Consider the following 72,089-nt stretch of genomic DNA (forward strand, 5'->3'; position numbering starts at 1 on the left):
ACAAGTTGTTATCGTCTTAGCGTCAATCCATTTGAACAATAAAAAACTTCCAACCAATTAAATCAGATACATCGAAGTCCTTCAAAAAACTTTTCATTCCAACATTTCCAGCGCTAGTAAAGTATGCTAATCTTCTTTTTGTTTTTGACTCCTTAAATAAAAACTTACTCTCTCTTATCACAAACTTGTTCACAGAAAGTAGACCATTACATTCCTACTCTACTAGAAATATACATAACGGAAAACTAAATGTACCATCTTTTAAAACCCAGAAGTATGGTAAAAATTCTATTGTTTATCAGTGCGTCTGTGAATGGAACAGGAGCCTTGCATGCATTTTGAATGAGTCCAAAAAACTATATCCTAAAATTCTTAATGACAAGATCATCTGATCTTCTGCAAGTCTCCGCGTTTTTATTTTATGTGTAACAAAATTTGTAATTTTTTTATTTATATACGTTCTTCTTTCATTTATTTTATTGTAATAGTTATTATGAAGAAATAAATGAACAAAAACAAAAACAAAAAACCTTTAATCTATCTTAAACAATATCAATTTTAAAAAATTCTGAAAAATTTTTTACTCTAACTTTTAAACATATTATCCTTACCATTAAAATATTCTTTTAATTTTCTTTTCGTTATTACTACAATTATCCTCAGTACCTTTTGTTTATTTGTTTATTTTTTTTTTATTATTAAAACCTGCAAATTATGATTTCAACATGTTTTTTTTAATTTATGTTTTATGTGCTGTAACCTATGTGTTTACGGTCCATATGTTTCGATGCATGTCTTTGCTTATCATTACTTATATTATGTTTAAAAATTGGTGTCACTCCTTTGATCAGATTTCTGTATGAGTGACACCATCCTAAATAAATCATTAACTTATTATTATTATAAATAATTTTATGCTCATAACTATCATTATAATATTAGTTATTATTATTTTTTCATTGTAATTATTGTAAACATACTTATTATTACTATTACTATAATTTGTATTAACTTTTTTTTATTTATATTATCATAATATATTATTATTGTTATTATTATTATTATCAAAACTATTGTAAAAATGTTTTACAGAAAATAAATAGCTTGTTGTTGTTGTTGCTGTTGTTGTTGTTATTGCTGTTGTTAACATGTTGTGGCACTTTTGTGCTGAATTTATTTGCTTTCGTATGAAAATTTAGAATAAGCTGTGATTTTTTATTTTCACAATTTACTATATTCTTTTGTTTTTATTTTTGCTTATATAAAACAAATTATGGAGTGTGTTATTTGTAAAGAACCAACGAACGGAATTTGATTCACGTGACAGAAAGAGGACTTAGTGGATTGTAACAACTCAACAAAGTTTGAAATGAAGATTCGTTACACAGAGAGTTATGTTTAGTGAAATCGAGTAAAACTATAGTGTTTGTACACGAAAGTCGTAGAAAATTTTTTAACAACAAGCGGCGTAATGCTGTTCAAGAACCTTCAAGAAAAAAAAACTCGAAAATATATTGACATCTTTGCTGGGAAGATAAACTGTTTTTATTTTGCTAAACAACATATTCAGCATTTAAAAATCCCAACTCAAAAAAATTGGCATATGGTATCAACATTAGATATTAGACAAAGGCTACTTTACTTTTACACGTTGAAAAAGGAAAATAAAAATGACTCATCAGCTCTTCAGATTCGAACTCGATTACTAAGTTGCATTGATCTTATTGCTGGGGAAGCTAGATATCATAAGAGCTGTAGTTTAAATTTCCAAACAAAAAAAATCAGCAAAATCCACTAAAATAGGAAGGCCACGAAATGAGAATATGATGGACACATTTAACCAAGCATGTGAGTGGCTCAAAGCAACTGCAAAAATTATAACGCCAGTTGCGTAATAAATCAAAAAACTTATGGCCAAGGATGAGAAAGTGTATGATAAATGTTACTTAAAGAGGTTGTTTAAGATAAATTTGGATCTTATATATTATATGTGGACAATTCAAAAGGTGTTGACAACATAAGATGTTTTTAATTTTATTATAAAAAAAAATTCAAAGAAGCAGAAAAAGATATCGAATGTGAAAAAATCCGAATTATAATGGTGGCAGCTAATTTAATAAAAGCCGATATCCGATAAAAGGTATACAACAATGACTACTACCCAACAAGTAATAAAATAAAAGGTAATTGGATTCCAGAAAGTTTAAGATTGTTTCTTGCGGAGTTCACAAACTCAAGAAATCAAAAAGAAAGTATTAAGCAATATATTGTTAAAGCTTTTGCTGTTGTGAAAATACCGCCAAAATTGTTTGTACTTGTAGTTGAAGTAGATCACCCATATGGTTCTAGTCGGTTATTTGACGAATCATTTAAATTAGAGTTTAGAATATCGTACAACGAGATTACAAGATTTAAACAGGCATCACTGTCACAACCAGTAGATTAACAGTTAAAATAATTTAGTTCTGAGGATGCGTTTACCCATTTTATAGCGGAAAATGTTCATAATATTTGAACATTAGACAGGCATGGGACATTCCATGGAATGGGTATAATCGCATCTACTTTTTAATTATTTTGACCTCTGAAAATACATAAGCAGCTTTAAGTTTAGTCATTGAGGTTCATCTTTCCTTTAATCACGAAAAACCAAAATACGACAGCCTAATAACAGTTATTATTAACATTTTACAGCTCAACTTGTGCAAAAGGCCTAATTTATGGAATATTGGCTGAAAATCCACAATTTTTTATTATTTTTACACCCTTAAAATAAATAGCTGTATTAAATTTCAACCTTTAGGTTTACTTTTCTTTCAATCATGGAAAATCAGAAAAAGATAGTCGGATAACAGTCATTAAAAACATTTTACAACCTATAAAAGCCCTAAATTAGGCAAAATTGGCTGTTCAATAATGTTCGCAACTAGAGCAAAAGTCTAGTCACTATTTGGAACACATCAGGCCGTCAAATCCTAAGTAAAAATGCAAAAAAAAAAAAGGAATACTTTAGAGTAAGTATTAAGCAAGTAATTATCAAAAAGGACAAAAGTCCAGTTAGAAAGCTTATAATTTAGTGGTAAGAATGGGTTGGACTGACCTTCGCATGTTTTTAGCGATTAGAGTTTTTTTGTATAACTTTGCATCTTAACCCCAAAAGAATCTAGTTACTTTATGGAACACATACAGCTGTAAAAGCGTGAGTGAGAAAGAAGCTATAATTTTATTGGAGTAAGTGTTAGTTAAACAATGATCAAAAAAGTTAGACAGGTACCCAGTATAGAAGCATTCAGTGAAGTGGGGAAAATTCTAGTCACTGATCATTTATATCTCGTATGCCATATGATAGCTATTCATTTAAAAATGTATACCATTTTAACGGAGTTGTTTGTATTTTAAAAATGTATACCATTTTAATGGACTTTTATGTTTTATACTTAGTTAACATTTAACTATAATTAATACCCTAGTACTGGAAATATTCGTTTAACGCTTAGTTTATATTAAATAAGAATAAATTTCGATAACATGGGGTTATTTTTTTTTATACTAATGCAGATATAATTATAACTTAACCGTTTAGTTGATCGTTTTAGTAAATTTAAATTATAAAAATATGCAGCTTTATAGTAAAAATATTTGTTTTTGTTGTCGGGATATCATCCTCAAAATAAGCAAGTAAAACCCACCTCTATGTCGTCAAAACCTTCTTATGTTGCATCATTTGATAGGGCATACTATTGTAAAGCCAAACACCCTAACTCTCTCCCCTTGAAAAAGATACGAACTGATATCTTTTTAAGAAAGTTAGTAGAACTTATTGCGCAGGAGGTAATCTTAGTCTTAATTAATCTAAAAAATAATACCAAACGGCCTAGTAAGCGCTGAATACTTATTTTGTACATGCATTAACTAATAAAAGTTAATAAAAATAAAATTAATAAAATAAAAATAAAAAATGAAGATGTAACTTACCATATCTTGATTGAAAAATAAGTTTTGAAATTTGTGATACTGTAGTGGACTGTTTGTGCAACGCAAATGAGCAGATAATTAAACGCATGTAAAAGTTTACTAAAGTGTTTCACGATGCTTTATGACGCATGTTGCGGTTAAACGGTGAAAACAAAAATTATAGAGAATATGCTCTTTGAATTAAATTTCAACAGACGTATATGCGATTGGTAAATGAAAGTGCAAATCAATTGGTAGATAAAAGTGTAAAGTGATTGGTTGATGAAAATAATGTGGTTAAAGTGTTTAAAGAACCTATATTAAAGGGTAAGTAGAAAATTCCAGAAAACAGTCAGCAAAAGTAAGATACTTTTGAAATAGTTGTGAGGGAGGGGAGAATATGAAAAATAGTATTAGTGTAAATAGACTAACATAATGAAACAGAGAAAAACAAAGTTATGTACTTATTTGTCTCTTAGGTCCCCGATGCAAGACAAAATACATTAAAGCGATTTTTTTAAGTAAATAAATTTAAGTTTACAAACAGCAAGGTTTAACTTTTAATTTAGTAAAATTGGTTTTAAATTGTTTGAATTATCATTTAGCAATTGTTTTAACATTGTACAATACACTAAAAAAAGAGTTAATCCACACGAACAACCTCATCAACTAAGCGTAGGGTAATAATTATTTGAAAATATTCAGCCACATTAATAATAAATTCAAGCTGGGTATTAAATTAAGCATTTTTTATTTAAAGTTTCTATTACTTTAAAATATCAATAAAATCCTCGTTCAGAAATGTTTCAAGATTTTCTAACAAAAACTCTAGTGTTTCATTCTCTTCCGTCCTCGTATTTTTTATCACCTGTTCTTGCTCTTTTCCTTTCTCTTTTTCTTTGTTTTTCGTAATTTTCTCATCTTGTAAAAAGGCTGCCATAAATACTCTAATTTCTCTTTCTTTATCAATTTTTTTGACCTGTGTGCAGCTTATCAATTGTCCCACAATTGATAAGCTGATTGATTAAGACGACTTTTTGCTGCTTTCCTTAAGTTTGAGGTAGGTTTTCTTTTTTTACTTTTTATTTTAGGAAGTAAGATGGGGTCGTTGTCCTTAGTACAACGAATGGCTACCGAGTTTCTTTTAGGGGCATTCTACAGAAAAATTGAAAATAAATGTTTTATACATTTCGTAATAATAGAAGAATAAATTTGTGAAAAAAGTAATAGGCATAATATTAGTGATCACAAATTAATATTATGTTAATTTCATATTGTGTTGTGTCTATTATTATGATAAGGAATTCACCAGGAAAAGTATTGACAAAGATGGCACTAGACGAGGGTGGAGAACGGTCTTACGGAAAGTTATGTACTTGCTTTATACCTAATTTGTATTTAAATTTTTTATTCAATTTATACTCAAATTACACATATGTATATGGTTACATTTTAATGGCTTGTGCCATTACACTTAGTATCTACTAAGTGTAATGGCACTAAAACTAAACTTTAACTAAATTTCCAAACTTAAGTAAATTTGAAAATTTAGTTAAACACCAGCTTGACTCAATAGTTAATACTTATTTTTTAGAATTTATTTGGAGGTTTGGGTTATAATCTATAGTAATATCAATTTACTTTCTTTATCCTGGCTGTGCGCTGACAACAAAAACTACAATTTTATTTGTGCATATATTATTTATTCTCTAAATTAATGACTAACAAAATATCATTGTTAAAAATCACTGTTATATACAACTCGCTATTTTTTTTTTTTTTAATACTTTTAATTATACGAAACCTCTTTTCTTTTTTTTTTTTTAACGAGTATTTATTATGTTTTGAATGAATTAATAGGTCACCAAGCGACCTCTGGTTTGTGAAGATTTTGAGTGGTTGATTACTAAATCTTTTATACAGAGAATGGTCGTTCTTTATTATACTCCAGTGTTTACTGATCATTCTCATAACTTCTTTGCCAGTTGCATCGTATGGGAGTACTATTGGAAAATCATTGGTGGTGTGAGTCTTTAACATGTTCTCAATTGGATCCAATTTACCTCCGTGGATTAGCTCGTTTTGGGTTTTCAACAGGGCTTTATTTATTTGGCGGTTTATAATCATTAGTGGATATCCCTTAACTACAAGTGTTTTGGCTAAATTCTTCATCACTAACCAGATTGGTTTCTCCGGAGATATTACTATTATATTTGAGGGCTTGGGTAATTGGAATGGAAGTTTAATAGGGCCACGGTACCGGTAGGTTTTTTATACAGTGGCGAGGTAAGGGTTTTATCAATGTTTTCCTCCAGTATTAAATCCATGAAGTTTATTGATGTAGGTGAGCTGTTAAATGTGAACTTGAGATCGTTTAATTTTTCAGTGGTACCATCAAAGATCATAAATATGTCATCAATAAATCTTTTATATACAACAATATTTTTTCCAAATTTTATACAAGTATTTTCATCCAATACACCCATGAAGATGTTGGCGTACGAGGGGGCCATTCTCGTGCTTATGGAAGTTCCAAATTTTTCTCGAAAGTTTCTGGACCCAAACATAAATAAGCTATTTGTAAGGATTAATCTCAGTAGTCTACTAAAATGAGTTGTTGGTATGATAGGTGGGAGGTTTTCCATTTTTTAAACCCCCTGATATTATTTTTTTTAAAAAAGTTACATTTTTGTTAACTTACATTTATATTTAATAAATATAAACTTAAATGAGATCAAACTAGTAGCTGACAAGTTTATATTTTTAATTTGAATAGAGGTGCTGTTTAAGGATTTCTTCAGAAAATCATACGTTTTTGAAATTTATCGTATTAGGTACCTCACTTTGACATCATATTGTGAAAAAAACTCAAAGGGTGTGCAGGTGGGGTTTTGGATTTTAACAATTGAAGGGTAGTAAAGACATTTAGGCTAAAAATTGTTCTTGCACTAATTAGTTTTCACTTCGACCCTCTATTTACTGGACTAATTATAAAATTATTACGATCAACAATGGGCCAGGACAGGGTGAACAATCTTGCAATGATTTCCATTGAAAATAAAATTGCCGCTGATTTAGATATTGAAAATATCCGGTTGAAATTTCGAAAATGAATAATTTATCAAAAAGTTTGTATTAAAATAAGTTAAAAAAATAAACTTTAATTTATTAAGGAGAAAATATTTTTTTCACCCACCTTTGGAATATCTAGTGCTGGGCCTGAACATATGTATTTTATTTCTACACGCTCTAAAAAATATAATATAACTGTCTGTGAAGGTTAAAAATGTAACCATAATGTAATACAGTGTGATTTCAATTTTAAAATTTTAGATCATTAAAACATAAAAAAAAGTTCTCTGTTATTTGCAATAGTGTTTAACATGTACATATATAATAAATTATCACAGACTTTTATATTATGTTTTTAGAGTATGTTGTGAATCAAGTTGAGTAAACAATTATAAAATGCTTCTCAACTTTAATATAAAGTTGAAAATGTAGTTTTAATTCTAAATATTGAAAAATGTTATGATACTGATTATATGGTTATATCATAATATAATAGCATTTAATATCTTTTTTATAACTTTGTAAATACACGCATAATATTATATTATTGTATGGCTATATAATATTGTCATATAATAATATAATATTATGCGTGTATTTACAAAGTTATAAAAAAGATATCAAACGTTACAATTTATGATATAATTATATAATCAATAACACAATGAAAATTGATTTACTATACTATAGCAAGTTGCTAATATTTACAAAACATTTACAATTATTCAAACATATCGTGAAATAAATTAAATATACAATTATAAAATCTTTCTCAAGTTCAACATAAAATTGAAAATGTAGTTTTGATCCTAAATATTGCAAAAAATTTATTTCATAACGAAAATTAACTTACTATATAGTAAATAACTGATTAATTATGAATATTATGTAAGTATTTAAAGTAATTAAATATACATTTATAAAATGCTTTTCGAGTTTAATCTATAATTAATATATATATATATATATATATATATATATATATATATATATATATATATATATATATATATATATATATATATATATATATATATAATTGATACTATATTATATAGTCATATAATAATGTAATATTAAATGTTTATTTACAAAGTTATGCAAAATATATTAAACGTTAGATATGGTGTTTGATGTAATGTTAATGATGCCAACTTTAATAATAATAATGAGTTCAAATGTATTATTATAATACTTACCATGTCATATTAACGTTGTTTATAAATTACTATTAGTTTGGTATAATCACTATTTATTTCTTATTCCAGTTAAGTCTGATTGTTAACATCAAACATTAACAGTAAAATGTAATTTTTTTAGGTTGTAGTAAAGTTCCAAATCAAAATTGGTTAAAATTTTTTTTTGTCTAAATGATAAAAGCAATGACAACTAAAGAAGTAAGAAGAAAAGTAATACGAATGAAAAAATTTAAAGGTTGAAATGTAAGACGGTAACAAGTAATTTACCATCAGTTGCTATTTAAGGGTAAACATTTTCTATTAATTTTATAATTTGGTAAAAATATTTACCTTCTAATAGCAACTGATGGTAAATAATATGATATAAAATAACAAATTTGGATAAATTTTATGTTTATTATGTTGTCGACTTGTCTTACATTAAATATACTCCTGAAAAAAAATCTGTCCGCTCTAGAAACCTGAATAAAATGTTGGTTATTGCGTTTATACAATAACCAATATTTTGTTTAGGTTACCAGCTATTTATCATCAAACTTGTGTTTTCTGTTGACTATTAAAATAAACTACAACATGAATTTGTGTCTACAATTTTTATTGTTTCTATCGTATGAGATTCACGAAATAGTCAAGTTTCACGAACTGGTTAATAGTTTGTTACAATGGTTGCGTTTTAGAATTATGAAAACTACTTTTTAAAATCTTTATTTTAAAGAAAATATTATGAAAATCACCTATGCTTTGAGTTTTGCAAATGTTTAAGTACTATTTTGTACAAAATTTGATAGCAGAGTCGTACTTATTTAATAATTATTTGATTTTATCCGATTTAATTTCAGTTTATTTTTCAGTACGCATTTTAACATTTGTTTTGATTTAACAATACACGCGAAAGCCTCTTTCAAAATCAGCGAATTAGAATGCGCAATCTCTGCTTATTATGAGCCTGTATAGACTCTCAAATATCTGCAAAATAAGCAATCGCTCTACCTATCCACCACTGCCGCATGATTGAAACAAACACTATCACTTCTTATTGCTTCTTAATAGTAAAAACTTAGTTTAGGTATAATAAATATTCCTGGTGAGTGAAATGAAACTACTCACAAGAATGGAAATATGTGAATATATATATATATATATATATATATATATATATATATATATATATATATATATATATACATATATATACATATATATACATATATATACATATATATAAATATATTGGAAGTATGTGAATATATATATATATATATATATAAATATATATATATATATATATAAATATATATATATATATAAATATATATATATATATATATATATATATATATATATATATATATATATATATATATATATAAATATAAAAAGAGAACCAAAGTTAAAATGGAATTTTTACAACTGGATCTAAAAAAAAATCGATAAAAAAGCAAGTACATAATTCTTGTTTGTCATTTCCCTTTTACCTAAAATATGTACAAGTATAACAAGTATACAGATTTGTGTATGAGAAAATATAAAGCTATACATATTTTTCAAAGAGCAGTTGCTTATGAGATGTTTGATATTAAAATAAAAATTTAATAAATACGTATGAACAAATACGAAAAAGTAGCAAAAATTTAAACACAAACACATATGATGGTTGTAGCCATTTGCGTAAAGTTGCAAGACTTCAATTATCGCTTTCTTTTCTCCAGTTCAGTATAGTATAAAAGTGATATACAATTTTTTTAGATGCAAGTAACTTAATCTATCACCTCCGAGATTTAAGGTATTTATCTCTGTAAACTTCAGTGTTTCGAGTGTCCTTGTGATATTTACGTTGCGGACTAGACATCCTTTTAACAGGAGATCGACTACGACTACGTTTTTTAGGTTTTATATAATTATCGTTTCTATGATGTCCGTTTCTTTCTTTCCGATACTCATTTAGTTTTTCTCGCTTACGATCGATAGGACTTAAACTTCTTCGATTTTTCAAAGAATTATTACAATGATCTGAGTCAGTATCTGAACTAGCAGAGCTTCTTTTTTTACTTTCATATTGTTTACGTTGACGAGCGTATTTTCTTGAAGGCAACTCTGATTCTGAGTCGGATTCGGATTCAGTGGAATCGTTACTTTCGTCAGATTTCTTTCGACGTCGATCTTGATGATTACTTGAATCACGATGTCTTTCACTAAATAACAAAACACAATTTATATTTGATCCCTAAAATATTAGTAATGCGTTACTAAATTCTTTATAAAAATACTCACTGAGAGTCAAATGAACGTTCAACTCTGGAGGTTATAACTGAATTTAATTTTTTTTCACTATCTTTTTCAGGGGAATCTAAATTCATAAGTATATATTTACAAAACCAATAGTTATTTAACATTTAAATACATTGGTTTATAAAAGAGAACATAATAAAGAGAATAACTTTTAAATAGAAATAAACTAAATAATAGTAAATAAAAACGTGAAACATCAAGTTACTAAGTATATAGCGGTGGTACGTTTTAAGTAACAAGAGGCTGGGTGAATAAAAATGAGCAATTGCTTTTACTCAGTAATTGGCCAGCTTTACGTGAACAAAAACTTCAGCAATTTTGCTTAAGTTTTTATATGCGTAAAGCTGAGCAATTACTCAGTAAATTGCTTAACTTTGCGTGATTAAAAATTTGAGCAAAACTGATAAAGTTTTTGTTCACGTAAAGCTGACCAATTACGGAGTAAAAGCAATTGCTCATTTTTATTCACCCGGCTTAAGAACTTAGGTGCGACGGTAATCTTAAACTTTTGTGTTAATATTGAAATTATAAGTAAAATTTGGTATTACACTTTTATGCATTAGATGTCAAGATGTCAATAACAATGTCAAGGATGCTGAAAGCACCCTTGAACTTGTTAACATTTATGAACAAATTAATATCAATGACTATTGCAAAAATTCGTGAACTGGCAGCTAAAATGCTTTACTTTTTACTCAAATTCTCATTATACGAAAATTCGTATAATGAGAATTTGATTATTTGTTTAGTGACAAATCGTTAGAAGAAATAATAATGACTCTATCAGTATTGTATAACTTAAAAATTCACTGGGAGAATACATGCACACATTAAAACATTGTTAGTTTTCATGATAATCATGTTTTCATAATAACGTTTTCATTATTTTAGAAACGTTACAAGAATATTTGTTGTGATTATTTGAACAATTGTTATACACTGCATTAGAATACACAATTTAATAAAAGTAATTAAAAAAAAGCCTACAGGATAAAAGTTGATTCAAAATGCAACTAAAATATTGGTACTTTAACTTTGACAAATAAAAGATTAAACAATATTAGCGATGCAGGTGGAGACTGTTCTTTAATTTATACAAACTTTTGATATTTTGATGAATAATTATTCGTGTGTGTGTATATATATACACGCACACACAGACATTGTTTTGAAATATTCACAGAAAGCTGGTACAGTTTTGATAGAAAACAACAGAAAATGTAATGCTAGATTTTAAAAATTTATCAAGTAATTAAACTGTATTGATAATAATTGAAGATCACTTAAATGAAGTATTGACAATGTTCTAGTCACCTGAAAGGTAAATGGGATAAACTTAATGTGTTAAACAACTGACCAGCACTTATTGCTCAATTGGATAAATATCGTTTATCCAATCGAACAGGTGCAGAACACCAAGAACACAATAAAACTTACATTAAACAGTTTTTATTGAGATATTAAGGTATAGACTGCTAAGAAAAAAATAAAGACTTTAAAAAAAACATTTACATTAGCAGGGTAATTTTTCTTCCCCTAGCAACGTCAGAATATGGGATTTTTACTAAGTTTTACTAAATCTAAATACTTAAACTAATAGATGTTTTTTGTTTGTTTTAACATAATCTAAGAACTCAATGCTGTTGATTAGATTTATTGCTAACATAAATTTATGTGCTATAAAGTTTTTGCATTTGCATTTTTTTGTTGTACAATATTTTATTTTCTAGAAAAGATCGAAAGAGCCGTAAAAAAAGCTTACAATGTTTTAAAATTGAAAACATTTTTTAAAACTTCTGGGGCCATATTCTTATCTCTCCATTAAACTTAACGGTGCCTAAGTCAAAATTTTATTATTAATTACATTAATAAAAAAATTCTTTTAAAATATAATTTATTAAACATAAATGTTTTATTTTGGTATTAGTTTTATTTAAACAAATTAATAAAATTTTCGTTGTTTCTTTACTTAGAAATATTGTAATGAAATTTTAGACAAAAGCTCTGTTAAGCTTAACGGAGAGATGTGAATACAGCTGCTGGACGCTTATCTACTTAAAAGGTACCCAACTGTAATACTAAGACTTAATATATTTTACCTTTTGAGATGGTATTTATCATGTTTAACTTGAAAAAATCAATTGTAAAGTTTTTTTTAAAGCAGTCTACTATCATAAGACATTTTTGAAAGATCTTTGAATTACTAATAACTTTCTACATTTAAATATATATATTTAAACCTATATGTTATAAAATATAAAAAGTTTTGTTTATGCGCTTCCTTAACTTATTGAACCTAAATTAGCTTTCATATTTTCACTTAAACAATTAATCAAAATGTCTTTGTTCTTAATATTAAAACTACTACCAACTGATACTGTTTCTAAATACTCATTTTTCTTCTAGCTATTTATTTTGACAGTTGAAACTAGAAAAGACAATATTTTACAACAGTAATTGAGAGGGGAGCCTGCATTTTAGTTGGAATACACTGAGTGAACTGATCCTAGTTCAAAAGAAAACAAAGCCAAAATGTTTTCTGAATTTGTTTTTAAAGAAAAATTTTTAGAGAGCAAATTTAGTCAAAATATTTCCTGTTTGATCAAAATTTTATTTTAAATAAAAATTTATTAAAAAAAGCAAAAAAAAAATTCTTATGTTATTTTATAATAGACTATATAACCAATAATAAAATCAACAGAGGAAAAGTAACTTACTACTTTTACTTGCAGGTTTAGTATTATTAGTATTGACGGTATTAGAAGATTGGGTGTATGCTGGTGTAAAAGATCCAGGTTTGGCCGCCGCAACAGCTTCCTCTGACTCCTTTTTTTCTTGATGAAGTTTTTTAATTTTACCTACAATTGATTGAAGAGTCGATAGTTTTCTCTAAAACAAATTTAAAAAAATCTAATACTCTATAAATAAACCAAAAAGTTAATAAAATTTTATTTTAAAGTATGACTCTAAGCTATAATTTTGCATTAAAAAAAAAACAACAACATTTTATCTCAATCACAATGTTTTCCACCAATGATCTCAAAAAAGGAAATTTTATTGATTTGTGTGAATGTATGTGTGTACATATATACATACATTTTAAAGAAAAAAAAAGATTATTTAAAAATAATAAAAGTAAAATAACAAAAATATTGAAAGCCATAAAAAGATTAAAAAAAAAATAAAGCAGGAAAATAAAATCAACAAATAGATTTCATAAAACATAACAGAAACAATCCATTAAAAGCGAAGTAACAAGTTAAAAGAAAAAAAGTTCAAAAAATGTTTAACTAATAAAACCTGTTTCCGCTAAAAATAACAAATATATCTTATTTTGTAGAAGTTTTTGTGTTTGCTTTTTCATTTAGTATTTTTTTTTTTTTAAATTTGTGTAAAGTTTGGTATTATTTGTGCTGTTGTTGCTAGTTATTTTTTATTGTTGTTTGCTGTTGTTATTGAGTGTTTTCATATTTTTTGTCTTTTAATTTAATTTATTATAGCTTATTCGTTATTTTTTTAAAATTAACTTATTAACGCTTGTAAATAGTAAAGAAAGCAATTTAAAAGAAAAATCTTAGATAAAAACAAGCTAATAAAATAAGCATATTATATAAAAATATTAAGGCGTTTCTGTTTCTGTTCATAACTTAATCAAATTAATGGATTTTTTTCTCCCTTTCCGAAAATTTGGTACAGATTAACTTAATCTGTACCAAATTTAAATTTCATATTGTATTAACTGATTACAAAATTCTATCGTGTTTTAGTATCCAGAATAGACCAAAACTTTTTTTTCTAGGCTCTTTTCAGAAATTTGAAAATTATGTTTGTGCTATGGCATATATGATACAAAACTAGATATTGATAAATAGACTGAGTCAAACTGAACTATTTTTGCAGTTGAATATTGATGTTAAATGATGACTTTTTCCAGACGGCAATTTAAATTGGATTTGTTCTGCTGCACTTTAAATGTGTTGTATATGTTTACGTTTTAACAATTTTAATATGTTTTTTAAATATACCTTCCAATATATACGGATATTATATTTATTTATACATTTTATTTATATTTATTATTACAGTAAAGTGAAATGAGTACAATTTTATTGTTAGAAATGCCAATTTTACTTTATTTTAGTATGGAAAATTAATTAACCATTCCTTAATTAATCGATTGATGATTTTTTTGATTGATTAATCTTTAATCAGTTACCACCCCTAATTTTAAGTGACTTCATAAATATAACGTAAATCAATATTTTTGAAACTTTTATAAAAATGCACTTCTTTTGAGACCCAACCTGATATGCTTTTAAAGAACTTTTTTTTCTTCAAAATAATAGGGACCTGTCTGATGTTTAAGGGTCTTCATTCACCCCTAAAAAATATTTTTTAATTAAAATTTTTTTTTAAATTTTATATTTTATAAATTAATACTAAATTTAATTTAAATTTAGTATTAATTTATTACATAGAATACATTTAGGGGGTATCATCAGACATTTTCAAAAAATGTTAATTTATGACACAAGTTAGGTGTCATGCAGTGGTTTGGATTAAAAAAACCTGCCATTTGCTGGATGGTTTGAAAAGAAATTTATTTTAGATTACTGCAAGCTCAAAAATTTTAAAGTCATTTTTCTAAACAACCCTGCTTAGCATATAACCCTAGAACTAAAACACACTTAGCTCAAAGGTTAATTTTCATGTATTATTTTGAAATCAATATGTTTAAAATAATATAGCATATGTTTATATGCTTTATAAATACATTTTTGAAGTTTATATAAAAAACATCTAAACCATCTAATTGATTAGCTCTTATTTCAAAATAGTTATTGATCAAAATTGAGAAAAACATTTGCTAAAAGTTTAAAAAAATATTAAAAATGATCTTGAAAATAGTTATGCAACAACCCTATTTGCCTAACATTTTTAATATTAATTGATAAATAGCTACTTAAATTCAATAATATTGTTTAAAACTTGTTAAAATGCCTTTAATGGGCTTTACTGAAACTCAATCAATAAACAACTTAAGAATCATATTACTTTGTCTTTTTACTAAATTAATTCAACCCTATCAATAGTTAAATGAAAATAGGCAGTTTAATAATTTTTTTTTTTTAAATTCAACTAAACTTTTTGTTAAAAACTGAATTAATGGAAAATTCTTTATTTGGATTGTTAGCAAACCATCATTTTAAATTAGGAAACAAAACAAAAAAGTTTAATTCAGATGCATTGAAAAAAGACTTCTTAATCATACTTTATATAGTTTAACTATATTTTATTTCCACTGTTTCTTTAAGAGAATTTACTTTAAACTTGCTAGTTATAAAAACTTAAACACTAAAGTAAGGTACTTAAGTAAAAAAATAAATAAATAAAACTTTTTAAAAATAGCTTTCTATTCAATCAACTAAAAAGTAGAAAATAACTTTTTTCTGTTTCTGGTACTCGTGGAAATCATGTACTTAGTAATAATCACTTTTGTAAAGCCAATACTGGAAGACATTGAAGGCAATTCATGTACATTTACAGGTGATTAATATTCAATAAAAATTTATTTTGAATTCTGTATATAAAAATTAACAAAAATATTTGGAGCATATTTTTTTAAATTAATTTAAATGTTGGTTGGGTCTTCTTCTCGGTTGATGTATTTGTTCTTTTTTGGACGTATTTTTATTTGTCTGAAATTAACAAGTGGAATATTTGTAAAATTTTTAATTAAATTTATATTGATACTTAACACTTTTTAATATTTTTCGATATTTTTTTCGGAGTTCTAGATCTAACCAACGGGGAGGTAGGGCATAGTAAATCTAAAACACTTATTGAATCAAATGTAACAAATATAGCTATTGTTAGTCGGCAAAAGATTATTTGTAAAATTTAATGGCTGTACGATCAAAAGAATTGCTTCAAAAAGTGCTGTGAAATTTTGGCCTCTACAAAATAAAAAATAATCAAAAAATGCGGACTCGTCAGTGAGTGAATAGAAAGCTATAAAAATAAAAATAGACAAATGATTACATACCCTTGGAGTAGAATATAAACGTAGTATTATCAGGGCAATTTCTTCAATTTCTTCATTTGTGATATCAAAAAGCTCCCACCACGGAGGACGAAGAGGCAGATTTATCTACAGAAAAAGGCAATAAGTTTAAAACTACTATAATAATAAAACAAACTTATAACTGCTTAAAATTAGGAAAAAAACAACAAAAAAACAAAGCTTAAGAATAACTCTTATGGTACATTGTTCAAAACTTAAGGAAAAAAACAACAACAAAAAAACACATCACTGCTCATAACTATTTTAAGAACAAACATCATGGTGCTTTTATTAATTTACTTTAATTTATATTAATTTTTACTATTACCTTTTATGTACAATCTAAATATCAAAGAACATTATCGTATTAATTTTTATTCTTTTTCCTTGAAGAAAAAAAAAAAATAACAATAAAAGGCAATGTCGACCTTATGTATTTAGTACAAACATTTGTTTTCTTCAGATTGTACAACTATTTTTGTATTTTGAAATGTTTTTAGAACCATTAACCCACTTTATATTTAAAATAATAAAAATAACAAAAAATTCACAGTATCTAGTCATCCCAATCAGTTAAGCTAAAATAAAGAACTGGATAAAACCAAGATTCTTAAGAGATTTATAAAAATTTAGAGTATCCAGAAACAATCCCTAATATCGGAAAAGGTTAATATCATGAAAGGAATATTTAGAATATTTCATGCAAGTTTATAGTCTAATAAAACAATAAAATTGTAAAATTTAATTAAGTAAAATCTAAGGAAAATTTATCTCCACATACCAGATTTAAAACTTAATACCTAAAAGTATTCTATACAAAAACAGTTTGCTATTGAAGATTTTTGACAAAAGAATATTAAGGAAAAAATAGCCTTGAAAAGTCACAAGAAACAATATTTAATATGACTAGATAAAGATAAACACTTTTAAAATCTCAAATGCTTAAAATAAAAAAAATTAGGATCTTTGATCCTAGAAAAATAAAATGAATATGTATATAATACTTTTTCAATGCGAGCAGCAAGAAATATGCAAGAGCAAGCAACTTTTTCAGGAACATATCTTACAAAAACATCAGTTCTGAGACTGTCATTCATATAATTCCTAAATTTAAAATAATTTATTTTCTAAGATTAATGTTATTATTTAATTAAAACAATTACGAAATTAGTCAAATTAAAAAGAAAAACTTTAGCCAATACTCTGAAGCTACATTAAAAATGAAAATACATACATAATATATTTATCAAAAAGTCCTTATTTTCTTGGCATATTCTATGAAAAGCATTGCAGACAAAATAAAAATTACCAGGCTCTTCTAGCTAATGCCACATTTTTTTCTGCATCAAGAATTTGTAAATATGTTATAATGATCTATAAAAGACAATTAGGTTAAAAACAATAATTTAGCTTAGGTATAGAAAGAAAGTCAATTTTTAAATAATTATTATATTTACCTTATGAGGATGTTTTATATGGACACAAAACCCAAGCTCCTAACAAAAGTTTAAATATTTATTATAAAAATATTCTTGCTAACATATACATCATAATAAAAAAAACAAGGCATATAATCTTTCTTACTATTAATATTCTACGTTCAGCCTTTATAACAGCATTCTTCATGTTAAAATACTGAGTACTTAAGAAATCCATTGGTATAATGGGTCTGTAACAGACAAAAAAAAAATTAGTATGAAAAACATGCTTAAATACATATACCAGGCAGCAATGTTTTAGTTAAGTTTATCAACACACTTCACAAAGGCAACTTGGAAAAAAATAAATGAAAGGCTAAGTTATCTCTATTTAGTATAACTGATGTTGGAGTTGACTGTATGTTAGTGGACTGTACCTAAAAAAAAAAAAAAAAAAAAGAAGTAAAAAAAAAAGAGAAGGTGTACTTTTAAATATTAAATATGTTAATGTTAAATGATATCAAATCCAACCCTCGGAATAAGGAAAAATGAAGCCAGCAATAATTTGCTAACTTCAATCTATTAGAGGTCAACAAAAAAATTGACACAAAGGTCCTACCATAGGTCCAAAACATAGAAACAAGGTCAGCAGTTTTTTTACCGACCTCAAACACTTTAAGGTTGATATTGCTGAGTGCCAACCCTAATTCCGAGGGATGCAAACCAGTGTATCAAAAAAATAAAAATGAGAAATTGCATTATTGGCTTGCCATATGGGCAACCATTAGTCATTTAGACAAATTGACCAACAATTGCTTTCCTGAAGCATGTCATATTGCATTAAAATATAAAGTATGCCAAATTTTTTTCTTCCCTTATTATATTTAAATGCAATTAAAATTTGAATATAAGAAGTATTATTTGTTCATTGTCTGGTCAACACATCAACAATGTTGAGTCTTTAATCAATTGTATTGATATTCAAATCAACTATTATATGTGAACAAACTATTTTAGATAAATATTCTAAATACTATTTTTATAAGAATATCATAAAATCAATCAAATTTAAAAATCTGAACAAGAAGAGAGATTTGATGATTTAATAAATTGCATATCCAAATTTAAAGATCTTAGCTTTGACATTAGTGATACAGAAGATATTATTTTGAAAGTTATGCTATATCTAGAGAAAAAAATTAATAAATAATATGTAAAACCAAATTAATACAAAAGTTATGAAGATATAAATATAAAACCAAACTTTATAATGCATCATCAATCAATGAAGAATAACTAAAATAATGAATTTATTTTGATGTAACTTTTAAATGGTTTTATGTATTCACTATACAAAACTAAGCATCTCTTAGTAGCAAGGAGTAACCATAGTAAAGAAAGGCTTCTCTCTTTTTTTAAAATCTTTGATACAACCTTCTTTTAATCAAAATAAAAAAATAGATTGCGATCAGATATAGTGAAATTTTTTTTTTTACTAGCGTATCAAGCTAACAGTAATACTATAATTTTTTATTATTTAGCTTATTGCTAACATTTTTTCTCCATAGAGCACCCATGGCCTGATAATCGCAAAAATAGATATAACACAGTTGACAGAATCAGTAAACTTTTTTTTTAATAAAACAATTTTGAAGTTAAAAGTGTAAGCATACTATTTTTACTTGAATAACTGCAATACTGTTAATTCGAGCAAAGTTAAACACCAGTTACTTAAACTGTTCAATTTGGTTCCTTGAAATCATATAATTCATTACTATTAAAATTCTCCAGTTTAGTCAAATTTCGGATAACTTGAACTATGTTGAGTAGAATTTTTTAGTCTCCTTTTTTGATTAAACTTTTTTTAAAGCTATTCCATGTAAAAATAAAAACAGTAACCTAATGCTTTTAATATTTTTTTAGTATTAAGATCTGAATACATCATTATCAGATGTAAAATAAAACTGTTACAAAATAAATCATAATAAACAGCTGTTACAAAAACAATTATTTTATAGTTTTAATAAATTTCTTATTATAAGACAGCTTTTAGTCACAATTTTATTTCTAAATAATAAGGTAGTTATTGTGTTGCTAAATTATCTTATGATAAAATATTTTTATAATAAATTCATGTACTGCATGAATTTATTATAAAAATGTTTATACTTTAGCATGAAATAAAAAAAAGTTATAACTCAAACTAATTTTTTGTAACGACCAAAGTGTGATTTACAAGGAATTCTTGGTCTCTTCTAAGTTCAAGTTATCAGAATTAACTGTATTAACATCTAAGTTAAAAGCACTTAAGCCATTTTTTTTACGACTCAGCTTATAGAAAACTTAGCTTTAACTTTACACTAAGCACTCCTTACTTTTAAATAAGTATCACTTACTTTTTTGTTACAGTTAAATAGAGAAATACTTTGTAAAAAAGATAGTCTCTTTACTAACATCTCTCTCTCTATATATATCAAGGGGCAAATTTACTTAAATTTACCAGATTTACAAAATTTTTTGCAGAAAAATAGACAAGTTTTTTCATAAGACTCACAAAAATTAAGATTTAAATATTATTTGTACAAAACAGATGTTAAACCAGGTAACATAAACATGGGATAAAAATACTTATATGCTAAATTTTGGGATATTTACAAATGTCTTTTTTCATAAAACCTATGATTGCTTAGAATAACTTGGGCCCATCGCAATTTGCAATTGCTTATTGCAAATTGCGATGGGTCCAAGTCATTCTTATTATTTTGCAATTTGCCCCTTGTATGCATGTATGTATGTATGTATATCTTTGATTACTGTTGTATAAAATGCCGTTGATGATGCCATACTAGATATGCAGAACTTTTATTAAGACAAAACAAAAATTAATTTTTTTATTGTTTTTTTCCTTCTCTAAAAATAACTGTTTAGATTCAAGTTGACATTTTCAAACTTTAAATGTTAGTACTACTGTTTATACCAACAATCAAGTTAAAATACTCTACACAAACTATCAAGCTAAATTTTTTATAATTAAACTTAATAAAAATAATTTTATAAAATCTTATTTCATAGGATTTTAAATTTCTCCTTTTGTATCGTTGTATGTAGTTTTGGTTTAAAAAACCAAGACATAATTTTGTAAGATTTACTCGGATAAAATAAAAAAAAACTAAATAATCTAGAACGCCATGTTTAATTTTATATTCATTTAACAGTTTCTCTGTTTAAACTATAACCATTATACAGACAAATTTCATGTGCAATCAGCTCATTTAATTCATTCATCATAAAGTTTTGGTTAAGTTTTTATGAGTATTTGACCTCTGAGTTAGGGAGGATCAAAACAACATTTTTAAAAATATCTGCTGGTACTCCCTTAATGTGTAATAAATAATAAAATAACACTTTATTTATAAAGTGTTATTTTACAATGTAATACATTAAGGGGATTTAAAATTTTTTAAATAAAAAGTATTTTGAGGGTTTGGTTAAGCCCCATAAACATCAGAAAGGTCTCTAAGAGCCTCAGAGACCTATCTGATTAGGTCTTTGACATGACATAAAATTTTTTTAATTATCATGTCATGTCAAAGTATGTCATGATAGGTTAAAAAAAAATGCACTTATATAAAAAAATTATTTCAAAGTGTAAAAAAAATCAATTATTTTGTTTAAAAGTATACAGTTTTAATGCAACTAAACCTAAATTAAAAATATATAAAATATTTATTATTTTATAAATTTTTTATAATTTCACTTCTTTTGAGACCAAACATGATATACTTTTAAACAAACTTTTTTTTCATAAAATTAGGAACCTGACAGATATTTAAGTTTTAATGTGCAATCCCTAAAAATGTTTTAATTTTTTTTTTTAAATTAAGTGTTAATTTATTATATAAAACACATTAAGGGGTATTCTTAGTATAAGAAGGGGAGGGAGAGAAATATAAGGGGTGGGCAAAAATTCTAGTCAAGATCTAATAAACAGGGCAGGATGGGGTATTGTTGCTCAAGGTGAGCAACCATGAACGATACAAAACAAAAAATAATAATACACTTGATAAATTAAAGATAATTCAAATACAGAAAGTTGCTATTAGCCAAAATTTATATTTATATTATATCATACATATTTATATCAATCAAATTGAGTACTGAACAGTGCCTCTTAAAAGAGAGGTTACTTTGCAGAGAAATTAAAATTCTGTAATCTTATCAAACTAATGCTTCTGCTTACAGCTCGCTAAGTTCATTTAGTTAAGTTTGAAAAACTTATTGTCTAATACTTCATTATGAAATAAACACAACTTAACTAAATGCCTTAAGATCATTTCAACTCTTTGTACTTTTAACCTATAGTACTAGTACCAATAATATATATAAACTAGATGTATAACTTCGACCCAAAAAGTGAAGCTGCTTTTGCCCTTTTTACAAATGGCAGATTAAATTTGTAAACATATTTAATTTATTGTTCTTAAATGATATATTAAAATATAATTTATATTTTAATATAAATACTATTTATGTAAAAGAGTTATGAAGAAATAAGAATACTTGTAAAATAATAATTTATGATTGTTAAATTTATTTTTGATTAGAAAGGGATTAAAGTTTTGAATAGAAAAGTGAAACGACAGACATTTTGAACCATTTTTATGAATTATAATACTTTTTATTAGGCTCAAAAAAAAAAAACTTTAAGTATTTTAAGCTATTAAAATGTGTTTTTGAATCATCTTTAATTTATTAGGAACTTGCATTTATAACTTTCCATGCATCTGCTTCAGCTTTTGCCCTTTTTAGAAATGGTGGACCATATCTATAAACAAAAAAAGCAGCTTCATTTTTTATCCAATAAAATCACGCAAGTTAGACATCTTGTTTATATAATATATCATTGACTTGAACTGATAGTTTCAACAAGATTTTAAATTATTTTGAATGGAAAGTTCAAAAATATTATTTGTTTAAATTGAATACTAAAATAGTTTAAATGAAAACAAAGAATGAAAAAAAATTTGCAATTACAACAAGGTAGACAGAAAAATAGTTTTAATGTTATAAGATTTGTCACCTTCATCTATCTAAAAATAATTTTCTAATATTCACTTTAAAAATGAGTTAATATGCATTATATTACTTTATAATAATATAAATAACAAAAATATGAATAATAAATAATTTAAACACTATACAAATTAAAGAAAAATTTAATTCAGTTACACCTGCAATTGCGATATAATATCTAAATAAATCAGCAAGTCAAAAGTATAAATTGTGTTCACAGCATGTTTATATTGTTTTACAAGTACACCTTTTTTGAGATTTATATTAGTACTGTTAAAATTTTAACCTCTATTAATAATATTAGTGACCCATTTTTAAACAACGCAATTTTTGAAATTCAATATTACTTCATTTAATAGGACACATTTAGACAAGGTTTTAGCATGACACCATTGTGCATTTAATGCTACATTTATTTACACTATATATATACCAGGGTGTTATAAATTTATTTACACTATATATACCAGGGTGTTAGCCAGCCTAATGGCGCCATGTATACCGTGAAATTCCCAATGGGTTTTTTTTTCTATATTTTCTTATAATCCAATGACCTTGTTTTTTTTTAAATTTTGAAGCAATAGGACATTGTCAACAATTTTGTAGAACAATAACAATCACTATTCCCAATATCACAAAAGCGTGACAAAAAATACATTCCTAGCTAACACAATGTGTATATATATAATTCTATAAATGGTTGTCTTTGACTACAGATGGTAAAAAATGATTATTTTGACAACAAATTACTATTCACTTTTAACTACATTGACATTAGTCTAACGTTTCTGTGTTGTCTAAAAGTCAAAACCATTGAACTAATTGCAAATAAAACATTTTTTAAATCAAAAGTCAATCAGGTTTTTCAAATTAATTTAAAAATACAATGAACTAATTTAAAAATTTGACTTATTTTATACTTGCTAAATATATATATATATATATATATATATATATATATATATATATATATATATATATATATTTCATTTATTTGTTTTATTGACTGATTTATTCAAGGGTTAGTGAAGTGAAGTGTATCTATATATTTTTACATACATAGGGTTGTATATGTATATGTGTATTTGTATGTGCAGCCCTTGGAATCAAGGTCAGGAACTTTAATGCTGTCCTCATTTTTATGTTAATATGGTGAAACCTTTGTGCTAATCTGATGCTGACCATAATCTAACCAGTAATGTATTGCCCACACCTTTGACTCAAAGAGCTGTGTGTATATATGCACTTTTATAATGCAATTTTAAAAATCAAACTTGTGTTGTTATGCAAGCATTTTGGCGACAAGACAGTATATTAAATATAGGTTTATATCCAACATACTCCTTTCATCTCTCAAATTGCAAAGAGCTCATGCAAAAATTTTATAATTTATTAAATACTGCAGTTAGTGCAGAAATTTGGACGGTTAAACTGGTATATTGGTATCAAAATTGGCATGGATACACCACCGCCCATTTATATATTTTATTTATTTTGTTTGGGCGCATAAAGAAAAGTTTAATATTTATCAATATTTAAAGTAAAGTTTAAGAATTTTATATGTGCATCTTTCCTAGCCAGCTTGGGGAGATAAATTGGCATTTTTATTAATTTGCCTTATATTGTTTATAAATGGAAAAAGTTACATATGTTAATCTTATACTCTGAGGTGCCAAATAAACATACCCACCTGTTGGTTAGGCACCACAAATGTTTAATGTTAGCTCTAAGCCCACTGGATTTTATTACAATTATTTTATTGCTTGATTGGAAGTTCTTTTAAATTCATAATAATTAACAGTAAAAAAAACTTCAAATTTAGCAAAAAATTTTGAATGTTCAGGATTTTTAACTCCAAATAAAAAGGCAGGGCATTTGATGGCACCTTATAGTAAATAACAAAGATTGAAAACAATGATTTCCTTTTTTTAAATTTATAAATATTTTTTTTTAAATGTATTTAACTTGCTGTGTGTGACTATGGTTATAGCAAAGCACAATAAATATTAGAATGACATATAATAACAAAAAATATCAATACCTGCATAGAGAAATTATAATATAGTATATTATGTTTGTTTTAAACTTTAGTATTATAGTATATTTATGTGTTTAGAATAGAATATTTATGCAAATAATAATTTTTAGAAATACTTTCTTTTAATGAAGATTTTGAGCAAAACTCTTTTGTGATTTATAATACCCGATACCAGGAAAAAAAATTTAATTGACATAATAAATACTTAACTTTTATTTGTGGCATTTTGAATATTTATTTGCCAAAAGGTTGTAGAATTAAAAAACCAAAAGTTAATAATAAATCATAAACCCAACTGAACTAAATTTTTTTTATTTTAGTATGAAGAAATAGTTTTAAAATAATAACTTGATAGTAATATAGAGTAATAAATATATTTATATAGGAAAAAAAGTAGATGACACGGGTAAGGAAGCATGAAACAAATAAGACACGTGAGATCTAAAAATAAAGACACATTACCAGGGATACGGAGCGCCAAAAGGACTCCGACTTAACATCTTTACTTTTTCTGAGCCTGTAGTGTCCAGAAGCTCTAAACATGTTTGTTGCTGCCATTATACCTAAGGACTCCGTGCTCAAAAAACATTTGTTCATCTAAACTAAAAGTCTTTATTTTTTTCCTATTAGTAGCCCATAAACTTATTTATATATTTAGAGCTCCTGGATACCAAAAACTAGGATAAAGTAATCTTTTTGTTGTAAATGCAAAGCATTTTAGTGAAGCTGCACCAAGCAGTGAACGCCTTAGGGATGAATAATAAGTTAAAAAGAGTTTAGCAGAGTGAGATAAAAGTACAAAAGGACAGATGTCCAGTGGAAAATATAGAGCCTTAAATAGAAAAATACTAAAAAACTGATAAGTAAAATGTTGTAAAAATAATAATATTTAAAAATAGTCGAGATACATAAGAGCCATTTACTGTTGTTCTACTAAATTGTCGTTAGTGTTCAGCGTAAGTGTGATGTGTAGACAGTATCAGTGATGGAGCAGAATTATTCGTTTTATAATTAGTTATCACGTGGTCTGTATTATTATGGTGGCAAACATATATTATCGACATTAGTGTCATAAATATCTCGAGTACAGCATGGATTCGCGCCTTGTGGTACAGTATGAACACAAGAAGACCTCTAACTTTCGCCCAAGATCGGCATCCCAAAAGAAGTTACACTCTGGGTCTACACCAGGGTATCTTGTCAAGCTATCCCATTGTGTTATTTCAAAAGGACTATTCTCAGAGTATCCCGCCAGGACGATTGCCACAGACTTCTAAATTGACACTGGGACCAGAGGACACTTAGTGGGGCTCAGTACAACTTGCATACAATTGTAAGTCACTTTTATGACACGAGTGTCGATAAGTGCAGTGCTCTGTTGCAGTATAACGAGGGTCAGTTAGAGTTATACTTATTTATACTTATATACATAAACTTATTTATACTTATATACATAAACTTATTTATATTTTTAGAGCTCCTGGATACCAAAAACTAGGATAAAGTAATCTTTTTGTGACTTTCAAATCCGGACACCTTTTTGTGACTTTGCATCCCAGCGCATTACAAAACATATTACAACATCTAAATAAATTTTTAAAATAATAACCATTTTTTTAATACAGAAATAACATAATGAATTATTTAATACATCTTTCTTGATCATACAAAACTTAATTTTTAAACAAATAAAACCAGATTGGAAATTTACTTTTGTTAATCAAATATGAAATAGATTTTAACAAGGTATATTAAAAAACAGTAATAAAAAATAAACCCTAATATAGAAAGCTCAGCAATATGTAAAATATTTTTACAATGTAAAATAATTTGTAAAATGTAAAATGATGTGTATTATTATAATATAATAAATAATTTGTAAAATTTAAAATAATGTATATCCCTTTTACATTCCTATACCATTCATCTAGCTATATCCAAATTTAACAGACATTTTTAGAACTATAGGAAAATCACTATCTTTGTTCCATTAAAATCAAATTTACTATTTTGTTTGTTTTTACTAACTCTGACAGGTTACATTTTAAACTTAAATTTGTTTTCTAAACAAGCTTCATTTATTAGGGTATGAATGTACTTTCAGAAAAGATTAAAATAAATGAACTATGTAATCATATGGTGCAAACAAACTGCATACACAGTCCATGTTTTCAATATCAAGTTTGTAGTAATTATCTTTATCAAGGAGGTAACATGGTTTTTTTTATTTGTCACATTCTCATTTAACTTTTTTTTATTTAACAAAGCCATTGATTTATGGCTTTGTTAGAACAATACCTATCGGACTAGCTTGTTGATGTTTAAATATGCAATTATACACCTTCCTTCGCTTTTTGGCCAACTGAAAACACATAAGAAAAATAACACATAATTTAACTATAAGATGTGCTGCTTCATTTAGTTAACTCGGTAGTGATGTCTATTATATGTATGTCTATATAATATGTATGTCTATATAATATGTATGTCTCTCTCTCTCTCTCTCTCTCTCTCTCTCTCTCTCTCTCTCTCTCTCTCTCTCTCTCTCTCTCTCTCTCTCTCTATATATATATATAAATACATACACACACTCATTTCAAAAATATATTCTGCTCACATAAATATAGACATTTTTCAGACCAAAAAAATAAATAAATTTAAACCTCGTTTCTATGTTTTCTGGCTACCCCTTTGTATTAAACTTATTATGCCAACCTCTAACAGTTTGAGGTCGGCAATTTATTACAGACCTCATTTTTCTTAATTCTGAGGGTTGCATATATATATCCTTATATATATATATATATATATATATATATATATATATATATATATATATATATATATATATATATATATATATATATATATATATATATATATTTAAAATAAAAAAAAAAATAAAAAAATTTTATATTAAGTTGAATGACAATAAAAAAAGTTAATGTTTGCAAAAGTAATGTTTAGAACATTATTTGGAATTTATAATTACGGTAATAGTAGGATTTCAAAAATAGAGTAATTACTCAAATCAAATCAAATAAACAATACACCATGCACAACTAAATTTTCAATAATTTAAAACAAAAATACTAACCTCATAACCACATTCTTTTTAAATGCCAAAACAGACAACTAATCAAGTATTTCTTTTTTGTACATTTTAAATCCCAACAAGCTTTCTATAATCACTAGCTTTTATATTTGTCCAAATCATTCTAGAAAACTTGCACCAGATGATTTCATATTATTTTAATGACAGCATTGTCAATAAAAAGATAACTTGACATTTAAAGTTTATCTTTAAATAAAACTTTATCAATACAATTATAAATTTCCAAGTTGCCTTAAAAGTAAATAGTGAAAGAAAAACTTAACTAAACATTAAAAATGAACCGTCTTGCCTTGGTACTTTTCCGTTGAATACCAATACCACATAATCAGCTCATGCGATTAATTGATGGCTGAATGTTGGCAGTATATGGCGGATCAGTTAGGTAACAACATTGCTGCCTTGTATCAACTGCAAGAATAAATTAAAATAACTTAAATTACTGTGATAAATTAATTTTATTACTAAAATGTCATATCAGATCTGACATTAAAACAACACCTGGGAAACTGATCAAAGAGTTCTTAAAATTACAAAACAATATAAATAATAATATTTAATGACATTTAAACTCAATCCTCAATAAATACATTTGAACTGAGGTTAGATATGAATTGATATAAATATACATGTAAGTATATAAATTTAAAAACAATTTAGTTTCATCTGCACATGATTATAATAATGCAAGTGCAATTATACTTAACTATATAAGTAACTTTAGTTAAGCTGCTTAACTAATAAGTTAATATCAATTTTAAAAATTTAACATTTAAAATAAGTCATAAACATAAAAAAAAGCTTATGCAATGATGAAACAGGAGATTTTAATGACTAGCATTTTGGTTTTTGAAATGACTATTCAACCTTATTTGCACAAATTTGAATAATTAAATTATTGCTATTTTTATATTTTAAAATCACTCCACAAAGGCTGCAGAGTTTTTGCACTATATTTTGTAAAAGCTAGTCATTATACTTTTTTTATTATTAGTTGCTTGTTTTTTTTTTAACTTTATTTGCAATATTCACTCTCAAATTTTAACTCCAAACATAAATATCATTAAACAAAGTGAGTGTGCAGAGAAACAAGTTTAGCGCCGAATAGAATCTTTTGCTAGTGAGCTGCATGTTCTACCACTCCTCAACCACAACATCACCCTTTAAAAAGTTTTTAATGCAGTAAATAATACTATTAACCATTTAACTTAGGTTTGTGCATAAGACTTAGTTTAATATTTTCCACATTGTATTCATCATTGGAAATTTTTTTCCATTTTCAAATAGTGTATAATCTGCACTTTGGTACATCTCTATCAAAGGTGAACACAAAACTTTGTTAGTTTTTTAAATTTATTTTTTTTAATTTTGAGAGTTGTATTTACTTATATAAAAATAAATTAAACTATATTGTCTAGAAATAACCAATATACTTTTAAAACAGATTCACTAACACTACTAAAAGTATAACCCATAGAATTTAATTCTAATTTTTAAAAAATTTTCTTTTTATTAATTATTCAGTTATTTTAATTTGTTATTACCTGAATATTTACTTATTTAACAATATTTAGTAAATTTCCCTTGTTTGTAATTTAATGCGATCAAATATTTTTTTAATATCTTTTTCAATAATTTATCAATAATAGTAAATTTTTAAAAAATATTATCTTAAAATTCAGTTAACACCATAAAAAAGTGTTAGCTAATAAACCTCACATTGGGAAAAAGTTGGTTATGATATTTAGTGAAAGTACAATAATTAAAATACATAACTCAAGACTTACCAACTACTCACTGACAATAATCACCCTAATCATATTTTAAAAATCCGGAAAACATTTTGTAAAGTAGAATTTGGAATATATTTTCTTTATATTTGATTTAATTTAGTTTCAAGCTAATGGTTTTTTCAAATTTTTTTGAAACTTTAATTTTTTGTATGGTAACGACTGAAAATTTTAATAAACAAGTTTAATGGAAAAATATACTTAAATTTGTATTTAATGGAAATCTGGAAAGACTGAAACTGTGAAAGAAATATCTGAAATATTTTGAAATCCAGAAAATTTTTCTGGATTTCAAAATATCTGAAATATTTTGAAATCCAGAAAAATCTCGTTGCAGGGACGAGAAATATATAAACATATATATATATTTCTCGTCCCTGCAACGAGAAATATATATATATGTATATATATATATATATATATATATATATATATATATATATATATATATATATATATATATATTAAAAGATGATATCAAAGGAAAGAAAAACTGATCAGGTTTGTGATTTGTGCTTTCATTATCATGATTTAATTAGAATAATATTCAAGAAAGAAAAACAACCTCTTCTTAATACCCTAAAAGATTGATATAGAATTCACTCAAATATACCTCAAGACACAGATCATTAAATGAGGGTTAATATGAAACAAAAGTTTATCTAAAAAAGTTACCTTACCCTGCCAAATACCGATATACTTGAGGATTGATTTAAAGCATTTTTTTTTAACACTAAAAACTTGCAAGAAAGGTATTAGCAACTCCTGCAGCATCTTCTTCATCTGAGTATTTTCTAGTACTAGAAACATTGTTAACAAAAAGACTGAACTCAGAATTGGCAATATTGAGATGCTAGGATACCATAAGGTACATTTAACAAAATTTGGATGGCAACCGAATTTTAGTATAAACTATTTAGAATAATTGGTATTAAATAATTCGTATACAGTTATTCAACATATACTGCATATAATACAGCGAACAAAAATAAAAAATTGAAGGTAAGCAGGTGAAAATAAAAAAAGTTGAAAAAAAGTCAATTTGACCGGGTATCATAGAATTAACTGTCAATTATTTATAACCGGTCAAAAAATTTTCTTAGTGTTTCTAATTTTTGCTTCATAACACCCATAAATGTTTTTACTATTTGACCACGGCTATAAACTTTTAAAAAACACGCTGAATAAAAATAATTCTGAATTATACATTAGAATTAAATAACATCAAAACTTTTACTTTAATAGTGTCTTTAGATTAGCGAAACACTATTAAATCAAGTATCAATGAAAGTTGCTATCAAGTTGCAGGTATCAATCATAAGTACATACATTTTTTATAACAAATTATTAAAAAAAAAAGAGTTTATTTTAAGTTTATAAATGATGACTTTTCAAAACAACTATGGTCTCTTTAATGAACTTTATAGAAGAATCCTTTAAAAGTTGATACACTAAAAACAGTAAATTTTGTTGAAAAATTACACAAACAAAATAACTAATGTTTTAAAGTCATAAGAATTTCCACACATTTTTTTTGTATTCCACGTTTTGTATTCCATTGAAATGACTTTAAACTTAGTAACAAACTATTGCTAATGAATTTTTATATAAAGAATTTCTTTATAAAAATATCTATGTGTTAGTTATGATAAATGTTAATTTAAAAGAAAAAAAAAAAATTCTATCAATTTTTTTTTAAATTTTAAATTGTTTTTACAACATTAAATTGTCTCTTTAATGAATTTTTTTGATGTTTTAAAATATGTAATAAATTTAAATTTTATTATTCCAAACAAAATTTAAAATTTGATTTTAAATTATCTTAGCATTTTGTTTTTTTTAATAGCTGATTTGTACCCCCATACACACCAAATCCAAACTTGTTAAAACTGTTAAAACTTGTTTTATTGTCAGTGTGAATAGGGGTATTATATTTTAATTTGTTGTATTTTAGTTATAGTCAAGTTCTTTTTATTTTACTTTCCTTAAGATTTACACTTTTTTTTAAAGGTTTTTTAAAAAGTTTTTTCTTTGTCAGTCTGGATATGTTTTTTAGTTTATTTTTGAAATATTCATATTTTAAAACATCAACAGTCATTTAAAACATCAACAAGTCATCAAACAAATTATTATTTGTGAGGTCATATAATGGGGTGCAATCGCACGCATTCTTGACTAAGGCTGCATATATAAATATATATACACACAACTATAAATGTGTGTTTAGATAAGCAGTGAGACATCATATCAAAACAGCCAGCTGCTTCAGCACACACATCGACTCTCTTACAGCCAACTACCTTTAACGAGTACCACTACATTAACAGAGGACTTGGGGGATGGGGGAGGAATCTTTTCTTTCATTATTCTTTGCTTTTTTCTCTCTTCATTTTCTGAAAAAGCTGTATGCTAAGCATGTAAGCTAAAGGTAAAGCTGTAAAGATAAGCAAAGCAAAGCTGTAAAGATAAGCATGTAAAGCTGTAAGATAAGCAAAACTAGTAGGAAATTGCTGATATATACACAAGTGTTGAATTAAACGATAGAAAAATTTAATCTCTGGAAAAAAAATCTGGACTTCAAAATTTTAGTTTATGCAAAACCTTATACTTTGTTTACATGGGAGGAGTTAACTTAAATTTGTTAAGATAAAATTTTAAAAAACAAAACAAAAAACTTATAACTACAAAAGTAATAAAACTAGTCTCTAACTGCGTTATAAAAGTAATGACACTATAATAGTGTTATTACTTTTATAATGTACTTATTACTTTAATAGTTCATTGTTCAAAAAAAAAAAAGTAATCCCAAATTTTAATTGATGTAAAAATAAATCTAGAAAAAATAGAATGGCTATTTACTAAAGAATGATATACCATAAAAGTATTTCTAAAATTGTATTATACCTCAACGATTGATCTATCGCATAAATTTCTTATTTTTAAATTAAACCTTGTATTTACAAAATTTACCAAGGGGTTTGGCTAAAAGACATTAGTCTTCTTTTTGCCCTTGCTACTAATATATCTTGTTAGAAACTTAGGGAATGTATATACTAACATGGCTTAAAAAATATATACATATATATATATATATTTAAATAATATTAAAAACTTCAGGAACTTTTATATAGTTTAGCATTACCTGTTTATAAAAGTATTCGTAAAAGTTCCTGAAGTTTTTAATATTATTTAAATATCCATTCTATCTTTTCTAGATTTTTATTTCAATTAAAATTTGGGGTTACTTGTTGAAATTGTTTTTTATTTATAATACCTTGATTAAACATTGTTTGAACTAAATAATGTGAAAATAAGGTACACAGTTTTGCATTAACTATAATTTTGAAGACCAGATATTTTTCAAGACATTGATCACTTATAGCAATATAATTTTAAATTCCTAACAGTGAATAACTCAGAGTTTATTTGGGGATGCTGATTTTTTTCTGGTAAGGTCAGGTGTGTGTGTTGAAGTTTTTGAGCTCCCCCCCCGCTCCCCTATGATTGATTTTGACAATGATTTTTAATGATCATTTTAATCACTTGTTTTTATCTTGAGTTTTATTCTAGGATAAAGAGTTGATTTAAAGGTGTTTTTTTAAATTCATGAATTTACCAGCGGACGATGTTATTTTAGTTACTATAAGAAAACTATTTTACTTAAGACTTTAATAAACGCTTTTGTTGCAAATACCACGCTATTAGTAAATAATTTTTGAAAACTATTTAAAGTATTTAAACATTAACTATATTTTAGTAAATTTAATTTTAGTAGTTAATGTTTTAAATAATTAGCAATTAAATGTTTAAATACTTAAATAATTTTTAATCAGTATTTACATTGCATAATATATAAAAATCTATTAAATCACGAAATGTTTGTAAAATTAACAAAATAGTTTAGCGTCTTGTATTCGAATAACTATTCAAATAAAAACATAAGCATTTAATAAATGTATTTACAACTATTTTAATTTTAAAATTTTGATTTTAACATTTAACTTTTACTAATGGTTAAAAGTTTTTAATATGATTTTAAGGCGCCTTTTAAATTTAAAAAAATTAAAGAAGAGACAATTATAGCAAACATAATTTTAAAAATGTTATGTTTTTTTAATCATTAAGTATAATTAAAATAATTACGTTTAAAAAATGAGTTACACTTACTATGGGTTATTTTAAATTGATCTTAATAAAACTTCTATCAAGTTATTGTAATTGTTATTTTTATTATTTCAAAAGTCAAAAAGAATATAGAAAAGAAACAAAATATTCTGAAACAGTTTACATTTTTTTGTTTTCCTCACGCAAACTAAATAGCAACCTAAGGTCAAAAGTTCATTCATTCAAAAATTAAATATGCACAATAGTTATTAAGACTGAAATTTTTTAGTTCTGTTTATTTATTATCAAAAGCAGTTGACTCTCAATAGCCAAAAAAAACAAAAGCTAACTTTACTCTGAAGGGATTTTTTTAAATTATTCTATCTTTCAAAAAAAAAACTTTCAAATTTTTATACATTTTCCATTGTTATAAAATTTTGCAACAGGTTTTTTAAATTAAGTTTTATAATGACATTCTTTTTTTTTTAAAACTAACATTCAGTTAGTAACCAAAGGACAGTTACATCACGTAATTACATAAAAAAGCAATTTCATTTAATCTATTTTATTGTCCTGAAGAAAAACTAGGTAGCTAAAATAAACTGAAAATTACTTATATACAACTACATTTTAAAACCAAAATTTTTTTTAATTTTAATAATAAACCAAAAGAAAAATTAAAAAATAAAAATAATTTTTAGGTGCCCATACCACTCCAGCGGTACTAAAACAGATCTGGGTTCGTACCTGCCTAAGCATTTAAGTTAAATGCTTGTAATTTTTTAACTTGCTCTATATTATACACCAAACCAAAAGAACTTTAAATCTATATCTTGGTGCTCTACTATATAACCTGTATGTTCCACCATTGTCAAAAGCAATTCAAGTTTTTTTATTGAATGTAAAAACAAGATCCATAAAAAGTAAAACACAGGCATCAAAACTAAAGAGCATTTTATTTTAAAACTATAAAAACAACTTTAGTTAGTTTTGTTAGCACACAATTTAAATTGAGCTATTTTAGTGAGAAAACAAAATTTAAAACATAACACTTTTATTCGAGAAATAATATCTAATTAAAATTCATTTTTCTGCATTAAAAATAAGCTTTAAATTTTAAGAAATTGACGACGAGCATAGGTTACTCACATCCAGGCATACCTTTCATCTAGCAAAAATACTGTAATATACCACAAAGTTCTTTGATACATTTTAGTTTTCAAAACTTAACTTCTGAATATCTGGAGCCACCACGTTGGCAACTTTTAAATGAAAAGTTATTGCAATTCAGCAAACAATTATAACTAATTATGAAAAATTTAACAATGTTTGTAAGATTTTCAGGCCTCAATTAATTGACTGTTAAAAAAAAAAAAAACTCACTTTTTTAATTTTCTTTGCCTAATATGATAGCAAACATTTATTATATCTCTAATTCTCCTAGGAGCTTCTTCTATCTTTGCTGCTAAGTATACAGCAGCCATTGTGGTGACCTAAAATAATTTATTATAACATCTGATTAAATGAAAAACTATTTTTACTTCACAATACAAAACTGGTTACTTACATCTATTTCATGTTTTATAAGAGATTTGGAATAATAGAATCGTTGCAAAATAACTTGTCCTGTTGCCATAGCAACCTAAATTATTCAATATAAACAATGAGTAAATTTTAAAATTAAATTCTTAAGGTTACTTGAAAATAAGATCAAATAAAATTTAGCACATATCTAGAAAACTCAAAGATAAGAAAATCAAAACTACAAGCCTTGTTTTAAATAAAAATGCTAAACACTTTAGCTTAACGTGAATTTAACATCAAAAAATTCTCATTTCTTATTTTTTAAAGAACATTAAGTTAAACTACTGCAATATAAATTACCTCAAAATGAGTTCAATTCAAAAACTCTTTTATACAATTATATTATAGAATGTTGTATTTTTTATAAATATTAAATAAGTAAATTAAATATTACTTTTTTTTTAAATATTTAATATAAACTGATTTGTTTCTATTCTCAAATTTTTTACCAATGGATGAAAATATTAAACTTTTTATATTTCTTAAATTTGTAATTGCGGCTCTGAAATGTAATAAATTAACTAATGAATTTGTCTATTAAAAAAATAGCAAGTAAAAAATAAAAAATATAACTTGTTACAAAAATAAAAACTATTTAATTACATTGACAGGAATTTTGTAGAGAAAGCAAAATTTATCTTAGATTTTTCAAGCATCACATATTAAAAATATATATTACTGCGCTCTCGCTTGCATTATAAAAGTTTAGCTTTTTTAAAAGTATACATTAAAAAAAGTTTTAGAACATGTTTACAAGGAATTTAAATTTTTTAGCTGAAAAAATAAACAAAAAGTAAAAAAAAAATAAGGAAATTTTTCTGAGAATTAAGTAAAACTTTATTATTATGCAATATTTAGTAATATTTTTAAATAAAATTAAAATAAATTAAACTTTCTTTGTTTTTAATTTTATCTGACTGTATTTTTTTATGTTAACTTACTTTAGGGTACAAAAATTGTGGTTACAACCCTTTTTTACCTCCATAACATGAAAAGTGCTGCAAGAAAACTCCACTTTTTACGGAGCACTTTGCTTTGTACTTTCTTTTTACAAAACACCTTTTGAAAAAAAACAACAACAACAAAAAACATTTTATAAGAAACTAGTACTACAAGCCTAAAATATTTAAGGGCTCCCCAAGTGCCAAGACAATTTGTGTTCATATCATAGATAAACATTTGAAAACAAGTTAAAAGTTAATTAAACTTTACAAAACAAATTATTGAATGAGATATTAACAAAAGCTTACACATCCGGTTGAGAGCTTAATTTTATGCTCTCAAATATGCATAGTTTTTTCTGTTAAAAAAATATCTGGTTTTAATGTTTTCGCTCACCGAGTTTATTAAATTCAAACTTTAAAATACACAAGAATATTTTTCTTAGATTATAAGTAATCAATTCTTTTTATATACAACACTAAGTACAACATAATCCAATGGTTAAATTTTGAAAAATTTAAAAAACTTTACTTTCTTAATAAATCGAGGAAACTATTTTAAAAATGAACTTATGCATATTATTAACTTATGTTTATAATAATTTATATTTTTAATTGAAGAAATTGTTTTCAAAATGATCTAATATATATTTTTCAGATATATGTAAAATTGATATTAAAATTTTGAATCTATTGATCTTGTTTAATTCTACCTTATATTTTCTGAAAAAAGTGACTCACTGATTTTTACTATTGAACCTGGCCCTCCTAATTGCACACGGCTATCAAGGAAATAAGTAACTGCAAAGTCTCTACAATTGATTCCAATCAACCACATTTTATTGCTTCCAAATTCCGAATCCTTTTAAATGTCTCCTACTGAAGACCTTATTCTACTTTTTAAGCCCTTCCTTTGATACCAAGTTTTATGAACTTTGATTCGAAAATTCACAAAGTTATGACACTTTTTTTTTTTTAAACATCTTCGCTTCCAACAAGGCTGCAAGCAGCCACTAATTAAAGCTGGAAGTTACTGAAAGAGAAATGATGAAGATTGTAGAGCAAGATAACGATTGACGGACGACTTAAAAGATTGCAAATTATATGAACCAGGAAAGCAAATAGAAGGAAGCGAATTCCAAAGAACTGATGTTCGAGGAAAAAAACTAGACAAATAAGCGTTTTTGGAGCACTTAGGAACAGTCACAGAAAAATGATGACACTTAACCGAATGACGAGTAACACAAGAGTGAATTCTAGTAGACGGCACAAGAGACGCTAGCTCTTTAGAGCAGTGCCCGTTATAGTATTTGTAGAAAAGAGAAGCAACATTACGACGATGTGATAATGGTTGAAGGTTGGCTGCAAGAGCAGGTCCAACTATGTTTACAATGTGTTTTTGCACCTTGTTTAAAAGATAAAGGGCATCATTATGAGAAATTAAATGTTTGTTAATTAAAGATTCAAAAACCTTGCTTATGATAGGAAGAAGACTTATGGGACGGTAAATAGACGAATCAGATCACTCTCCAGAATTTTTTAAAATAGGGATAACAGATGCCGCTTTCCAACAGGCTGGAAAACAAGACTCTGATAAGCACTTGTTGAATAGTTTTGAGAGTATAGATGACAGCTCCGGAGAACACTTCTGCAAGACAATAACAGGTATGTTGTCTGGGCCACAAGCTGTAGAAGAGTCTTGGCAGGAAATCACATTAGATACAGATGCTAGAGTGATATGAATGTCAAGCAATGGATGAACCTGTTTGTTGGCAATATCAGGTAGAACGCAACTAGAGGAATCAAGAGATGATATTGATGAAAAGTTTTTAGCAAACAATTCGGCTTTGTCTTTAGGTGAGGTGACAAAGTCTGAACCATACAAGAGAGGTGGAATTATAGATTTGCCCTTATTATTGATATTATTGAAGATTCTCCAGAAGCCACAAGAGCCTAATTTTTGAGATGAGATACGAGATTTCGTGACCTGAGAATAGCGGACTTTGGCGTTAGACAAAATCTTTTTACAATGGTTTCTAGCAGTAATAAACAGACATCTGTTTTCTGGAGAACTGTTTTGCTGATAAATATGGAAGTAACGGTTTCGATTGGCAATCGCAGCAGCACAGTGTAAGGAAAACCATGGAGGAGAGTGAGGCTTGACCTGGAATCGTCGAGAGCGAATAAAAGATTCCATGCCAGCCTGAACCCACGAAGTTATGTAAGAAGCACGTTTGTCGACAGGAAGACGAAAGAAATCTACCCATGGGCCATCACGAAAAAAATCACGGAAAGAATCCTGTGATTTTCTTCGTGATGGCCCTTTGGAGTGCTCTTGCCAGGAGGCCATTTTTTATATACTTTTTTAAAAATTAGGAATAAGTGAAATAATAACGGAAAAAGATTGCTGCCACATACCAAACCCTTAGTTGATGTAGCAGCAGGCTATAAGATAATTGATGTAGCAACACTCCCTTGTAGTAGCTGGCTATTAGATAGTTGATGTAGCAGCACTCCCTCGTAGAAGCAGGCTATAAGATAGTTGATGTATGTACTGAAGCCAATAAATTTAAAAATCACCACTTTGAGCAAGTCTCCACACAAGAGCACAACAAGTGAAAAATCAAAACTATTTTAGGCCGCTTAACTGTAGAATTACCTAAAATACTATAACTTTTTGTAGAATTGTTCTATTTTAATAATTTTTCACCTGTCAAATACTGTAATGAAGCTCTTTCTAATGATATATAACAATCTAGTATTTCATAATTTTAAAAATTTAATGTCACATATACAGTGTATAAATTGTTATAAAAAAATTGCTTTTTTATTATAGCAATAGATTCACACTATTGTATTTATACAAAAATGTTATACAGGTTACAAACTACTATAGCTAGTAATTAAAATAATATATAGTAATACATAATAAGACAGTTTGAATCTTGATACCAAAAATGGTGTTAAATTATAAAATAAAAATAGCTAAAAAAATTTATAAAAAAAACCTGTGGCAATTTAAGCAATAAACCAGCTATTTGTATCATTTCACATCCTAACATTCGCAACTCGGTTTCTGTATCACGGTCAAGACCATCTTTCATTGAAGGAGTAACATCAATCTTTTCTGAAGGAAGTATGCAATTTTCTAGTGATATTACAATATCATCATAGTCGTATTCTTTTGGCGGAGGTTTCTTATCAGCTACAGCCATTATTTTTGTTCTTCTAAAGAAATTAATTGCGATAAATTAAAATTTTGGTGAAAGAACTCACCCTAAACATCCATTAAAAGTTCGTATCAATGGCAAAGATATTTTCGCGTCGGAAGTTTAATCATCCATAATGCATTGCAAACTAGGATCATGTTGGCTTTCAAACTTGATTTTTAAAATAGGTGAATAATTCTTTATTTTAATTTGGCTGTTAATAAAATACACCTTTTAACAGTTCCGATATAAAATTAATGCGCGCGCAGAAATGAAAGAAAAAACTATTAAAAAGAAAAGTTATTGGTTTATCATGGTAAACAATGTAATACCGTATACTCAACGTATATAATAAGCTAAAGAGAACGAAAATATGCGCTGTGAATAATTGAAAGATAACGAATACGATTTAGGAATGCGAAAAGGTAATTTATTTAAGATACACAATGCTTAACATTGTTTACTTTGTTTTGAACAAAGTTCCACAATGTTTAAAACAAAGTTCCAACATATGCAACTGCAAACTAAAAATGACTCTGCGGTTGCATAAGTTAAGACTTTGTTTAACATTGCTTATGTATGTATGTATGTATGTATGTATGTATGTATGTATGTATGTATGTATGTATGTATGTATGTATGTATGTATGTATGTATGTATGTATGTATGTATGTATGTATGTATGTATGTATGTATGTATGTATGTATGTATGTATGCATGTATGTATATATGTATGTATCTATGTGTGTATCTATATAAGTATTTATGTACGTGTGTATCTATGTATGTATGTATGTATGTATGTATGTAGGTACGTGGACTGAAATTTTTAAATTGAGCATATACTAGAATGTTATATATCATTAGAAAGTCCTTCAATACAGTATTTTAAAGATGAAAAAATTATCATAAACGAACAATTCAAAAAAAAGTTATGGCGTTTTTAGTAGCAAATTTTAGATATATGGATTTATTGAATAAACTGGTTCCAAAATTATTTTTTTTTTCACTGAAATTGTTATAACTTTGTCAAATCTTATCCAAATGCCTATAACTTGGTATCAAAAGATAGATGTAAGAGTAGGCTACAAGTTTATATTAGTCTATATATAGATATAGGGGGTGTCTAGAGGGGGTACGGCACACTATCGTAAGCCTTAAAAAATACAAGTTTTTCATCTGAATGATTGTTTTTTCTGATAAATTTTTTTATCTTTATACACAAAAAGTTGTTCTAATTTGCTTCCATTCCATTTTAAAATATTAGTGGTCTATCTTATATTAAAGGGTAGATGTTTTCGTTATGTTTTAACACCCTTATAGTGAAATGTTACATTCTTATAAATACTTTAATTTTAAAAACAATGATTTTGTGTTGAAAAATATAAATTATACTTTCTTACTCTACAGCGTTTACAACTGGTGTATAAATTGGCATTAGGGGTGGGATATGTGCCACGCCTGACTACTTTTTATACTACAACTTTTAATCACATTGAAAACATACAAAATATTTCATTTAAACTATTACACTTGTCAATGCTTCATTTTTAAATTATTTTGGGTAAAAAACTTTTAAATAAATAATTCAAATGTTTGAAAATACTTGATGATATTACATATAAATTTTTAATAAAAAAACAAGAATGGTGGTGCCTAATGATTGTGTATGCCACCATTAACCACAAAGCTGCTACCATGCTGTCTTCGCCTGCAAACTTCTCCACAACAGTTTTCTTCTGTTGTAGCTCCTAGCACCCCTGTTAGGGGATGATAGGTCCAGCTAAATGATTCCCTGTCATTCCCTCCTAACCGGACCCATCACAAAAATGAGCGACTGCTAGTTGGTCCAGGGTGCTGATACATCTATCTCTGATAGACACCATATGTAAGATCTAATGACATTGAATTGTAAATAGATTAGCACTGAATGGTATTAAGTAACATTTAATATAAACCAACTATTTGTGAAAGTCATTGGCTCAACAAATAAAATGAAAGACTAATAAATCAACTATATATTTTAAAAATGTTAATCAAAGTAAAAATTTAAATACTACTCTTGATTTTACTTCTACTGCACTTTGATGGATAACATAATAAAAATGTATTAAATAGTGTATGTAAATAGAAATATTATGAATTCAATAATCATTCAGAAAAATAATTAAATCATAATTCTACTAGCAGGTTGTGCTGATTATAGAGAAGGTTGTTAAACTAAATAAAAAAATAAGTTGTAATAAAATCAAATTTTATTTGCTATTGATAAGAAAGGCATACACATATTAGAAATAATTGTTTTACGCATACATCATGCATAAACAGATTAGAAAATAATAGCTTTTTTAAACTTACCAAATGTAGCAGCTGAAGATGTATCTCAAGGTTAACAAAGTTGTAATAAAAAACAAATTTGCAAATGTCAAGAAATGCATACATATTAAAAAGTAACAATTGTTAAACTTACCACTCGTTGCTGATTGTATTTGTAATTTTATAATCAATACTAAAAATTATCCTATACAAATTTACCAGTGGTAGGCTGTGTAGATTGGACTAAAGATAACAAAAAAATTGTAAAATTACACAAAACACTATGTAATTGTCAAAAGTAAGTTACAAAAGTAACAATCGTCAAATCAGTTCTGTGTAAGATACAACCTTATTAACAAAATGAAAATAAACAATCAAAATATAACAGTAAAAATATAAAAATATATATTTATTAAACAATACGCTAACATTAGGAATGTATATACTTTGGTTTATAATGGTATAATGGTATTTATTATGCATACTTTGTTTATATATAAATTATGTTAATTTGGTTGTAGTTATATATAAACGATGTTATTTATACTTATGAAATCTTAAAAATAAGCATAATATTTAGTAGTCTAAACAATAAGTAAACATAAGGCATGCTAGTATAATGATTTAAATAATAGTCCAGTTATAGAAGTATACAATCGAAGTAAAAAAAGATAATAACAATAATATCTTTTGTTATAGTTGAAAAACACTAACAAATTTTTTGTTAGGAATAAACCAATGAAGAATCTGATTTGTATACTTATTTATATATGGTGTGTTAATAAAATTGTCAACTGATACTATCACTTAACAATCCATTCAAAAGCAAGAGTCTTTATCTGAAACATTATTCTTTTTATATGTAACCTAAGAAAACAATAAGTTTTTACATTTATCATTATTTTTTGTTTCAAACATAATATTAAATAACTATAATATTATTATGAAATAAAAGAAATTAACATTAATCTGTTAGAGAATTAAAAACACTTTTATTTATATTTTGCACTTTTTTGCACAATTTTAATCTAATAATAAAAATCAGCATAATACAAAATTGTAATAATTTTTTAGAGTCGGCCCCCCCTTATCAGCCCCCGTATTTCGCTTACCGAAAAAAACAACAACAACAAAAAAACGAAAATAGGCACCAAAAGTTCTACACTAATTAAACTATTTGCTGGTATTTATTTTTCGTTGAAAATTGGCATGTGAATAGGAAATGCATGTAGAAAATTATTTTATTAATAAAAAAAGGGGGATCGACATTTCTACGATTGCAATTTCATGTGTGAACATCAACCAAATTTTCATGCAAAATTTTCGAAAAAATAATCCATAAAAAGTATGCTAACCATACATTATAGTCATAAAAAAATCAAGATTAACCTTTCGTTATTTAAAAATAGTCTAGGTTCATATATGTTTCTAATAAAAATCACCACAAAATAACGTTTGCCTAGAACTACCTAAAAAAAGTGGTAAACTTAATCTAACACAAATTAAACTATTTGATGGTATTTTTTTTTCGTTGAAATTTGGCAAGTGAATAACAAATGCATGTAGAAAACTACTTTAATATTAAAAAAAGGAGGATCGACATTTCTTCTACTGCAATTTTATGTGTGAACATCAACCAAATATTTAGGAGCAAAATAATCCATAAAATAGTTCAGTAACCATACATAAAAGTCTTGAAAAATCAAAATTAGCTTTTCTTCTTTCAAAAAAGTATCTATGTGTATATATGTTTCTAAAAAAAAATTCTACAAAAACACGTCTGTCCCACGTAGGGATTGCAATCCCGGACATGAATTACGATCCCGGGATTTCGGGATTAAAGTAAATAAAATCCCGGGATCCTGGGATTTTATATAATGTGAGATATTTGCTAAAAAACAGAACTTAATACTGCATATATGAATATACTTTTTGATGTTATCAATTTTTTATTTAATTTCATTATGCCTTAATGACTTAAACTAATTTTCTATGGCGCCTTAAATTGTTTTAATTGTGTAACAGGCAGCAGGTGTAAATAAAGATCTTAAAATAATGCAGAAATATGTATACGGTACCTTCCATATTATGTTTTAAGATTACAGACTTTACAGAATAACCTTCATCAAATAATTGGATATGTAAATAACATTTGAACATTTAAAGTGTATTTGACTAAAGTAACTAAACAATCAAAATTTCAAAATAAATTTGTAAACATAAGTTTTCTTAAATTTGGCCACCGATGTAGCTGCTGTAGCAACAAGCTACTTTGTAAAAAATAACATAATAAGTTGTTTGTTAATATTAAGAGACAAAAATTAAAGAAAATCTTTATTTTATATTTTTAAATATATGGTAGCTAAATAACAAATGTAAAACTAAAAAACAATTCATATTAAATGCATATTTTATTTACAAACTTTCTTTTTTTGTCTGAAAATATGGAATAGTAGAGCATTTAAGGTTTGGTCATTTAGCCTACTCCTTATTTTACTTCCCAAATACCCAGCTGCAGAAAATGCCCGCTCAGGTTCGATGCTCGTCGGTGGAATAGAAGTCTTGGCAACAAACTTAACGATTGTTTTTTATACTATAGTCAAACAAACCTGCCTTAATTTGTGTTTGTGAAACTTTTTTTAATGATAAACTCCTGAACTCTATGGTCTATTCAAAAATTTGTCCCATTTATCGTAAGGATAAAGCATAAACAGGATAAACCTGCAAAGCAGCATTATATAACTTGTTATAATTCAGTATAGTTACCAACTTTGAACATTTTGTTTTACAAAATAATTTAATTAGTTCAATCCTGCTATAATCCCGAAAATCCCGGGATTTTGTGTTTAAAATCCCGGGATTTTCGGGACCCAAAAACGTCCGGGATTGCAATCCCTAGTCCCACGCTGCCTAAAAAAGTGTTAAAAAATGAGAACCAAAATTTTAGCATAAAAATCGGTTCCGTAAATCGTGATTTCCGCGTCCCTAATGTATGTGTGCGTGTATAAGTATATATATATATATATACATATATATATATATATACATATATATATATATATATATATATATATATATATATATATATATATATATATATATATATCTACTATAGCATATTTGTGTAACAAATTGTTACCATATCTTTGTGACATTAATTAAAGTTGCATTTTCAGAAAAAGAACAAAAAATAATGAAAGAAAAGATTTCTGTCCCATCCCAAACTCTCAGTTGATGAAGCAGCACTCCGCTCCGAGTCAGGCTATTTGTCATGTATGTGTGTATTTGTCTTAAATATGTTTGATTGTGTATATAGATTAGTATGTTATATGAAATTTTTAAATTCATCAAATTCTAGGTTGTTATATATCATTAAAAAGAGCTTCATTTCAATATTCTAAAAGTGAAAAAAATTTTAAAATCGAAGCACCCTACAAAAAGTTATGATGTTTTAAGTACTGATTTTTTGATATTAGGATTTGTTGAAGAAATTGTGGTCAAAATAAAGTTTTTGTTAACTAAAACTATTATAACTTAATCAATTCTTATCCAAAAGTTTACATCTTGATATCAAAAGATAGATACAAGAGTTATCTACAAATTTATAAAAGTTTCTAGATCACAGGGGCAAGAGGGGGCACAAAACCACCATTCATACCGGCAATAAAGAATAACAATATTTATAAAAAAGTATTTTTTGTTAATGAAAATGTAAATTTTTATATACAAGATGTTTTGTAATTAGCTATCAGACCACAGTCAAATATAGAAGTTTTATCATTGTCTTAGGGTGGATGTAAGGGTGATAGTTTCAAACACCCTATTGGCAAAAATGACTCTTTTTTTTTATAAATATTTATCTTTATAATTAAAAAGAAATCTAGTATCAAATCAAAAATTATATTTTACTACTTTACAACATCACTAACAGCCCAAGGGGTGTAGATGGGGAAGGGGGTGTGTCATCGTCCCCCCCCCCCCTCTTTTACAACCTGAAAAAAATTATATTTTTAATGAGATTCGAAAAAATATTTAAATGTAATTAAAATAATTAACTTTAATATAAAAACATCTTTTACCAAAATTTAAAATACATCACATAATGCTTAGTGATAGTTATAGATGGTTTGATTGGACAAAAAATGTTTTATAATATTATTTTAATTAGTTTACATCTTGGCTTTTAGTTAATGATTAAGATATTAAATTCCATTAATGAAACTATATAATAATCATTGTTAACAATAGACATGACTTGAATGTAAGCTAGACCCGTCTATCAAAAAAATTGCAAGTTCCACTACTCACTTTATATTTTTGCAAGTTCCACTAGTCGCTGTAATTTTTTTTGTGCAAGTTCCACGACTCGCTGTAAATTTTTATTGCAAGTTCCACTACTCGCTGTACATATTTTTTGCAAGTTCTGCTACTCGTAATTTTTTTTGCAAGTTCCATAACTCACTGTAAATTTTTTTGCAAGTTCCACTACTCGCTGTAAATTTTTTTTGCAAGTTCGATTTGTGTGTAAATCTTTTTTTATTTTAGATTACGTTCATTTCCAATGCTCAGAGAAAAGTTTTAATCATTGTTATGAAACAGCACCATTGTTTATGAATCGATATCATTTAATATATCATTAAATTTGGCTTATGATGCAACTTACAAATTTCAGTTATTGAGTACAGTGGAGAAAATAGAATTAGCCTCACCATGTACTGATCCAATATTTTATAAATCTTTAAGCAAATTTGTGCGGTGCATCTTTTGTATCCACACTTATATAATTATTGTTACTAACAACAACTTTTTAGATTATAATATAGTATAATTAAATTGCGGTACATTTGATAAAACCCTAAAATGTACAATACTTAATATTTGTGGTAGCAAATAGAATTAGCCTCATCAATAATTATTTTCAGTTTACTTGTATATTTTGATCTCAGCACATGACTACATCTCAAATTTGTGTTGATTTATAATTACCTGTAACTGTTCAACGTGTGAGACAAATCTTACATGAAGATCCAAACACAGTTTGGAAAAGCGTAAACCAAGACCAAAACTTATTGTTCGTCATAAAGAAGATAGATTACAATTTGCAAAAGAGCACATGTCTTCAGAGGAAGAGTGGCATCAAGTTCTCTTTAGTGATGAAAAAAAGTTCTATCTAGATGGTCCTGATGGCTATCAATATTACTGGCACGATCTTCGAAAAGAAAAAGAAACTCAAATGAGTCGTAACTTTGGTAGTGGAACTCTAATGGTTTGGGGGGCTTTTTTCTTTGCTGGAAAACAACCACTGGCATGGATTTCAACAAAAATGAATTCACAGGACTACATTGACTTATTAGAAATTGGTTTGCTTAAACATGGTGAAGAATTGATGGGTGAAAGTTTCACTTTTTAACAAGACAATGCTGGTATCCATAACACAAAGCTTACAAAAGCTTGGTTTAGAGAGAAAAATATTCACGTAATGAAATGGCCCACATGCAGTCCAGGTCTTAACCCAATTGAAAATCTATGGGGAATACTTTCTAGAAAGGTTTATGAAAATAATAAGCAATATGAATCCGCATTGGAGCTGAAAACTTGTATCAGAGAAGCTTGGAATGAAATACCTATAGAAACTATCCAAAATCTTATGACTAGTATGTTAAGTTGCATATTTGAAGTCATTAAAAATTCAGGAAGCAATACTAAATATTAAATGAGCGTAAAACAAAATATTTTTTGTATTTTCTTGTATATAACGTAAATGAGGCTAATTCTATTTTCTCCACAAATTGAATACTTTTAATTTTTTTTCCACTTGTAATTAATTAAACATACCAATTTATAAATTTTTTAATTGTAGTAGAATATAATGAGAAATAGGGTAGATTTTATAATTGATTCATTGCCATTTTTGTTAAATTAAAACAAAAAATAAAGGTGAGGCTAATTCTATTTTCTCCGCTGTATAAATATTTCTCAGCAAAAATTAAACTATAAGTCACAAACAATAACCTTACTACTAAAATCACTGATTCACCTTCAGCAAGTAATACTTAGATAGTTTCTAATGTTGATGTTAATTTTAACTTTATTCAGTCTTCAAGTATCACAACCATTTCACATAATGATTAATTAGATTATGTTGAGTTAAATGTTAAAAGTTCATCAAGAAATAAAATATGAAATTGCCAAATTAAAAAAGAACACAATAAAATAGAAAAAAATAAAAATTTATGTTAAAAATTTATCACAGCCACATCAATTATTACTACGAAACCAGATAAAATTGTATATAAGCATTGATTAAAAAATGATAGATTTTGCGACTTTTATAATCATCTTATATCTGTCAGTGTGTTTCATGAGTTACATACTGCAATACTACTGTTAAAAGAGAGAAGTTAGAAAACATCTGTTGCTGTTTTTTTGAAATTTCAAAAAAAATTATGAGGAACAAAATGAAAGTTATGCAGCCGATGAATTTTCAATGTTTTTGATGAAGCAAAGACAAAAGATTACTAACAATCGATCTTGCTGACAAATTTTATATGTTTAGGATAAGCAAGTGCATAATTTTTTACATGGGTGAAAGCTTCTAGCTCGCATATAAAGCACAACTTTTTTGTGCTAAGTAAAGATTTTTATTTTATTGAAAGACCAAATAATTTAGACTTTTTTTAATTATTATTATTTTGATTCACTCCCAACAAGACTGCAAGCAACCACTATTAAGTTGGGAACTACTAGAAAAAAATTTATTAGAGTTAAGGAGCAAGGAAACGGTTGATATAGGACTTAAAAAATTGTAGGTTGTATGTTTCAGGAAAACATGAAGATGGGGGAGAGTTCCAAAGGCATGGAGTGCAGGGAAAAAGTCAGATAAATAAAAGTTTTTAAAGTATGCAAGAACAGATACAGTAAAAGAATGAGAATTTGCTGAATGAGTTTTAGTTGATGGAATTAGAAGTGATAGCTCCTTTAAGCAGCGACCATCATAGCATTTGTAGAAAAAAGAAAGAGATGCAGTTTTACGATGGTGAGAAAGTGGCTAAAGCTTAGGAAATAGAGCGGGTCAAACTACGTCTGCAATGCGTTTTTGGACCTTGTCTAGAAGAGAAAGAGCATCATTAGAAGAACCAGCCTAAATATGACAACAGTATTCTATACAGGAAAGAATAAGAGATTTGTAGAGGTAGAGAATGGAATCAGGAAAGAGCAAATGGTGAGCACGATAAAGAGAAACAACCTTAGCAGATGCTAGTTTAGTAAAGAAAACCTGCACTGTTTTAAGTACCTACCTCTACCATCTATGATTGATTATGATAATTTTATGCTGATTAAGAATCGCATAAAAACATAGACTTAACAATTTGAGAAAAGTACTCTTATTTGATGTTGAAGTTAAAAAAAATACACTAAAAATTGCTAATAATCTTTTTGAAAATAAATTTTTATCGGTTTACACTAAGTACTCTCGAGTCCTTAATACTAAAAATAATAAAAGGTAGGGGGGGGAATTTTAGTCCAGATCTTATAAAGGGCGGGGGAGAGGCCAATAAAAGAGAGGGGGGTCAATAAAAGGGAGGGGTTCAATAAAAGGGAGCGGGGATTTTTTTATGTTACAATAAAAGTATTTTTGATAAAAAAGTTCAGGTTCTAAGTTTTTCAGTTTTTAAAAAGAGATTTACTAGGTTGGCAATTTTTAAAGCCTGTTTACACTGAAATTTTTTATTTTTATCAATGACTGAAAGAATTATTTTCTAATTTTTAAGGCAGATTTTTAATGAATTTTTTTTTTAGTTTTGAGGTATAAAGTTTTTGTTAATAACAAGTAAAAATTAATAAACAGGAGGAAGGGGGGAGGTCTTAATAAGCTTGGGGTGGGTGGACTCGATACTAATCAATTATTTAAAAATGTTTTTTTAATTACACAACCTGGTTTTTATTGTCGTCAAAATCAAAATTTATTTAAATTCAATTGAATGCATTAAGAAGTGATGTCTTCAAATTCTCTTTATTTTTAGATAATTTATAGAAAACAATGAAATTGGGTCACTTTAAAGCATTACTATCTCCTAAGGCCATTAATTGCACATAAATTTCATAATTGCTTTTTTGAAAGTCGTTAAGGCATACATTGATTTTATACCAAAAAAAAATTAGCATGCAAGAGCCTGAGACGGAGTAAGCTTTCAAATATGTATTTTTGCAACTGTTAGTAACTGATTTTCAAATTAGTCTTAAATATAACAAGCAATGGTATCATGCAATAATTCAAAATGAAAGACGTTTTAACACTCTGGATGTCATATTTGTTTTAAATGAATTCAAAACCTGGTACATATTTTTTATACACATACTGTATTGGCAAAATAACCATGATGTTCAATTAAAACATGCACGATGATAATTAAAACAACCATGATTTCCTATTAAAACATTTGCCGCATATGCATATTAGATTTTCATTAAAACATGCAGCAGAATTCTGTTTGCCAAAATACGCAAAAATTTGTTTTGAGATTGGTCGTTGATCAAAGTAAAATTCAATCTGAAACTTTATTGGCGCGAAAAACTCAATCTGAATCTTCATGCTGCGAAATTCTGTTTGTTGTAAATCTAGTTGTTGGTCAAGAAAAACTCAATCTGAAGCTTCATCGTTAACAGGAGTTAATAGAAATACAATACAATCAATTTTAAGAAGGCATGATCAAACGAATTCAACACTTCCTGAATTTTTAAATATAAATATTTTGTTTTTAATAATAATATTAAAAACTTAACGATTCAATCGGTTGATTGAACTTGTAATTTTTACCATTTATTTGAATAAATACAACAATACATATATACGACTAACACTAGTCATCTTCAGTTAAAATTAAATATTTAAAATTTGTTAAAATACCAATAAAGGTGTTAAAAAAAAACAATACAAATTTAATTATTCTGGTACAAACTAATAATAATATAATTACAAAAATACAATAAAATCAGTTAAAAAGTTCATCATGTCATACAAAAGAAATAGGAAATAACAAAAGAATAGGTTAAAAAGATACGCAATATGTATAAAAAATAGCAGCTAAACAGAAAGTGTCAGTTGTACATGGTTAACCTGTTTATTCATAACAGGTTTTAACCATTCTATAATCATGCTTTCTTTAAGTTTTAGCTCAAATTTGTTAGATGCCGAATCGAACACAGAAAAACACTTCTTATTTATTTGCGTGAAACAATTTTTATTAGCATGGAGATGTTTATAGATATGAGACTTTTTGTCTCTCTTGTAATGTTTAGATATCCGGGTCTTCAGATAGCGAGTAGTTTCGCTTATATAACAGGAGTTACATCCTGCACATTCGAATTTATACACCACAAACGGTTTGAACTCTAGAGGAGTAGGATCTTTAGAAGAAAAGATCCTATTCATCTCTCTCCTCTCCCCCTCTCTCCCTCCCTCCCTCCTTATCTCATAGTTAAAAAAGACTTATGGTAAAAAAAAAGTCTCTTTTAACAACATTTTATTGGCTTGAACAAATAAGCTACATTTGAATGCTGTTTAAAAGTTAAAGCAATTAAAATAATGCATTTATAAATAAAGTACATTAATTTTTATTGATTTTAAAAAAACCGCTATAATAATGGCTAGAAATTTTTTTTTAATTAATAGTGTGTTCAACAACTGGTCAAAACACAGCATTTCTATTATGTATAGCACTGGTAAATCTACTGTTTTATATTTAATTGTTTTTTTTTTTCAGAAACTAAGAGATTTATATAATAACTCAATTAACAATCAATTCTGATTGTTAGTTACAAAGTCACCTCTAATTCATCTATAAAATTAAATGTACTTATTATTCAGACACATGAAAAAGCTTGTAAAAAATTGGTTATTGCACAAGAAACTTTAGGAGATGAAGAACATCAGCACAAAGTTGCCAAAAAAGGTTTATGTTTTTATTGTTTTTGTTTTTTTATTTATAGGAATAATTTGAGATGATATTTTTTCCTTTTATTAGGTTACTTACTTTAGGATTGTCTATAAGATTATATTTTTTTAAACAATCTTTTGTCTTGTTTTATCTAGTTTCACTAGAACCTCTGCACAGTTACTAAAATTAGAGTTTAGTAAAAGAGAATTTCAGTTTCACTAGAACCTCTGAATTTCATTAAATTTTCATTTATAATACAGTAGAGTAAAAGACAGGTCAAACCGCACACTTATCAATAAAAATTAAATAACTTTTTTTTTTATTTTTATTTTTTGTTAGATAGGTAATAAAAAACTACATAAGATAATATAAATACATGTTAAAAAAATAATAATGAAGTTATTGAAAATATTAAATTTAAATTTAATATTTTCGCACACTTGAGAAAACATTGAATTTTTTAAATTTTAACTTCTTCTCTGCGCAGCTGCCTTGTTTTTCGAGGTTTGTGTTTCGGAGTTATAGAGTCGAGAGAGGGTTATTATCACACAAAATAAAAATATGCTCCTCGACTGTAGTGGCCCTCTCAGCCTTGGGAAGGTGAATAATTAAAAAAATAAAAATTTTTTTAAATATTTTTTTTTAACACAACTTATATTTAAGAAACTATACTAAAGTTTTTACATTTTTTGCAACAAAAAAATTTAGTTAAAAAACTACATATTTCTTTGGTAACATGTTTGTTTGCACAACCGTTCCCGACACATCGATTTCTCGCATTGCAACATTTCTGTGTGCAACTGTACTCTACACTTTTTACATTTTGCAGCTTTTAGTTGTTTGGCTGCTGGTACTTGATCTTTATTATTGTTTTGCTGAGGTTGCTCAGCAATGTTATGCCCAGGCATTTGAGTACTTGGCATAGAGAGTCTACGCTTTGCGTTAAGTTTATCAACTTTCACGGCTTCCTTTGTTGCTTTTTCTTCATCTTTTTGTTTGAGGAGTTCGATTGCATTTTTTTCGGTAATACATTTTCTGCCAAGTTTTGACATTTGCACTGCTTTGGTTTCTTAACATGCGATTGATTTCTGGTTTGAAAAAACTGCTTCAACTCTATCTCGATACTGTTTTTGCAACACTCAACTCATGCTTGGTACCTATCAAAACTTGAAGATGGTGTAGTTGAGAAAGATGGTAATTGGTGTATAGTTGGAGTAGGTACTGCAGCGGCTGTTGAAGATGATGAAACTCTGAGCAAGATGGTGTAGGTACTGTGGAGGCTGCTAAATTTGATAAAGGTGGATTGAGCATTTGTGTGATTGCTAATGTTTTTATTAAGTGGAAACAAGCCAGTGTATTGGAAACCAGCAATTGCATGCAAGCCTGTAAAATATTTACCACTCTCGTACAGCAGTTTGAGGAACAGTGGAAAATTTTTTTATCTAAATTCTTAAATTTTGAGTCTATGTAATACTTTGTAAGAATTTCTTTCCAAGCTTGTTTGATATGATAACAGACACCTATATCCAATGTTTGTAGAATATATGAAGAATGGTCTGGTAAACAAATCAAGACTATATTGTGTTTTTTGCGCAGCAATACCGCTTCCAAAGTTATGTGAGTTGTATGCCTATCTAATACTAAAATATGAATACCACCAATTTTCTCAGTTTTGGGTATAAATAATTCTTTCAGTCATTTAATAAACGTATTGTGGTCCATCCAATCTGATTTTAAAATTGAATATTTGGTGCCAGCTGGACCACCTCTTGCCCAGTCAGGACGAGTGTTTCTTTTGGCTTAGTATATCACAAATTGTGGTGCAAAATGCCCATCAGCGTTGCAGCAATTGTTTACAGTATAATGAACTTTTTCATTTTTGCCAATAAGTTTAAATGCATGTATTGTCCCTTTTTGACACACTACGATTGCTTTGCCTTGATCACCCAAAAAACCTGTTTCATCACAATTCCAAATATGCAACCCAAAAGTTATAGCAGTCTGTTAATGTTGCTTGGCGACACATTCAAAATAACTATCAATTATTTCTGGCATACAAGAAGCGGTTCTTTTAGATGCTAAGTTATCTGCTTTTCTTTTTGAAATTTCTTTTGACCAACTTTTCATAAAGATATAAAACCAGTCTTTACCAGGCTTGTCATTTTTGAATAAGTGCAATTGATCTTAAAGTAACCACATACAAATTCAAGGTTTCCATTTCATGTTAAACCATAACCCCAGTCACCAAGTAATTGGAATGCATGCACCATCAATCTTTCTGTTTTATTTGAGAGTACCGTTGTTGCACCTGAGCCATGAAAGCCTTTGTTGTTGTTACTTTTACGATCTTTTAGCGTTTTCACTGGAAAGCCATTTTTGAATGCAGCTTTTCTCAGTGATGTTTTATTTTCTTTCATATCAGTTAATACGGCTAGTATATCATCTTTCTTGTATGCTTTTTTTTTTTTAGTTAACATACTAAAGTGAGTGAGTTAAATTGAATTGAGTGAGTGATCATTCTATTGAGAAATAATATAATAGTTGGTTTTTAATGAATAAGAGTCTATTATATTAACAAATAACAATATATTTCATTCATAGTTAAACTGGTATTAACACTAAGTTAATTAGATAAAGATAGGCGCTTAGTCACTTGCGAAAAACTAAATTAAGTAATTAATCAAGTGTGTGGTTTTATCAGAAAAAAGAGTTTTTTTTACTTTTTTGATTTTTTATTTAACTTTTTGTTCTAGCTGCATAAAAGTTATACTATCAGAATTAAAATTAAATTTCCAACAAGATAGTGCTAAAATTATTTTTATATCAGTTTTGGTTCAAACACTATTTTCTTCGCAACGATAAAAAACATATACAAAATATTGACTCCCCATTAAAGTTGTATAAGAAAAGAAAAAAATGGAGTTGAATCGGCATAATTTTATCAATTTGAATAGAGATAGTTCTGTATTTGAATCTATTTTTAGTTTTTCATAGCCATATCCGTTTAGTTTTTATTTGATAATTTCGATCAGTGTGCGGAATGATATGGTGTGCGGTTTGACCCGGTTTTACTCTAATTTATTTGTCTGACTTTTTTTTCCAGAAAAAGGGATTACTGATATTATGTGGACGAAAGTGATAATTCTAATAAATGTAATAACAGTTATAAGCAATGCAAAGGTAAGATGGCAAGTTTGTTCAAAAGACCCAATCTACCCGAAGCTCCTAGAATAACATTGACAATGCCAAATTAACGTTGGAAATGATATACTTACTAAAAGGGTTTCTTTTCAGGGTTTATATACATCTTTACGAAATAACACTGATCAATTTTTTTCACCTTCAACTAATGCTCCATTTAATGTTGAGAAAGTAACGCAACATGTATTTTTAAAAAATACATCCGATGAATTTTGATAAGTTAAGATTACCACTTAATGACTAAGAAGAGCTAAATATCCTTTAGGAACTTCTAAAGAAAGATAAAACAGTATTTCTAAACTTACTCAGTAGTTTTTTTTTTAAACTTCTATTTTTCTCGAGGTTAACTACAGGAGGAGGGTGACTACGTACTACTACTACTAGCTTTAAAATAATTAACAGTTTTTTAATTATTATTGTCAATTCGTTTTAATACAACCATCATATAAGTTAATTGCAGTAATTACAGTTATGTGGTTTGTGTGAAACCTGCGTTAAAGGGCAAAACTTAACCATTGTGTCATTACTGTTTTATGATTAATAAGTTTTGGGCAGTAACTTACCTATCAGAAATAAAGTTCAGACATAAACCTTATAATGGAAATAAGGATATAGAATCTCTTAAACTTTGTTTCCAAATTTCTGTAATTTAATTTTAGTTTAAAAAAATTACCTAATTGTAAACCATTTGAGCCCCACAACTGGCACAATGTCTGTTAAACACAAAAGAAAAAAATATGTCAGAAAATGTTACTGAATCAATTGATTGAACAAATTTAAATGTGTTACATGTTTTTATTTCATTTTTAAATTTTTACTTTTATAATAATATTGTTCACATTAAAATATTCTGCTGCAATGTATTTGCAATTTTTATATATAGGTTATTGCTATAGCTAGGTAAAAACTAATAAAGTGGGGGAGGGGATTGCAATCTTGGGGTTGGTCGCAAATTTCCGGGAAATGAATTAATGACTACTCTTGTGCATGCGGGCACGCGGGTGTATAACTCCACTTATAACATATTAATTCTAAAACTGCATCTAAAATATAATCTATTAGCAGGTCTTTTTCTTTCATTATTTGGTATATAATCAATCTTTAATTAAAATTTTTAAAGTAAAATTATTGTAAATGTAAAGATGCAATTTTTATTTTAAATCTTTAACATGTTTATTTGTTTTAGGAGCCGTGCTCAGGAATCCGCCCACAAGTACCGTTAGTGAAGGCGATTTTCAAAAAGAAGTTGTACATTTTTTGCGTGGAGCACCAGACCGAAATGGTGTGAAACAAGCTAGAGCAATAATAAGTTTTAAAAAAAGAAACGGAGCGTCTAATATTGATAATGATGACGAGCCACAATAATTAACTTTAGTTTTTTTATTTATATGAAGCATGTACATATATTTTAATCAATCAATCAATCATATATATTCTGAAAATAAATTTTCACGGCTATTTACAAATAGTATTGAAATACTAATCTCAAGTAAATACCTTAAAAAAATAGTTTACTTATATACAATTAATCTTTGTAATAATAATAATAATAATAATAACAATAATATTAATAACAATAACAACAATAACAATAATAATAATAAAGTAATTATAATATCTTAAATAAATCAGTATTACTTTTCATACAGCAATCGTTTTTACTTACAAAGTTACAGTCACAAACAGTAATAAACTGACAAAACGTAACAACTAACGCTGACATAAAAACGACTACTGCTAAAAAATTATAAAGATTTAGTAAATATATTAATATAATCATAGTTGTTATAATATAATAATCAAAATATATTGCAAATATTATGACCAAGTAAATAAATACAATATAAACAGAAGAACACTGAGAAAATCAAAACAAAACAAAAGTTACAACAAACATTAAAAACAAAACAAAAAATTACCTTTGGCAATAAAAATAATAATAAATAATAATTAAAAATAAATAAATGACTAACAAAAAATAATAAGTAAAACTATATACGCTAAAAAACTGAAGAAAAATAAATAAATAATAAAATAAATAATCCTAAAAAATAAATGAAAGAAAACTAAAGAAATAAATGAAAAAATAATAAAAATCTTGATTTGCCGATCGTGGTTCCGATGTTTAAATAGTTTTTTTTCTTTCTTTGCCATTCTTTTTATATATTTCATTCATTAACGTTTTTTTTTTAACTTCTATTTTCATTACTTTTTTACTTATTTTCTTACAGATATTTCTTTTTCTTTTTTTTTTTAAAACGTTTATTTATTCTTCTTTTTTGTTGATTTTTTCTTGTTTAATTTATAAATGTTTTCTTTTCCCTTTTACTTTTTTCCTTTCAAAAGTTATTAGTTAATGGTTGAATTATTTTAGTTTTCTGACTAATTATGTTATTTATTCGAGTCTGGTGCCGCGACGCACAACAATGGTCTAAAATTAATGTGCTATATAACGCTGGTATGTTGATGAAGGACCGCCTTGGAACCAAAAAATTAGAGCGTAAAATACCGTGGTACTAGCACGGCACGCCAATGCTGTGCCTACATTTCACGTTGACAATGGGAACACGTTGCACAGTGAGTCAGAAAGGTGAAAAAACGGCAAAAATTATATAACTGTCATATATAATTATGTGATGCATCAATATTATCGTATTTTGGGTCAAAAAATTTAAATTTTCCATTAGAAATAATTTTTACGCGTACCTATGACGCAAAAAGGCGTCAGTTACGCGCATACGCGTGTAACTGTCTTTAACGCGCGTAAAGGATAACCTAAATAAAAAAATCGAATTCCTTGATCCAAAATATCATATAAAAGAATACCACATATTTTTTAATCTAAATATTTCTTGTGCCTAAGGCTCGTACTACTTACGCGTATACGCGTTAGACACTTTTACGCGCACAATGACTGACTTAATTTAAAAAAATTAAATTCCTCAAACCAAAACATTTATTAATTAAAAAGAAAAACTGGTTCGAAAAATATTTTAATATTATATAATATTAAAATATATTAAAAACAAAATAAATATTTATCTTATCTAATTTTTCTTTCAAGAAAACAAAAAAAGAAAACCTAATACTAATAAAAAGGCTTTATTTCATTATTACAGCATTAACAAAGATAAAACTTCAGGGGTAAGTGATTTTCCATTTTCAACCTTGTATTTTTTAAAACAAGTGTTTGATATTACAGGATCACTTCTAATCAACAAATATTGGTACTGGTTTTTCAAAACATTCTTTCTAGATATCTTGGCTGTATGGTTTAATCTAGCTTTGCGAATTTCTTTATTTAGAGCCTCTTGTGACTCTTCAGAGAAGTAACCAATTGGCAGTTCTAATGCTTCAGATATCTGCACACCATGTTCCAAGAGTTTATGAACAGTTGGGGGAATCACATACCAGCAATAGTTTTTGAGTATAAGAGCTGTAGTTTCATAGCAATACTGGCCAAAACTTTCAGAGTTCAACTCATAAGTAGCATACTGCTATTAGGATTGTCCTCAATCTAATAATTACATCTACTGCCACTCCCGTTATATCAGCGAAAGTTTCAGCATTTTCAAATGCTCTTCTGGCAGTGTTTCCATCGTTAGTGTTGCCAAAACTCTGTTTGGGCATATCAACTATAAGACTTAGCTCTTCTCTAAACCTCAGTTGAATGTTCGTTTTTTTACTTTTTACTAATGCTTTTTCAGCAGGGGAATTGGCAAAGTATTTTTTAATGTCTAATTTATATCCTAAATGTAAAATATATTCAAAACATCTGAGCCAGCAATGCAGAGTAGAAAGACCCAAAGATAAAGCTTTTTCATTGGTTGGTTTAGATCTGATTAATGCTGGGTTATTAAGTTCACTGGGCTTAGCTCCGCAAACATTACATGATTGCGAGGACAGAGTGTTAGTGAGGGCATTAACCACTTTACCATCAAACATGGTAAAATCTAGTTTGAACTTAAATGTGATAGTCGTATCCGGTTTGCCTTCCTCTACTTCTAACTTTACTTCAAACTTGACTAGTCTATTTATTTCTGCTTTTAAAAGTTCATATTCATTTCTTATCAATTCTTCCGTTTCTTTTTGATATTGGAGATGGAGGGGTCTACAGTAATGTGTACTAGAGGGCTGTTTATTTAACCATTTTTGTTCATGATGGTTAATTTAAGTGGAACAACAGCTGTCTGGAAAAGACTTTGTTCATTAACTTGGGCTTCACCAATATTTGTATCAGTGTATTTTTATTGAAGCTAATGCCAATGCTTCAGCAGGATGTTCAGCCAATTTGGCAACCTTAAAAAAGATAATATTTAATATTTACGCTTGTAAACTATTTTTTTAACTGGGTTGAATTTAATTTATTTATTTATTAATACCTTAGATCTTCTGCTTCTATCACCTAGATCTTCCTAGTTCTTGCACTTTCTACCTGAACCTGATGCAACATTTCTTTTGTTAACAGTAATATCTTTGTTCAACCAAGTTCGCTCGTGTTCTAAAAGTCTAGAGAAGGTTCTTGCATACTTCCGCAACTTTGATCAGAATTTACATTTAAATATTATTAGAGTTTTCTTTAGATTTATCATTTCAGGTTTTTCAATACTTTCATAGTATAGACCCTCCAGTCTACAAAACTCACGTAGAAGAGCCTCGAGTAAGTTATCATGATTAATTCCTAACTCTTGAATTATAGGAACTAAATGTATTCTTTTCATGTTGAATGTAAGCAATGAACTATTTTAAGTTATTTTATACACAAGTTTTAATTTTAAAACGTGCACTATGCCATCAAACGTTGCATATATTGGTTTTTGAGGTTTGATAATTAGCACCATCTGCATGAGCATGAGTTTTTTTACTAATAGGAACTAAATGTATAATTTGTGTAATGAATGAAAGCAATGAACTAATATTCGCTACTTTATACGGCAAGTTTTAATTAGAAACGAAAAAAAAAACACAAAAAAACCGAAACCGATTTGAAAGGTATTTTAATTGGGGCAAGTTTAGGCAAATGATTTTTATTTTTTTCTGCTTTCATATATACCTATTAATGGGAAAATATTAAAACTACCATGGAATCTAGTGGAATCGTTTAGTTTTTAAACTAAACTCATAATTAAACTAATTTAAAAAAATCAATTTATGACACATTTTTGAGATCTCAGTAATGAAAAACTAAAAACAAAATTTATTGTCAAAAATATTGTTAGTAGTTGCCAAACATCTTAAACATATGACTTCAAATTAAATTTTGAACTGTTTTTACCCATGTCAATCTTAAGAGTGACACAAAAGCTAGATTTTTTTGAACGAGTTTTCCGATAAATAAAATAAAATAAATAAATCTCGGAAAAAGGCGTATAAATTGGTGAAATCTTGAAAATTGTTCACAAAAAACTTAATTATTGACTTCTAGTGGTATTTAGTAACATTTTAATTAAATTAATTAATTTCCAGCAATACTTTTTTATGGGTTTTTTTTTGCCGTTTTTTATGGATTTTGACTCACTGTGCGTTGGTCCAACGAAGGCATGTTTGCTGAGATTGTGCCTGTTTGATGATGGGCCATCAGTGGTTTGCGGATAAGGGACCGTCGTAAAACCTATGAGCAAAACAAGGAAGGCACGCCAGCGTCGTGCCATCATAATGTGCCAGCGGCGGAAACAAGGCGGTCCGATAAAGGCATGTTTGCTGGTACATTTGCAATAATGCAACGACAACTATAATTGAAATTAAATATGCTTTAAATGTAAATGTATTGATTACAACTGTCTGGAGATGGGTGACCAATCTTGGATACCGGTTTTTGCATCCATTTAAAACAACCATGACATTCATTTAAAACATCGCGACAATTGATTAAAATAATCGTGATTTTCAATAAAAACATTTAACGCATGCGCAATCTCAACATTCTATATTATTCAAAAAGAAAAAAAAAATTGTTTATAAATTTATTTATTTAAGTTTATTTTTTATTAATACTATATTAATTTATTTTAATTTCATGGAATTTATTTTGAATTTAAATGGATGTCATACTTGTTTTCAATGGATCCAAAACCTGGTACATATTTTTTATACACATACTGTATTGGAAAAACAATCATGACGTTCAATTAAAACATGCACGATGATAATTAAAACAACCATGATTTCCTATTAAAATATTTACCGCATGTGCATATTAGATTTTCGTTAAAACATGCAGCGGAATTCTGTTTGCCAAAATACGGGAAAAGTTGTTTTGAGATTGATCGTTGATTAAAGAAAAATTCAATCTGAAACTTCATTGCCGCGAAAAACTCAATCTGAATCTTCATGCCACGAAATTCTGTTTCCCAAAACATGCGAGATCTTGTTGTAAATCTAGTTGTTGATCAAGGAAAAACTCAATCTGAAGCTTCATGGTTAACAGGAGTTAATCGAAACACAATACAATCAATTTTAAAAAGACACGAACGAACGAATTCAACACTTCCTGGTTCTAGTGGTGGCGCTAGTCACGTTATTTATAATGAAGAGATTAGAAGAAGAATTAAAAAGCTTATAAACGATAATAAAACAACTATATTTGAAATTAAATCGCTTTAAATGTAAATATATTGATTAAAACTGTCTTGAGATGGGTGACATATCTTGGATACACATTTAAAATTACTCGACCAATTTATGAAAAAAGAAACGACAATGATGTAAAAAATCTTCGAATTGAATATATTAGGTGGTATACTTCAGTCTCGCCTATTCATCGCTATCCAAATATTCTTTTTATTGATTAAAGTCCATTTAATTTACAAATGTTTCACAGTCATTCATGGGCAAGAAGAGGAGTAACACTAAACCCGATCATTCGCCCTAGGCAGCGTAACGTTTCAATGAAATTGGTTGTCAATGGTTTAAATATTATTCACTGCGAAGCTGTCAGTGTGTCAGTCAACACAGTTTTGTTTCAAGAATATATATTGATGAAGCTATACGAGTTTTGGGGACAGAGGAAGAATTCACACTGGTGATGATTAATGTCAGAATCCATTATAATATTGAGATGAGAACTTAAAACATTCAAATAAAATATTTGCCACCATATTCACCATTCTTGAATCCGTGTGAAGAGATTATTTTTTACCTTAAGAATAACGTGCAAAAAAATACGGCCCTAGCTGGAAGAAATGAACAACTTACAAGAATGCGTGAGGCATGCTTATCTATTCCTAATGTTAACTATTACACACACTGAGAAAGCTTTTTCGAAGCGTGCCTTAGGTTAGATGACATACCTCGACAGTAATTAGAAAATTAATATATTTTAAATAAAATAAAATTTTTAATATATTTTTAAAAAATTGAATAAAATTTAAAATTAAAATTAGTGTTTAATCTTGAGAATACTTTGTCGAGAATTTCTCGAGAAAAAGTCATTATTTTTATTTCTCAATTCTCGAAAAATTGAATAAAAATTCTCGAGAAAAAAATTAAAATTATTACACGATTTTTTTTGTATAATATACGGTTTAATATCAAGTCTTTAACAAAAGAGTGCTCTTTACAACTAAAATCACTTAAATTCTTATAAAATAAAAGATCAAAAAAAAAAAATCAGACGGACTTCTTGTCCGTCTGATTTTTCTACTTGTCAATCTAGTTCCTCGTCTTCTCCGTCTGATTCGTCAGGCAAAACATCAATCGGATTATCCTTTACTTCGTCTGGAATAGGAGTCTCTGTGATTTCCACCGGGTTGTCAATGTCAACAGGGGATGAAACAACATAAGCAGGCATGCCTTCAGGATTTATCTTATCGTCCTCGCTACCATCAGCCGTGATAAGACATCCTGTTTTCGCAAAGCTCCTATAAAGCATACGAAGAAATTTCTCGTCTTTGGATGTTTTACAGTAAGCTTCACCGACCCAACGAGTTATCAAAATGCGGCGATCTTTTGCCGGCAGTTTCCGATCATCGTTGCCAAGCCAGAGTTCGATGTTTTCATCATTTTCGAGCCAGATGTTTTGTTCTGCTTTAATATGTGATTTGAATGCTTTTCCTGGTCCGGCATCAACAGGTTGCCGAAAATGTGTTCCGTTGGGAACACCAAACCAGACAATACCTTTATGTTGTCGCACTTCATTCAAAAACTCATCCCTAACTTGGGCTGTCAGGTTATCGCAGAACAAAACATAATCATCCAGGTTAGCGACAGCATTGGAGAGAGTGTTCTTCACCCATTTCACGGAAAACGCTGTATCTGCCCATGTATTTGGTTGCCAGTACACATCTACATCAGTGTCGTAGGCTAAAACTTCATCTTGACTAATCCTTATCCCCTTACCTCTGAAAATCAACGCCGGCTTCACCATTCCTTCAGGACTGAAACATATTTGAAGGGTAACTTGTCGCTTATCAAGCCCACTGCCAGGTTGAGCTACCCATACTCTATGGTCCCTTCATTCCTTTCCCTTACTCATTGGAATTTCGTATGTTTGTTTGCTCTCGACAACAAACGGGAGTGGAATTTGATCTACATTGATTCTCTTTTTCGGTGGGAAACGCCCCCATTATTTATCGTATGTGGGTTTGCCACTTCCAGACTTAATCAACTTTTCTCTCAAATTTGAATGCCGTTTCATCAGAATCGGGGTTTGCTTCTTTACATCAGCTTGGCGCTTACGTTGAACACACAGCATGCGGGTCTTATTTTTCCTAAAGAAATGAGTAACTATTAATTTTGGCAATCTGTCAGCATTCGGGCTTTGTTGTAGATGAATTTGATTCGCTCGGACATACAACCACTAAAAGTTAACTTTTAGCCCCTTTTTTCTTGCTTCGGAGAATTTGTCATAAAGTTTGTTAAACAAAGCTTTGTGTTTGTCGCCTCTTTGGCATTTCCTGAATAACGCATTTTTCTTGTTTTCGTTGTACTTGTTGTAGATTTCTTTTTCTTTTGATTTCCATCGTGTAATCATACTCTTATGAACGTTATACTTTTTTGCTACATCCCTACTTAACATACCATCGTTTAAGTCATTTAGCGCATCAACCTTCTCTTTTAACGTATAGCTCTCCGTTTGTCAGCAATTTTTGTTATTCGTTAGCTTCAACATCAGTAACAAGCTTCTCTAAAACCGATTTCACAGTTTTTTCAATATTACCGTACTTGTTCTTTCCATCAATGATTTGATCCAAGCTCATTGATTTCGGGTCTTTGTCAGTTTGAGCAATATCCGTATGTGATAACTTATTTTTACACCAAAACTCGTACATCGAAAGGGCTTGTGATGTTTTCAGTGATTTTTTGCAAACAATACATTCAAACAAATTATCTTCTTTTTCCTTCGGCACTACATTTACCAACTCACCACGAAATCTTTTTGGTAAAACCAAAGTTGAACAAACTCGTCTGCTTTCTCTTACTCATGATCTTGACAGCGTTGTCAACAACATACACAACTACAACAATACTGTGATTACTTTCTTTTGAAATCGTTTATCTAAAAGAAGTCATTAGATTGCAGAGAAAAAAATTGATTCGAACGCAAAATCGAACGTTTTCATTTCTCAAAAAAACGTGTACGGCAATTTTTTAAACTACATAAAGCTATGTTTTATATCCAACATAAAAATAGTATTTGACAGTAAATAAAGCAACTTTTTGAGTGCTTTGATTTTTATGTGCAATTTATGAGTTGCTTATGTTAACATTTGTTCAGAACTGAAGTTGCCTAATATTTTTTCACATCGAGTTCAGTTGCTTATAAACGAGTTGCTTATACAAAAAAAAATCGTGTATTTGCTTTAAATGATTAATCTAATTCAAGGACGTAAAATTAGATAATCTTATTTTACGTCCTTGATCTAATTCAAATCATAGTACTATGTTCTTTGCGTGCGAGCAAGGCAAATGCTGCGCAAGTTTTCTTTTTCTTTCTGGCTTTTTTTTACATATACTTTATATATATTTTTTTACATATACTTTATATATATTTTTTTACATATACTTTATATATACTTTTTTACATATACTTTATATATATATTTTTTACATATACTTTATATATATTTTTTTACATATACTTTATATATATTTTTTTACATATACTTTATATATATATTACTATTTTCATAACAGTAGCAAGAGTTTTACATTAAATACTAATACTATGATACTGTAGCAAGAGTTTTCAAGTAATAATTTATTGCAATATTTTATATTTTATATAAGAAAAGAACAATTAAATTTTTTAAGAAATTTATGATTTGTCTGATTCTTTCAAACGATCTTTCAAAAAGTTATCTGTAATTTATTTTATTTATTTATTCTAGTTTTTACAGAAAAAATGAGCAACAACGACAAGGGCAAGACTTACAAAGATGTTAAGTCATATTTTAAAATAAACAACGATGAGGCACATTTCAATTTATATTCAAGAAAATTATTATGCAAAGGTTCAGCAAACGATTGGTAAATGTCCACAAATACACTCGTGTATTAGAAAGTTCTGCGTCTCATCAAAATAAGCGGAATAAAGTTGAAAATCTAACTAATCAAACTATTTTAAAATTTGTAAAACGACCAACCCTGGCTGAATTGATTTCTAAATTGGCTGCTGAGGACGGTATATCGTTCAATAAAATTACTAAAAGTGGACGAAGAAAGAAAGTTCAGCATATCTATTGACGAATGGACAAGTGTTAAAAATCGTAGATTCGTGGGTGTTCATTTATACAGAAATAATAAAAATAATTCATTTAACCTTGGTTTGATTTTTATCGAAGGAAGTTGTACATCAGAAATAACTTTGGAAATACTGTCGCAAAAATTAAAAGAGTTTGGTCTATCTTTACAAGAAGATATTGTGGCTGTAATGAGCGATGGTGCTGCAGTTATGAAGAAATTTGGTAGATTATTGCCTGCCTTGCAGCAATTATGGTACAATCATGCCATACATCTAGGAGCTTTGAAAACATTTTATGCTGAACCGAATGAAATAAATAAATCCGTAGACGAGCATGAGACTGTAGATACCGACGATGATGCTAGCATTGGAAGTACAGAAGAAGATGACTTTAATTTGGAAATTGACGTGTTACGTAGTAAAAACTTTCAACTTAAATCCCAAATTAAAGATGCAATTGTAGGAATACGAAAAATTGTAAAACTCTTTAAAAATTCTCCAGTGAAAAATATGTAAAAGACCAAGTACAAAAAGAATTGGCTTTGCTACTAGACCGTAAAACACGCTGGAATATTATTGAAATAATGTTAAAACGTTTCTTAGAAATCAAAAACTGTAATGCAAATGGCATTAAGTGAATTAAATTTAAACCACTTGTGGAAAGATAATTACATACAAATGGCCGAAATTCTATAAGCTGTATTAGAACCAATACGAATAACTGTAGAAGCTTTAAGTCGAGCAGATGCAACATTATTAACGGCCGAAGGAGCCTTACAATTTTTATTTAATAAATTAGAGGAAGAGTGTAGAAAGAACCAAATAAGTAGAGAATTCTTAAACAATATCAAAGGAGAAATAAGTAAAAGGAGAAATGATAATGTTGTTTCTTTATACAAATTTTTGCATAACCCAACAAATGATGAAAAATATGCTTCTTCTTTTTTAAAATCTTCTATCGAATATTTCTCTAGCAGTTTTATAAATATGATATTTTAAAGTCAAAAAATGATATTTATAAAACTGCTAGAGAAATATTCGATAGATTGTATGAGTCATCCGATTCCCAAGAAGATCTAACTGAAGAAACGTCCACTAGCCGCAATGTCGACACTGAGCTTCACAACCGCAATGTCAACACTGAGCTATCACTTGAAGAACAAATAAATTTAGCTATAACAAATATAACAAAAGAAATTATGCCACGCCAAAGTTGTTATAATGATAACCAGAATCTTTATCAGACACTTAAAAAAGAATGCAGCATATTCCAAACAATTGGAATAAGGTCACAAAATTTGGAAAATCTAAAAGATGCATTATCTACAATAAAACCAACTTCAACGCAAAACGAACGTAATTTCTCGACTGCTAATGGTTTTGTTACAAAAAAAAAGAAATGTAGATCATCAAACACGTCATTGAATGCGTTATGTTTTTTAAATATTACTTCAAAAACAATAAATTAGAATTATTATTTATGTGCTTATAATCTGTCTAAATGCTGCTTTCGTTTCACATTTTTGTATTAGTATTTTTTTCTTTTATAAATTAACTAATAAATAACAATTAAAAACTTGTTACACGTGTATATTTTAGAGTATATCTTTTTTTCGTCATATTTTTATAGCATTTTTTTCTTATATTAATTGACTTTTATATTTGTTACTCTGCTGTTTTTTTAATGTTTGTCCATATAAGTAGTATAAAAAGGGCGTTCTGGTTCATTTTTTTTCAACCATATCCCTAACCATAATCTCATATCATATTTAGCCATAAACATATCCATATTCTCATAATTCAACCAGTCGAAGTATGAAATGCTGTTTCTATCTCATAAAAAAAGTGCATTTTCAAAAAAAGTGTGTGAGCTAGAAAGTATGGTATCATTTCAAAATAATATATTATTATATTAATATATTATGGTTACAAACTATAAACTCGGAGCTATTTTTTGTAATTTTTTAAGTTAAGCTATAATTTCATAACTGAAATCTAAGCCTAATTGAGACCCTACACGTTAATGTAATCTAGCTAAGCCATAGCTTATTGATTTCACAAGTGAAATCTACGCATAAAAGAAAGCATGTTCTATTACATGAAAACTTCCAGATTGATCAGTTCATCTCTAGAGTTTAATGTTACTACTATCTTCTTCCAGTAGGAACACTAGGCATGGAATCAGTAAAATTTCTGTAAAATGAGATAGTAGTTGTAGAACCAATTGCACTACTTGATTGATACAATAGTCCAGATGCTGTATTGCTAAATGAATTAATATTACCACTGTTCCACGAAGAAAGATAAAAATCTTCTAAACCAGATAAGGCGTATATGCATCACTATTCTGATCAAATCCCTGAAATACTGTATAACCCTGTCCGTTATATGGTGTCCAAGGTTGTATAATATATGGTGTCGGAGTTAGTATGTACTGGAGAATTGTATGCATCATAGATGCGTACTCTAGATTCCCACCAACTTCCAGATACACCAATTACATGCATTCTAATAAATTTAAGATAAACACTTTGATCAGCAAAGTCTGTTGTGTCTAATAATATATATTCTTTACCATAAGTTGTGATCATAAATCTAAATGTTTCTGAGTATAATTTAATAGATGACAATGATTGAGGTATCGATGTAGTTCTTGTAATATGAGGTTGTATCCAATATGTAACGTTTTGACTAGTTTTATTGTATAATTGAATTACTAGGCTAGTAGTAAATGGCAAATCAAGTGTAAATTATCCTCCTAATGCATTAGCTGTGTATACATTACAACCTTGTAAAGAGTTTACATAAAATGATCCACCAAGTGGTGAAAATAAAAGATCACAGGCTAAAGGAATATTATTATCTCTAACACTATCTGTAGAAAGAGAAAAATCTCCCATGCAAAGTGTATGATCTGCGTATACTCTAAGAAATACATTACCTGGAACATTGTGATTAGGATCTGATCGTTCAAGTGCTAACCATAGCTTTCTGAGTATACCAGGACCAGAAGATTGTACAAATACTGTTGTTGCATCAGTACCTGTATTTGGTGGAATAGTCTGTTCTTTTAATCCAAGACACGTTAAACTTAAATTTGGTATTATTCCTAATTCATTAAGATTAAGTGTTTTATCATCAACATAATTATCTGTAGCAGCATCATGTGAGCTAGTAGGTTCTGCTACATTTATTAATTCATTAGAATTCATATTAATATTACTAGTTGCATTATTTTATCCATCTCTCCTAATAAACAAGTTAGTAGCTTGAGATAATGTTAAACCATCTACAGCTACACATGAAGTAGTATCGTGACCGAATATATCAACAAGCATTTTATAACGGGTGACAACTAAAAAACGAGACTGGATTTAAAGACACATATCTCTTTAAAGAAGTAAGATAAAACAAAAAGGCAAAATTTTCTAGAAAGTATTTTTATTCTAGTTTTTAAATATATAATCAGTTGTTCTTAATTGAACCATTTCTTCTGACTTTATCAACTAGGCCTGGTATAGACTGAGCTAGGCTTCGTATGAGCTCAATATCAATTTTATTAAGGCAATACTTGATTCTAGAGCGTAATTTTTTAAAATTTTCTGCATGCCAATTATTCTTGTAGACAAGACCTTTTAAAATACTCCAAAAATTTTCGATAGGACGACATTCCGGCAAGTTTGCAGGGTTATCGGCTTTCTCAACATAATGCACGTTTTCCTTGTTTAGGTACATGATTACTGTTTTTGCATTGTGAGATGATGCTAAATCTGGCCAGAATACATATGCACCATCTGAATGATACTTATTGATGAATGGAATAAGTCTCTTCTTAATACATTTGTTTAAATAGACTTTTTGATTTACAGCCAGTCCACTTTGTACAAAATAAGGTTGAGAAATTCCATTTTTTGAAAAAGCAATCCATAGAAGTAATTTCTTTTGAAACTTTTTTTTTTGTTTGGTTTTTAACTGTAGAGGGAGTAGATTTTACATCACTAGTATAAAATATATCATTTCCATTGATACTGGAGTGATTTAACGTGAAATAAGACTTATCGTCAATGATTGGTTTACGATTTTTGAATTTCTGACACAATCGACTGCACTGAGTTCTAGCAGCTGCTTTTTGCTGATCAGAGCGTTTTGGAATCGTCATTTTTTTTCTAGATTTAATATTTGTTCTTTTTTTTAATGTTTTACTAATGTGTTGCTGAGTACAGTTGAACCTTTTAGCTGCCTGTCGTTGAGAAACTCCGTCTTTATGGTCAAACATGCGTTTGAGCCTTTCAATGTTTATCCTGATCATTTTTTTAGCTTTTATTCCACTTCCTTGAACTCTTTGGTACCCAGATTCACTTTCAGCACATTTTATTATCTTGTAGGTAGTACTTTTGGGTATATTCTCAACTTTAAAGTGGTCATATGTGAACTTTTTACCAGCATTTTTGTAATTTGAATAAAATTCATACAAACGTTTTCTAACCTCTTCTTTTTTTGAATTTATTTTTTTATTCATTTTTCTATAAAAAATAAAAATACATAAAAAATTTAAAAACTAAAATAAAAATACCTTCTAAAACAGTTTTCCTATTTTTAAAATCTTATTCCTCTAAAGAGATATGTGTCTTTAAATCCAGTCTCGTTTTTTAGTTTTCACCCGTTATATATAAAGAAAATTTTTTTAAATAGATTTTTTTTTTAAAATTACCATAGATTATAAATAATATTCTGAAAGTCACATCCTTCATCTAGTTTTTTTAAAACATATAATCACAAGTGTCCACAGAATGAGGTATTTCCAAATTGAACTCTTTCACTATTATAATAAACAGGTCTTTTTAAATAATTAACAATTTCAACGGGTGGTGGTAGTCCATAAGAGTCAAAACTTAGTTTTTTATCTCCCTCTTTGTACCAGCAAATCAAGTGAAATCCCTGCGTACTTGAATCTCCTGTATTTAATATTCCACATTCTTTTCTTTGTGTATTTTTAGGTAATTCATCTCTTACAAATACACCTCTAAATGGTTTTATTTTTAATTTTTTTGCTGCTTTGATCATTTAAAAATTTTTTAGTGGTTCATTTGGTAAAATTATTAGGTAATTGTTTTACAATGGAGGGTAATTGTTTTACATAAAAGACATCCAGACTTGTTTTTGATTCAGCTTATCAGTCTGCAAAGAAAATTCCTATCTTTTATGCCTATACCTTATATTATGTAAAAAATATAAATAGAGGAAAAAAGAAATAGATTTGCTTCATAGGGAAAATTTAATCATGTAAAGAAAAGGATTTAAAATACTCACTCTGCATAATTGAATTTGACAAGTTTAATATGACTTAAGTTTAACATAATTTTTTGATTTGTCACTTTACTTCTCTTATGACTCATAAGAGAAAAAAAGTGACAAAATCCTTTTTTTAAATAATTCTAATCTGCAAAACGGGTTAATTTCAAGAAAGGCATCCGGTCGTAACTATTGATTAATAATGTCATATTGAAATAAGATACTTGGTTCTATTATGTGGGTTTATTTGTAGTGTTGCTAGTTTTTATACAAAATTTAACTTTTTCAATTTAGATTTTGAATACCTAGAAACGCAAGATATTGCAACATCTCCTCCATCTAAAAAACGTAAGTTAAAATATTGTTTTTTATGCTTTGCATTTTCTGTTTATGATTATCTGTTACCTGTACAAAAACTGTATTTTGTCAGTTTGGATTATGATGGAATGTTTAGTAATAAGCATTGCATATTCTTCTTTGAGAGGGCTCAATCCTCAGTGTATGTGGTCTTGTTGAAAATGGAATGGTCAAGTTGAATGTTGTGAATCCTCCTATAACTGCTATAACCGTGCCTTATTTTTAAAGGTGTTGAGTATATATAAATTTTCATATTTTTTTGTTTTATAGGTGTGTTGTGTGCTACTCAACAATTAAAGCAATCCGCAACATTTAAAAATATTAGTGCTTCATTCTCTAGAGGTATATGATATATATTTTACCCGCTTTTTGTTTCTAGCACTATATAGCAACTCAAATAACTCCCAATACTTAAAAAGAGATTTTATTGGGGAAAAAAATATTTGAATTTACAA

At 27.6% G+C, this 72,089-nt stretch overlaps 2 protein-coding genes across 5 annotated transcripts; one reads left to right on the forward strand and one right to left on the reverse strand.

Annotated features, from left to right (window-relative positions):
* Positions 1-9,675: 9,675 nt before the first annotated feature.
* On the reverse strand, positions 9,676-39,967 carry LOC100205052 (cyclin-L1). The gene is made up of 11 exons (XM_065799258.1): positions 39,647-39,967; positions 35,681-35,755; positions 35,497-35,606; positions 18,163-18,247; positions 18,036-18,074; positions 17,888-17,952; positions 17,583-17,682; positions 16,561-16,665; positions 13,232-13,403; positions 10,497-10,572; positions 9,676-10,417 (listed from the first exon to the last, which is right to left on the reverse strand). Exons 1-11 carry the CDS (start codon positions 39,851-39,853, stop codon positions 9,991-9,993), a joined length of 1,461 nt encoding a protein of 486 aa, XP_065655330.1. The 5' UTR covers positions 39,854-39,967; the 3' UTR covers positions 9,676-9,990.
* Positions 39,968-40,146: 179 nt separating this feature from the next.
* On the forward strand, positions 40,147-56,770 carry LOC136081653 (uncharacterized). 4 transcript variants are annotated; one of them, XM_065799259.1, is made up of 4 exons: positions 40,147-40,272; positions 51,839-51,888; positions 52,034-52,118; positions 56,491-56,770. In XM_065799259.1, the coding sequence occupies exons 1-4, from the start codon at positions 40,263-40,265 to the stop codon at positions 56,667-56,669; spliced, it is 324 nt and encodes a 107-aa protein (XP_065655331.1). In that variant the 5' UTR covers positions 40,147-40,262; the 3' UTR covers positions 56,670-56,770. The 4 variants fall into 4 exon arrangements, 3 of the variants coding, with proteins under 3 accessions (XP_065655331.1, XP_065655333.1, XP_065655332.1); XM_065799261.1 differs by lacking the exon at positions 56,491-56,770 and adding an exon at positions 55,207-56,164; XM_065799260.1 differs by lacking the exon at positions 51,839-51,888 and adding an exon at positions 45,342-45,438 and having other exon boundaries at positions 40,159-40,272.
* The last annotated feature ends 15,319 nt before the right edge of the window (positions 56,771-72,089 follow it).

Source organism: Hydra vulgaris, chromosome 06, assembly GCF_038396675.1.
Source record: "Hydra vulgaris chromosome 06, alternate assembly HydraT2T_AEP".
Classification (NCBI taxonomy): domain Eukaryota; kingdom Metazoa; phylum Cnidaria; class Hydrozoa; order Anthoathecata; family Hydridae; genus Hydra; species Hydra vulgaris.

Bases quoted from the DNA above. Each gene is read 5' to 3' on its own strand.
- LOC100205052 (XM_065799258.1), bottom strand. From the start codon at position 39,853: ATGGCTGTAGCTGATAAGAAACCTCCGCCAAAAGAATACGACTATGAT. The intron at 35,607-35,680 runs GTAAGTAACCAG...AAATTATTTTAG, and splicing joins TTATAAAACATGAAATAGAT to GTCACCACAATGGCTGCTGT. The intron at 17,953-18,035 runs GTAAATATAATA...TGTCTTTTATAG, and splicing joins ATATAAAACATCCTCATAAG to ATCATTATAACATATTTACA.
- LOC136081653 (XM_065799259.1), top strand. The intron at 51,889-52,033 runs GTAAATCTACTG...CTTATTATTCAG, and splicing joins TTCTATTATGTATAGCACTG to ACACATGAAAAAGCTTGTAA. The intron at 52,119-56,490 runs GTTTATGTTTTT...TATTTGTTTTAG, and splicing joins GCACAAAGTTGCCAAAAAAG to GAGCCGTGCTCAGGAATCCG.